The sequence below is a fragment of the Vicia villosa genome, linkage group LG5 (assembly GCF_029867415.1).
Source record: "Vicia villosa cultivar HV-30 ecotype Madison, WI linkage group LG5, Vvil1.0, whole genome shotgun sequence".
In the NCBI taxonomy this organism is placed as follows: Eukaryota; Viridiplantae; Streptophyta; class Magnoliopsida; order Fabales; family Fabaceae; genus Vicia; species Vicia villosa.
Window position 1 is genome coordinate 1,181,468 of NC_081184.1, and position 58,586 is coordinate 1,240,053.

The window sequence follows — 58,586 nt, forward strand, 5'->3', positions numbered from 1 at the left end:
TAACATCTTTTGTATGCCCGTTAAGGGTATGTATATTTCAACTTTTATTATAAATGATTTGTATAGTATAATATATTTTGATAGTTAAAAATATTTATAAAGAATTTTTATTAAAAAAATAAACAAATAAATAAATAATTGATTTAAGTATTTTATATAACTAACGTTTTATTAAAATTATCTAAACTTTAAATTTTAAAAATGATATAATTTTAAAATTATTTGGAAATACTGTTCATAAAAATCTTTTTTAAGTAAATTTTTCTGAAAAGTTATGTAATTTTGACAATATTGTAATTTTTTATTATGTACATTGATGTTATTGGATGTAAAAATTAATATTTTATTTTATAAAAATAATTATTAAATAACTTTTGCTATTTTAAATTTTAATAAAAATTGTCTTTAAAAAATCACTTTTTTAAAAATTAAAACAAATAGAAGCATAACTTATAAAATATGATAATTGTACAATATATTTTCAATGTTTGAATTTGAGTTAAGAAATATGAAGATGTGATAATAATTATACATTTTAATCTATTTTGTTCTCTTGACTTTTAAAAGACAATTTAATCTCTTAATTCTTCAAACAGTGTCATATATGTCTCTTACATCTCATATTTACTAACAATGTCTATTTATGCACGTGTGACATCCTACTTCTCAAAATTGTCATCATCTTTTTTCTGGTTTGTGTTCTTTCTAATTTATTCGCAGCTTAGAACCCTGAATTGATTTAGGGCCTAAAGCTCCATATATATCATCCCCATATCTCAAATCTAAAAATTCTTATATTGAATCAAAGGAAACAATGAGTTATGAATGTTGTTCATCCATAAATAAAGAGAAGAATTCTGGAAGTTTTGATTCAAAAGTGTACTCAAGCTCTAGTTTGTGATAGAGAACTGATTGTCATTATAGAGACAATGGTGTGCTTCACATGGAAATTATAGTTAGCAACTATGGAAAGAAATTATGGAGATGTCACCACTTTAAGGTAATCTTGTATCCATACTTTAAGTCATTCTTGCTACTAAAAACTTTTGGGTAACAAATGTGTTTATTGATGTACACAGGGCTCTACCCAAGTTAGGTGTGGGTTTTTTTGAGTGGTTCTATAAAGAAATGGAAGGTGAGAATTATCATTTTAAGATGATGCAGTAAAAGAGGTTGGAACTATTAATAAAAAGAAAATGAGGAACATGTTCATAATCTTGAAAAATAATGAGACATAATTGAGGCACAAAAGCAAGAATTTTTAGCGTTTGAAGTGATTTTGAAGAACAATATGAAATTAAAGAAAATTTGGAAGACATTGTTTTTCTTATTTGGTTATGTTTAAGTTGTTAGAAATTTTACCTTGCAACATATGAAAGATTACTTTTGATTTTTGGTTGATTTGTTTTTGTAATTGTAACATTTGTAGCAATTGCAATGTTACAGTTGAAGCAAATGAATGAAAAGTTGTAATGTTATCTTTGTTAGTTTATACCAGTTGAATTTTAACTACCTATAAAATAATGCAAACAATGCAAACGGATGATGATGAGAAGTCTATCAGATACATAATATATATACTCTTTGGAAGCTGGTAACCTAGTGACAGATGAGACTTCAACTTCAACTTTTATACAACTTTCAATTCTCTTAGCCATTGAGTATGTAGAGGACATGGATCCTGCTTGCCTTGGGAGGTAGCTTTCTCAGAAAGAGAATAAAACCAACCATTCCTCCATTTGAACTGCAAACACAGCCAACATAACAAAATAAGTGTTTTCAATACGAGATTGCGGAAAATAACGGTTTGTTCAAATTCTGCTACACAACAATGGTATAGCGCTGTCATAGCTGCTATAGCATTTCTTTTAACAAAAATGCTATATATTTTATCTATGTCTGCTACTGTTTGGCATTGCAAATATGATAAATATTTCATCTGTACCTCCTTCACTGCTGTGGGAAAATGAGCAACAGCTCGGGAATACGCGCACAATCTGTCTTCCATGGCTTCTTCAAATGTTAACCCCTTTTCACTTGCTGCTGCTGATGCTAGCTCTGTTATCAGGCTACATAACTGGAAGCGTAAATATCGGTTAGTTCGGTTCTGATTGTGTTTGAATCACCAACTCTCCGAATAACTACATGCTTTTAATCTTTTTGTCTTTCAACAAAGCAAATGATGGTTGGCAGGATAAGCAGTATTGATTTTGAGATAACGAGAATAACAAAGCTTACCTCAGAGCGGAATTCCTTTTCCACGATACCAACAGAAACCCCTCCGTGACGTGCTCCAACGAGCATGACAGAACAAATCCATATGAGCTTTTCTAACATCTGCTTCTGAAATGCTTCCTTCTCCAGAACCTGGATTTCACGACAGATCGACACATTATATCATTAAAATATGTTTATATTGAAGAAACCGAAACAAGAAAACCTTGCAAATGGCAATACCTTGCAAGAGAGGCCTCCAGCTACTAATCTTTCAGAAACAGCCGAAGACCACTTGCCATAAGCAGCCGTCAATCCTTCAGGATTGGTATCCGTCTTACCATCAATAGGAGACTCTCCAAGTTTCGACACTGCAAAATACGCCAACACTTGATTCCCTTCCTTCAAACCTTTACTCTCTAGCCACGGTTCCAACATTCCATTCTGGAAAAACACCAAATCTGCCACACCAATCAACAATAACAATACTTACGGATCTAAAGACATGCTTGGATTAACTTATTTGAACTTATCTACTAACATAATCACTAGTATAACCTTACGAGAACAACTTGACACATATCTATAAACTATTTTCATCTTATAACTTGTATGAAAGCGAAAACAGTTGGATAGAAAAATAGCTTATACAAGCTATTTCATAAATAAGCAAGTTTCAAATTCCAAACAGGCCCATAGTTAGTTGATAAGCACTTATATGATAAGCAATTATGTTATAAACCTTAGATTAAGCTGATTATCAAAACAAGCCTAAACAAAATCAGCATTTAAGTAAATGTAACTAGTTGGAAAGAAAGATACCGTTCCATCTGGAAAGAGGAGTGGTTTGAAGAACAGAATCAAGATCATCATTCCTAGTACAAACCAAAATAGGACCTTCAAAATCAAGAGGAATCGAATCTCCACGTTTGACAAGAACGTCTTGGCCTTCTCCCATGTCTTGTAAAGCCTTTCCAACTCTTCCGCCGCCGACAATGACGGCGGGGACTACTTTAGTGGTGGTGACGGTGGAAACCATGGCGGAGACTTTGAATCTGAAAGAGGGAAGCGTGGGGGTGAGAGTGGAAAAGCTAGAGATAGAGAGAGACATTGGTGATGATTGGTGTTGTTAGCAGATAACAACAATGGGACGAGGAAGACATGTTCTCTCTTTTTGTTGGGTTTGTTTGTATTACGGTTACACTGTCACTTGCATCGTGTGACATTTACGCCACTCGTTTTCAGTTTTCTTATGGGGAGGGTTTTATCTTATATTCACCGTTCTTTCCTCCACGTTTTCATTTCTATGCGACAAATAATACTTTCAATATTATTTATAGAAAAATTGTCCGGGAAATGTAAATGGATATTTATGGAGATATGATATTTGTGTCTGTTTTGTTGAATAAATATGATATTCATATATGTTTCGTACTTTTATTAGTGGTGATGAAGATATTAATGATGTAAATAATGGACATGAAATTTCATATGTTGAAGTTGATGTTGATAATGACGATGATGAGGAATTAGTTAGAGTAGAGTGGTCAAATAGTCAAGTAAATGTTGATGATAGATTGATGAGTATTAGTTCTATTACTTTCGATGAAATTCTTACTATGGAATTTGGTATTGTTAATAAAGCTTGTGAATTTTATTATAGGTATGATAAATGTAAATGTTTTTTCATTAAGAAAAGTGATGTTAGGAGAAGAGGGCCAGAAGATAGTAAAATAACCATAATTAGGAAGTTTGTATGCAACAAACATGGTTTAGGAAAGAAGAAACATTTATGTAGGGTAGATAGGAAAATAGATCATCAACGTTTGACTGGTATTAAATATGCAGCTAGGCTTCACGGGCACTACAAAGCCAAAGAGGATAGATATGTAGTGTCAGCTTTTGAGGAGGCTCGTAATCATGAATTAACCCCGTCTAGGTTCGTGCACTTACTGTAACGCCTCATACTGCTTTGAGGATTACCGACTTATCCCACAAATCAACGCGAGTCTTTTCAGCATGTTTTGTCCTCACTCACACATTTATGGAAAACTTCCTAGAAGGTCAACCATCCAAATATTACTCCAGCTCAAGCACATTTGACTATGCAGTTCTTATTTGTTAGGCTATAGAAAAAAGATGTATTTTGTTGATATACGTATTACTAATCAATTCTTATAAGTCTTATTTCAACCATGTAGTCACATACCTGCACAATCTCATGATCCTTCTCATTCTGTCAATAGACATCATATGAGTCGTCGTGCAATTTTGAAATTGATATGCATGTTATTTATAATTTGTTTTACTTTCCAATCAGTAGTATGGTATTTTTAATTCAAATTTGGTATTTACTACTGTGGCGGGTTATATTTCTCGAGGAAATATTGCTTCATGATTCTTTTGGTGAACTAAGTCCAAATTGTCTTGATAATATAGTCCCAAACTTCTACATAGTTTAACCAAGGTGCCTCCCACAACAGCGACGAAGATCGTAAGTATTTTTTCCCTTATTCTATTTTTAATTTATTGAAATTATCTATTACTGTGACACTAATACATTTAAATGACTGGCCATAGAAAATTACACCCAATACATACAATATACACATCGTCTCCTCATTTTCTTTTATCAATTCTCTACTCTATTCACCATCTCCTTTTCTCATTATCATCACTACAACCACTCTCATTTGTTCATTGTACTTATGGTAATTACTCTCTAAATTCACTTTATTTTCATTAGTAACATATTTTTCATTCAATTAATAAATTAGCGGTTATATTTTCTTGATGAGTGTGGATGAACCTGATACTCGTGGATTTGCCACACTTGCACTAGACAGCAGCGGTACTCTGACAGTAAATTAGCGGAAGAGTTTTCTTATAATAGATGGAGATAAATACTAAATAGAGTTATTATTGTTATTTTACTCCCTGTATTGTGGCAATATATCATATTTGTACAAGAGCATGCGTTGTAGCAACAAGTTAAGTTGAATATATTTTTTGTACAGAAAAATTAGTAACCACAAATGTTTTTGCAATTTTTTTGTAATTGATGTAGGATGTCTTTTATACTTTTTAAAAAGGAAAGACGTAAAATATAGTGTAACAATTTTGATCAAAAAACAAAGAAATTTTCTTAAGATTCGATCTCCTTAGGGATGTGATGGGGAAAAATATTTTCCTATGACGGAGATCGGGAACGAGGAAAAATTGAGGCGGGGCGGGGACCGGGGAAGCATCCTCTAAATATTTCCCTGCCTCATTGACTTCCCTAATTCACAGGTCCACTAGCAGAGGCCCCGTTTAAAGACAGGATAAAGTTTTATATGAACTAACCCAACACAAAAATTATTAGGACCTAGCCGGATTCGAACCTGATACCTTGAGAGAAGCACACTCCCAAGACCTAAGCCTTCAACATTAGGCCAACATTAAAGGTAAAATAAATGAAATAGATAAAATTAAACTAATAAATAGTAGTAAACAAATTAAATATCAACGAATAATAAATTAATGTAGTATATCTTACTAATAAAAAATAAATAAGAATTAAAATATATGAATGCAGTTCGGTTCAATTTAGATCAATTTTGAAAAGTTAATCTAAAATTTGATCTGATATGAACGATTTTTATAAAAGAGAATTCAAACACATTAAAATTATTTGATTTTTTTGCGTTTTTTCAGTTTATTTGAACTAATTTGTAGTTTTTATTTAAATCAGTTTGGATTTGACCACTCTCAAGTCCTAAGCCTTCAACATTATTAGGCTAACCCTTAAAGGTTAAACAAATGAAATAGATAAAATTAAACTAATAAATAGTAGTAAAACAAATTAAATATCAATGGAAAATAAATTGATGTAGTATATCTTACTGTGAGATATTGGATCGAGTTCTAGTATGGTCGAAGGGTAGCTTCTTGGTTCGACAATTCGACAAGGTTAAGCATGACGTCGAAGGTTGCTCACATGCTGGTGTCGAAGTGTGCATGCTGTAGTCGAAGATGGGTCGAGCATGCAGGTGTCGAAGATGCTAGGGTTGTTAGCATGTTAAATTAGGTTTTAGTGTTTAAACCTTAATTTGTTAAGTTAGCTTGTTATTAAGTTGGCTTGTGTAATGGGTCTTGCTGAAAAAGCCCATTTGTTAGTATGTTAGGTTTTATTATAAATAGCATACTAGTCTCTCATTATTGTCAAGCTGCAAATCCTAATTTAGGGTGAGAGAGGTTATTTGTTATTCTTGTAAACTTGTAATCTTGTTTTAAGAGAAAGTAAAAGAATAGCAGTTATAACCAATTCTTGTGTTCTTCTTCTCCTCTATAATTCCCTATTATACTTTGTTATTGGTATCGTTTTTCACAACAAATTGGTGCGGTGAGCGTGGAGAAGATGCCTTCAACAAAGTATGAGATTGAAAAATTCACCGGAGTGGGTGATTTTGGTCTGTGGAGCTTGAAGATGAAAGCCCTACTGGTTCAGCAGGATTGTTTGGAAGCGTTGAAGGGGGAGGTAGCCATGAATGCAAAATTGACGGCAGCGGAGAAGACAAATATGATCGAGAAAGCACACAGCGCAATTTTGTTGAGCCTTGGTGATAAGGTTCTCAGACAGGTATCAAAGGAGACGACGGCATCAGGGTTATGGGTGTAACTTGAAAGTTTGTATATGACCAAATCGCTGGTAAATCGACTCTACCTGAAGCAAGCTTTGTATTCATTCAAGATGGTTGAAGACAAAGTGTTGGCTGAGCAGTTGGATATGTTCAACAAGCTGATTCTTGATCTTGAAAATATTGATGTGAAGATCGATGATGAAGATCAAGCGCTGTTACTATTGTGCGCTTTGCCTCGATCACATGCTCACTTCAAAGAAACTCTCTTGTATGGAAGGGAGTCCCTGACGTTTGAAGAAGTTCAATCAGCCTTGTATTCTAAGGACTTAAATGAGCGAAAGGAGCATAAACCTTCGACGGTTGGTGAAGGTTTGGCCATTAAAGGAAAATTCTTGCGAAAGAATGGTAAGTTCGACAAGAAGGGCAAAAGCCAGTCGAAGTCTTACAGTGGCGAAGCATCTGGCATTCGATGCTATCATTGTAAGAAGGAGGGTCACACAAGAAAAGTGTGCCCTGAACGCCTGAAAGATCATGGAAGTAAGGATAATGGCAATGCAGCCATTGTTCAAGATGATTTCGAATCATCTGATGTTCTTGTGGTTTCAAGCAGTGACTCGAGAAGAGAGTGGATTATGGATTTAGGTTGCACTTGGCACATGACTCCAAACAAAGACTTGTTCGAGGAATTATGTGATCAAGATGGTGGATCAGTATTGCTGGGAAACAACAAGGCTTGCAAAATTGCAGGTATTGGATCTGTTAGATTCAAGCTCCATGACGAGTCAATAAGGTTGTTGACTGAAGTCAAGTATGTTCCTGATTTGAAGAGAAATTTGCTTTCTCTTGGTGAATTCGACAAGAAAGGATATGTTTTCCAAGGAGAGAAAAGTATCCTAAGAGTCATGAAGGGTTCGAAGGAAGTCTTGAGAGGCGTGAAGAAACAAGGCTTGTACACCCTTGAGGCTTAAGTTGTAAGTGGTTCGACAAATGTTGCATCCACGAAACCGTTGTCGAAGACAGAAATATGGCACATGAGATTGGGCCATGTCAGTGAAAGGGGTCTGGTCGAATTAGGGAAACAAAATCTGCTTGGTGGAGACAAAGTCGAAAAGCTGAAGTTTTGTGAACCCTGTGTATTTGGAAAATCTTGCAGAGTGAAGTTCAACAAAGGCAAACAAAGAACACATGGATCCCTTGATTACATCCATGCTGATCTTTGGGGGCCTGCAAGGTGTGCATCACATTCTAGGGCAAGGTATTTCTTATCTATAGTAGATGATTATTCCAGAAAATTATGGGTATTCATCCAGAAGACTAAGGATGAAACTTTTGAGAATTTCAAAAGTTGGAAGACTCTGGTTGAAAATCATACTGGCAGAAAGGTCAAGAGGTTGAGAACCGACAATGGCTTTGAATTTTGCAATGAGGCATTCGACAGCTTTTGTGCTGCCTCTGGTATTGCAAGGCATAGAACTACTGCAGGTACTCCACAACAAAATGGTTTGGCTGAAAGGTTTAATCGAACTATTTTGGAAAGAGTCAGATGCATGTTAACTAGTGCAGGGTTAAAGAAGGTGTTCTGGGCTGAGGTTGTTTCGACAACAACATATCTGATAAACAGATGTCCTTCGACAACGTTAGATATGAAGACACCTGAAGAAGTTTGGTCGGGACATCCACCAGATCTCGACAAACTGAGAGTATTTGGCTGCGTAGCCTATGCTCACATTAGGCAAGACAAGGTCGAACCTAGAGCTCTAAAATGCATGTTCATAGGATACCCTGAAGGAGTCAAAGCTTATAGGCTATGGTGCCTAGAGCTAGGTCACAGGAGGTGTATCACTAGTCAAGATGTAGTTTTCAATGAAGCTGAAATGGCTTTTAAGAAAACTGATGATGTTGGTTGAAGTACAGAAACATCTGACGAAGAGCTGGAACAGGTAGAGATTCCTGTTAAGGTGGAGCATGTTGATGCTGAATTGCATATTCTAGATGAAGTCGAAGAAGAAGCAGAAAATACTGAGGATGAGGAAACTGTCGATGACTACCTATTGTCGAGAGATAGGTCGAGAAGAGTTATCAAGGCACCTCAGAGACTTGGGTATGCAGATCTTATAGCTTATGCCTTAATCTCTGCAAGTGATGTTCTAGACGAATAACCTAGGGATTACAGGGAAGTTATGAGGAGTCGAAATAAGACTGAATGGCTGAAGGCCATGGATGATGAGATGAAATCTCTTCATGATAATCAAACTTGGGAACTGATCAAGAAACCTGCTGGGGCAAGGTTAGTCAGCTGTAAATGGATTTTCAAAGTTAAGGAAGGAATTGAAGGAGTGACGTCGAAAAGATACAAGGCAAGGTTAGTTGCAAGGGGTTTCACTCAGAAAGAAGGTGTCGACTTCAATGATGTGTTTTCTCCTGTTGTGAAGCATAGGTCCATTCGAATGTTGCTTGCCATGTTGGCACAGTTCGACCTTGAACTGGAACAAATGGATGTGAAGACTGCGTTCTTGTATGGTGATCTAGATGAAACGATCCTGATGAGGCAACCTGAAGGGTATGTCGAAAAGGGGAAGGAAGATTATGTGTGCAAGCTAAAAAGATCTTTATATGGGCTGAAACAATCTCCTCGACAGTGGAATAGGAGATTCGACAAGTTCATGGCACGCATAAGTTTCATTAGAAGTCAGTTCGACCACTGTGTTTACTTCAGATTTCGACCTGGTAATTCATTTGTTATTTTGTTGCTTTATGTGGATGATATTCTCATTGCAAGCAACAATGTTGAAGATGTGATGAGGGTGAAGGCTGAACTCAATAAGGAGTTCGATATGAAGGATCTGGGAGCTGCTTCCAGAATTCTTGGAATTGACATTCGAAGAGATAGAAAGAAGTCGAAGTTATGCCTATCTCAAGAGGCATATCTACGGAAGATTCTTGAAAAGTTTGGTATGTCGAATTCGAAGCCAGTTGTGACTCCAACAAACCCTCAATTCAAGCTGAGTATTGATCAGTGTCCCAGTACTGATGTCGAAAGAGCCTATATGAATAACATCCCATATGCTAATATAGTTGGTTCTTTGATGTATGTTATGGTCTGTACTAGACCCGATATAGCATATGCAGTAAGTCTTGTAAGCAGGTACATGGCGAATCCTGGAAAGGCTCACTGGCAAGCATTGAAGTGGATTTTAAGGTACATAAATGGGTCTCTGAACAGAGTCCTAATTTATGGTGGAGCCTTAGGTGAAGATAGTAAAGCAGTCATCGAAGGATATGTCGACTCTGATTATGCAGGTTGTATGGATTCCAAAAAATCTATTTCTGGATATGTGTTCACTATGTTTGGCACAACAATTAGTTGGAAAGCCACACTTCAAAAAGTTGTTGCTTTATCAACCACTGAAGCAGAGTATATTGCCATAACTGAAGCTGCGAAAGAAGCATTGTGGCTTGAAGGTTTTGCGAAGGAGCTGAAACTTCAAGGTCGAGGTATCACTGTTAAATGTGATAGTCAGAGTGCAACACACCTGTCGAAAAAGTCAGCCTATCATGAGCGAACTAAGCACATTGATGTGAGGCTGCATTTCGTCAGAGGAGTAATCGAGCGTGGAGAAGTCCAAGTGCTGAAGGTTTCAGCTGAAGACAATGCTGCTGATATGATCACCAAGACATTGCCGAGTTGCAAGTTTTTCCACTGTATGCAGTTGATAAAGCTGCATGAAGAAAGCTAGTTTGTTCCCTTGACGTTGTAGAGTTAGGTCCAAGGTGGAGATTTGTGAGATATTGGATCGAACTCTAGTATGGTCGAAGGGTAGCTTCTTGGTTCGACAATTCGACAAGGTTAAGCATGACGTCGAAGGTTGCTCACATGCTGGTGTCGAAGTGTGCATGCTGTAGTCGAAGATGGGTCGAGCATGCAGGTGTCGAAGATGCTAGGGTTGTTAGCATGTTAAATTAGGTTTTAGTGTTTAAACCTTAATTTGTTAAGTTAGCTTGTTATTAAGTTGGCTTGTGTAATGGGTCTTGTTGAAAAAGCCCATTAGTTAGTATGTTAGGTTTTAATATAAATAGCATACTAGTCTCTCATTATTGTCAAGCTGCAAATCCTAATTTAGGGTGAGAGAGGTTATTTGTTATTCTTGTAAACTTGTAATCTTGTTTTAAGAGAAAGTAAAAGAATAGCAGTTATAACCAATTCTTGTGTTCTTCTTCTCCTCTATAATTCCCTATTATACTTTGTTATTGGTATCGTTTTTCACAACACTTACTAATAAAAAATAAATAAGAACTAAAATATATGAATGCGGTTCGGTTCAGTTTAGATTGATTTTGAAAAATTAATCTAAAATCTGATCTGATATGAACGATTTTTATAAAAGAGAATTCAAACACATTAAAACTATTTGATTATTTGTTTTTGCGATTTTTCAGTTTATTTGAACTAATTTGTAGTTTTTTTTTTTAAAATCAGTTTGGATTTGACCACTCACAGAAGGAAGTGTCTATGAAGAAAGATGTTGCTGTAAGTTTCTTGACTGACCCAAATAAGAAAATATTAACACTTAGACTCATATATGTTCTGATGTATAAGTAAATGGGAGGGAAATATATGTGTGGAATTGACTGAGATTTCCCCATTCGTGGAACTAAAGTTTGAAGGTTTTACTATGGGATAGACAATCCTCAAAACCGCTTCAAGTAAAATGATCAGACATGAGAAATCATATTTTGACAATCAACATGTTTTTATATCATTTACATTTGACACTTTTGACCTCCTAACACGAGAGACGTTGAATCTTTTATAAAAAGACAAGAGGTTCATGCATAACAATATTTTGTCTTCTAGAATTATGATGAACGTAATTTTGAAGAAAATTGATTTTACATCCAAAAATAAAATCATAATTCTATTTTTGTGTGTTCCTTATTATTTTAATGAATTTTTTTATATTCTAAAAAATATTTAAATATTTAATTAATCTCAAAATTCAAATACTTTGGAATGTTATTTTTCTATGTGATGGAATTGTTTTGATAACTTAGCTATATAATTCATCACAATTTAAAGTGCCAAAACCTACATAAACTTGTCTCTAGAGCACTTAGATTGGATCCATATGCATACCAAATGTTAAGGACGAGACTGTGGTTCTCGATTCTCCACGCCTGTTAGAACGAAAAAGGTGGAAAAAGGAGGCAATTAACATACAAAGTATAGAATTATGTTAATTTTCTGTATATTATTAGTAACTATCAAGTATAATCAAATTAAATATATTTCAAATCAATTTCTTATTTGTTTGCATTATTAGATACGACGATGAAGGGTCAAGAATAAAAGATACGATAATGAAGTAAATATTTGCAACATAGTGAGTTCTCAGCGATAGCGATTTGATTTAGCAAGTGGCAAGACCACAAACATTACATATGTACAAGACATGTCCTTTACAAAAATAAAAAAGAAATTTCTTTGGCCACCTCCCAACCTGATTTCGGAAGTTCATTTCTGAAATGCAAGAAAAAGGCGTTTTCGGAAGTTCATCTCCGAAAACGCCTTTTTTTTGAAAAAAATTGTCTTGTTTCGGAAGTTCATTTCCGAAAACAGCATTTCGGAAATGAACTTCCGAAATAATGCGCGTTTTGCAGATTAAGCAAACCAGCCCCCCTCCCCCTAATCATTTACCCTAATCATCATCAAACACTTCCAAAGGAGAAATCTCTGCAAAAAATCTGCAAAAGCAAGTGTGAAGTAGCCAAACTCTTCTTCCAAACTCAACCAAACTCATCATCAAACACTAATTGGTAAGTTTATCATTGTTTTTTCAAGTTTTAGATCTATTTGATTAAACTATATTAGGGTGTTTAGAAACTGAAAAAATCACATTAAGATAGGTTAGTACTGATATTAGGATGTTTAGTAGGCATAAAAATGGTTTTGGTTTAGGTTTATGGGGTCTGCCATTGGAGGTTGGATTGAAGCTCTGCGCAGGGGTATTTCGGAAGTTCATTTCCGAAAACACCTCCATCCCAGTTTTCGGAAATGAACTTCCGAACTGTATCAGAAGTGCATTTTTTTTTGTTTTTTTATTTTGTCTCGCATATTAATCGATTTCGATTGTTTACAGGAACATGTCAGACCAGCCAGCACGCATCAGACAGGGGAGAGAGTCCCAGACTGCGTCGGCTAGACGCGAGCGGGCGGCGGCGCAGCTGGCGTCGACCCAGGGACGGGGGCAGGGACGGGGACGCCGTGTGCGAGTTCCCGTGGACGTGGGAGAGGGTACATCTGCTTCGGGATCTAGGAGTCGGCTGGCTCAAGTATCTTCTTGCCGCCAGCGAGAGGAGGAGGAGGAGGAGGAGGAGGTGCAAGTGCCATACCACGAGCCGGAGGGTGTACCGGATGTTGACCCTCCAGCCGGGGAGGAGGATGGCTATCCGGGAGGGCCCTTTGACACTTCCGTGCTGATTCACTACCACGATCACGTCGCTCGGCGGATCTGGGAGGGAGAGGTATTTTTTTAATTTAACCGTTTATTTGTCACCATTTTTTATAATCTAACAGTTTATTTGTCGCTTATTTAATATATGTCCGCTTATTTAATATTTGCCGCTTATTTGTTTTTTTTTTTGTAACAGGAGAGAGAGCCACTGAAAATGGTGAACCACGCCCGCAAGATTTTCGGTCTGTTTAAACCAGCAGCTCAGTGGTTTAACGACCATGTGCGAGGTTCAGGGCTTTGCGGGCTCTGCATGACGGGTTACACCACCATCAGCACCGGCATGCAGGGGGCATTTGTGGAGCGCTGACACAAAGAGACGTCTTCTTTCCACTTGCCGGTTGGGGAGATGACGATCACCTTGCATGATGTGCAGTGTCTTCTCCACCTGCCCATCAGGGGGCCGCTGTTGACCCACTCCCGGATCCAGAGGGTAGAGGCCATTGAGTGGATGGGGCTCTATTTAGGCATGGAGCCCGAAGTTGCTGAGTTTGAGTGCGCCACGACATCTGGCCCTCATATCCGGTTCACCACTTTGAGCCAGTATTTTGAGCACCACCTGTACGCGGAGGCTGAGACTGAGGCTGAGGGTGACGAGCTGTTCACACAGTATCACCGCGGTTGCGCTCTTCGGTGCTGGTACATGCATGTGGTAGGCGCTGCATGCTTTGTGGATAAGAGTGCCAGGTACGTCGACGTGACCTACCTCCGCTACTTCATGGACCTGGATACCGTTCACCAGTGGAACTGGGGGGCAGCTACTCTGGCATATCTCTACCAGAAGCTGAATGAGGCCTCCAACTAGAGGACGAGGCAGCTGGTCGGATCCTGCACACTGCTTACGGTACGTTTTATCTTAACACATTATCGTATTTATTTATTTATTTATGTTTCGCATTTATTTTTAATACATTATTGTGTTTGTGTTTCAGAGCTGGATCATCTCCTACTTCTCCCGCATCCACGGCTTCCGCTACGATCCTGACTATGTGAAGGTCATGCCCAGGGCCGCCAGATACGCTCTCCAGAGGGGGAACGATGCGGTGGGACCATACCGCTTGTACCTGGACCGCACGATGCACGACGACGTCACCTGGAGGCCGTTCGCCGACTATGCTCAGATTGTCCCCTTCGACGGGGTTGCTCTATATTCAGGCTGGTTGGCATGCGGGACCGGCATCATGGTCCGGTATCTCCCGGAGCGGTGCATGCGTTAGTTTGGGTTCGTGCAGATGATACCGAGGTCACCCTTCGAGGCTGCTCCTGACACAGTGACCAGAGTGCAGCTCATTGCCATATGGGAGGACTGGCAGCATCATGTGGTACCGGAGGAGTATCGTCGCTTGCGGGTCACCCAGGACTGGCACAGTGTGGAGGGATACGTCACATGGTTCTACCGGGTGTCTCATCCTCTCTTGAGACCCGACGTTCCCGGCGCTCCTAGGCCAGCACACGAGGAGATCCTGGAGAACCGGCAGGCGGAGGATGACCACGCCATTGATCTCCTTCCGATCTGCCAGCGGATAGCGATGCTTGGGCGGGACGCCTTGGATCGGGGTGTCGTTCTTCAGGGCGGTCCAGATGCAGTCGCCGTGATGGACACGATCGTCACTGATGTGGGCCGTGCGGCGGGGTACAGGCGGCAGAGGAGGGCCCAGGGTGAGAGGGTTAGGCACACCCAGTAATGATGGGGTTTATTTATTTTTTGATTTTGGATTGTATATTTAGCACACTATTTTTATTTATTTCGGTTTGTATATAATATTTTCATATTAGTATTTTTTTTGTTTATTTATCATTTTAGTATTTTCAGTCTATCTATTGTTTATTTTATTTGCCGGTGACATTTAATTAAAATGCGGTTGCGTTTAATTAAAATGCGAGACTATTTAAGAAAAAAAAAACACAGTTTCTGCATAATTCGGAAATGAACTTCCGAATTCACCCATGAGGTGTTTTCGGAAGTGCATCTCCGAAGAAACCCCCCATGAGGTGTTTTCGGAGATGAACTTCCGAATTATGGAAATTTTTTTTAAAAAAAAGCGCTTCAGAAGTTCATTTTCGAAGTAGGGGTAGTTTGGGCTTTTCGCTAGGGGTGACCCCCCATAGGAGGTGGGTAAAGAAAAAACCAATAAAAATATAAGGGGTGTCTTGTATCTCTAAATGCATCATTATAAATTTTCAAAAAATAGTTTGAATATGCATGTCTGAAAATACTCTAAAGACGTGTTGGATCTGCGTTTCTAAAAACATGACTCGACATAATGGTTGGAAGAAACAAAATTATTTTTGACTTTTTTTGAAAAAAATTAATATTGGTTTGATCTATAATTTAGTTAAACCATTAATAAACACGCAAACGAAAAACAATAAAGAAATCACAATGAAGTCACGCGACTCCTCGGAGCAGAGCTAAATGCTCCTGCCAGGTGTTGACGCACGAGTAAGGCAACTCCTTGGAGCAGAACTAAATGCTCCTGCCACTTTCTCTCTCCCGCGGAGGATGACCTCATCCTTGTGTCCTTCTAGACTGTCCAGCTCTCTTACGCCGAGCAGATGCTGTCTAGCTTGGCCTGCCAAGTGCCAAAGTCTCAGTCTAGGATTCTTAGCCATTTTTCTGGAAAAAAACATTAATTAAAGGGAAGTCATGGAACAAATATGAAGAAAAAAACAGTCAGGCAACATTACGGATGGGCTTATTTGAAAATTACTCAAAGGTGATTTCAAATATGTACATACGAAAACTCCTGCAAACAACCATGGATGAACAAGTTCTTGTTCTTTCCCTAAATGCCCCAATAAACTTTAAATAATGACCCAAACAGTCTCATTTCCCAAATCAAACTTCTATCTAATGATTTTAAGTGATAATAAATTACCTATTACATACACGCAATGTACAATAAATGATTTGGAGAAACTTACTCAAATTTAGAGCTTTTGGAAACTTGTTGACATGAAAAGAAACACTTGCTTCAATAACACTCACTTCTTCAAACTCTCGGAAGCACTTGCTTCGGTAACTTGCTGAAAGATGGGATATGAAGAATTTGAGTGTTTGTGTGAATAGAAAGAGTAGAAAGCATAGAAGAAGGAGGAGTTATGTCGGTGCCAAATACATACTTAAAATCAGCTCGGAGATGCATCTTCGAAAAACCCTAACCTTAAATTATAGGGTTGATTCGAAGATGCACATGTGAAATCTCCCTTATCTCGACAAAAAAGTCATTTCGGAGATTCATATCCGAAAACCCCTATAAATATATGTGATGTGGTGAATTCGGATATACATATCTAAATATTAGGAGTATTTTGAAATTTTCGCCAAAAACCTCTAAGAAAACATAAAGGTGTATTAAGTATTTTCCAAAATACATTTCGTCGACGTGTTTTTATTTGGTTGCGATAGGCAGGCTAAGCCCAAATCAATAAACAAAACTTAATCAATGCTATTAGAGTCGCTATGTAAAACTAATTTTTTTTAATATAAAACCCATATACGCCATCTTGTTGGATCATAATTGTAACAAATTTATTATTTTTCTCATTAAAAAATCTCTCATTCTATATAAACTTATGTTTCACCGCTAGAGTACATAGTATAGTATAAGGTTAGGGTGATTTAAGCAATTGATAGGGTGATTTAAGCAATTGATAGGGTGATTTAAAAATGAATAAAAAAAATTGAAAAATGACAAAAAAAAACCAAAATCTCGGTCGTAATTGTTTGGCCATCGTATCTCTGTGTGAGGTGTGAAGTGAGTCAGAGATGGAGAAAGGTTCAGCAGCGAGTTCGGCGATTGAAGAGAGAAATGTAAGAAACAAAATTCATATTCCTGATGATCTTGCAATTTCCATTCTATCAAAATTACCTGTTAAATCCTTGAAGCGTTTTCAATGTGTACGCAAATCATGGTCACTCATGTTTGAAAACCCTATTTTTATGAACATGCTCCGCAATCATTTTTCATCTAATAACCATTCTCATTATAGTCATACATTTCTCTTCCTAACTGCGGTTGATCCGCCTCTTTCGCATGGCGGCGCGTTCTATTTGCTCTCGTCCGACGGCGACAAGTTTGAGAATATAATCAAATTTGATTTGCCACCTCCATTGCAAGATGATGACACTTCACTTTATATTTTAGGTTCAGTTTGTATTAACGGTATTATATGCATCGGCCAAAAGACTAGTAAAGGACCGGTAAATTCTTTTCGTGCTGTATTATGGAATCCGGCTACCTCCGATTTTCTTGTTATTCCTTCTAGTCCTGATGAGAATGTACTCCCATATCGGGATCCGTATTTTGAATTTAATGGATTTGGTTATGATCATATCAGAGACGACTATAAGTTGATTCGATATGTATCTTTTTTTCCTGTAACCGACGAAGATGAAGATATGCCGTTGGAAGATAAATCCTATGAACCCGTGTTGGAGATATATAGTTTTAGAAGTAACTCTTGGAGGATACTCGAGATCGATATGCTTGATAATATTCGTGATTTTTCTTATGGTCAACCGTGGACAGGAGTCTACTTGGATGGAGTTTGTCATTGGTTGGGTACTAGAGGTATATATGGGAATGAAGGTTGTTTGGTGTCATTTGATTTGAGCAATGAGGTGTTGATTATGACACCTATATTAGACATGGATGAAACCTGTGATTTGATATATATAGACAGACACTTAGTGGTGTTAAACGAGTCGGTTGCTTTGATCTCAAATTGTTTTAAATCTACTACTTTTCACATTTCAATTTTGGGTGAACTCGGCGTTAAGGAATCATGGATCAAACTCTTTATTGTTGGGCCCATACCTTTTACTGAATACCCCGTTGGAGTTGGGAAGAAGGGTCACATTTGCTTCAAACAAGAAAACAATGAACTAGTCTGGCTTGATTTAAACACCCAGGTAACATCAAAGATTGGTGTTAAGGGAGTGATATATGGTTCTCAGATAGGAGTTTATAAGGAAAACCCTTCTTTCAACTGGAGGATTTCATAGTTAGTTGTTTTCTTGTTTATGACTGTGGTCATTTGGATTTCCAGCATGTATGCCTACTGGCTTCTCAACTGTACACTCCATAATTATTATTATTAAGCATATGAAAAATTATGAAGCCATTTGATTATATATATGTATTATGAATTTTGCTTTATTGATATTTTTTGATGGTTTACTTTCTTTCTATTGAATGTCTCCTATAATGATTATATTTCAAACTTAAAAATGGATTGCTGCATCAATTTAAGGTGTTGCTTTTAAGTGTTTATTACACTGGTATTTTTGTGTCATTTATCAATGTGGATTGAACTCCTTATTAACTTTGTAGATATTTCTGACTTGTGTTTAACGGATAGTGTGCCATTCAATGCAGTAGTACTTTTGCAAAGAAAAAGTACAGAAAACTATTGAAAGGAATACAAGTTGAGCTTAACTTTGGGATACTATAATAGTTCAGTTGAGGGTGTAGTATAAATCTGTGTGTTGTCTTAATAAAATGGTCTTTCTGGATAAATCATACTGATTTGACAAATAAACTGTTTCCAAAGTGATTTGCTAGAAACCTCTGTTGTCAGAAAGTTGCAATGAAGACTTCCAGTTCCAGAGATGATTTGTTATAGTATTCGTGGTTTAGCCTCTAAGAACAAGAAAATGGTTTGCTAGAAACCATTTTCTTGTTCTGCCACACTTTCTTGTTCTTAAGATTTGTCTGAGCTCAATTGAATTTCTCGCAAACTACATTTTGCACTCTTAGCCACGTTTTGCTGGATGTGAACCTGAGCTGTTGAACATCTATAAAAGAGTTCCTGAATATAAAAGCAATATGTGTCATGTGAATCATACATGAATAGATTCATGTTCATGTGATAAATGCATAACTAAGGTTTCATGTGATAAAAAATGAGTAATGGCAAATCAGAAGCGCAACAATCCTTTGCTTTCCATTATTCTTTTTCTGACTCATGCCTGGAATACCAACTAAGGTTTCTGATATTGGTCACAAAATTAAGCAACAGAACACCTAAGGCATCACAGTCCCAGACGGCACCTGATGCATCCCAGACCCGGACCGATGAGTCTGCACCTGCGGCACCTTAGAATTTTGGAGAAGGTCTGTCAAACTTATCACTACTGCCTCTTTATCTGGACCATGTTGTCAGACATATCTAGAACGAAGAGGTAAAATTTAGTTGAAGCTGTTGCAGGCAGAGCATATGTTGGTTGGTGGTGCATTTGTTGTGTATGTTTCCTTAACATTTAGTGATGTTGCTCATCACCAGTTTTGGTATTATGATTTTGGTAAGTGAATCTGCTTATTTGATGCCGAATTTGAAATTGAATTTCATGCTGCGGTGTTTAATGCCAAATTTGGAATTGAAATTGATGACAGCACATATCACATGGTACTATACTTATTTTAGGCACATCACCCCTTAAAGTTAAGTAATTAACAAAAATTGAAACTTATAGGGAAAGGTATGCAATTTATATATTTATAAAATTAAAAACTCATTTAAACAAAATAAAAACTATTGAATAGACTATAACATATGAAGAAAGAATATATGATGGAGAGGAGACATACATATGATAAAACTAAATTGTTAATATAAAACTCTTACATGCCATCTTGTTGGATCATAATTGTAACAAATTATTCTTTTTTCTCTTTAAAGAATCTTCCATTCTATATATTTGTTTACTCATATTTTTTTGTTGCTAATTTCCTTGTCATCTATTTTTGGTTGATGAACCTTGTTCTAATCAAGCATCAAGCTCATAATGAAAAATGGGTGCATCAATTGAGCTCAATTCACCAAATATCAAGTCGTCATCATTCTCGTTGTAGATACTTGAATATTGAGTTTCAAAGATCGTTTGAATATCTTCAGGAAAATTCCGATGAGGCTGATTTAACTCGACAAGTGATGGAGTATAACTATCTTCAACCGATGACGGGGATGTAGTATTTTGTAACATTTCTTCGAATTTTGATGAGTTTAAGATAAGATCGACTGCTGAAGATGTCGTTGATGTGTCACTTGCATCAACTAGTTCTTGATTAAGATCTAACTCTTGATTATTATTGCTAGGGTTTTGATTATGATTGCTATTGCTATCATTATTGATATAACAACTAAGATCAAAATTTGTAACCGCGTTAAGTCCTCTGTACTCTATTGCTGCCATGTCATATGCTCTCGCTGCTTCTTCTTGTGTAGCTGTTCCATCAAATATAAATAATATAAGTACATTAGTCAATTGAGTCAAAAGAAGTGGGAGAAAAATAGTAGAAAAACTCTAGTGCAATTTTATAAATCATAGTATGAGTAAAAAAAATTAAAAGAGTGAAGAGTAGTCAATTAATACGTCTATAGATATAGTTTGAATAAAAAAAGATAGAGTAAAGGAATGATATGATCATTAGTATAAAAAAATAAATAGGTTTACTGAGCAGTTGAAGTTTGGTGATCAATATTACAACCTACTAGATTTGATTGCATGTTATGTTTTGACCTTAGCATTATTCTACTATTTTTGAGTATGTAATGTAGGACCATTTTGAAAATATAGTAGGTATTATTTTCTTGTTGGCATTTCAAGGCAGGCACCGTTCAAATAGATTCCCTCTACTTTTTTTAATAGGGTGACAAATTTAGATGATGGCTTCAATTGCGAGTCAAAATTTAAGTGTTTGGTTCAAAGATTTATTCAAAGTATACAGAAAAATTTATATGATAGATGATCCATATATTTAATTTAATATGTTTAATGTCTTTATGTTTTGAATAAAAAGATGTATTTTATAGAAAAATGGGCAATATACTGTTTATTCTCTGTCGATCAATCACGATCACGTATACACCTAAATCATACTGTTATATTTAAATTACTTATATGATATGACAAAATATTATATTGAGTAATGCTAACATGTGCCCTAAGGGCACATGTTAAAACCTAAATAAAGAAACTTTATCTTGGAACTTGTGTAATGAATTAATTACAAATATATAATTAATTTTATTTTTTATTTTATTCAAGAATTTTTTTCTAAATATAAGGGCACATGTTAGCATTACCCTAATATATTTTTCAGTGTAAAATTTCCGATAGGAACCACTTCTTTTTAACTTAAATTATTTTTGTTGGTATTAATATATTTTATAATGCTAATAATAAGTGTGAAAAATTGACTAAATATTTTAAATTATTATAGAAAAATATTTTATTTTTTTGATTTTGCTTCCACGTGTCATAAGGACACATGAGACTTATAAATGCAACCAAATCCAAATATGTAGAGCCATACATCAAAGTCCATAAAAATGGGAAAGAATGATACCCTAAAATTCATGAAAATGACTTTTTCTTAGTTTGGTTTTCTTAAAACCATTTTCCGTCCAAATTAAATGTTTGTCTCACTCTTTGGAATATTTGTTTTAATATATTAATATTGGTATTTTTTTGTTATATGAAATATCAAATGAAAATATATTAGACAAGGGTCTTATGATATAATTTTGACACAATGGAAATAATGATAGAGAGGGTATAATTACCATAGGTTCCAAGGTATAAATATTTGTTGCCAAAGACTCTTCCAATTCGAGCTTCCCATCTTCCATTGTGGTGGTGTCTAAATATTTTGAAAATTAAAATAAAAAAGTAAGAGAATTTGCCACCAAATTAATTACTCAAGCATAAATATATGGATGGGGATATATAAATGTCAATAGGAATGGTATGGACCATAATGGTGGTGGCTACCCATTTGTCACCCACTAACTTGCATAGAAAAATTGACAAGATTCAACCTAAAATTTATCATATGCATTTATTTGTATAGTTAACCACTTCATTTAATAAAAAAAAATTTAGAGTAACTAAATACTTTTTTTTAAACTAATCAGTTCCGATCAACATAATAAGCCGATTAATATGATTTTATAATTTAGAAGGACGATTCATTAATCAAGTTTTATTTTTATAAAAAAATTGAACTCAAGTAAGTAGTATTCGAACGATTCATTTTTGCTGATTAATCTAATTTTGTAATTTAGAAGAACGGTTTATTTTCTACATTATTATTACATTAACTTTATGAATAACCGACCACGTGGGTATCATGGGTTAATCTATAATAGTATTGCCTTGCCTATAGGTTATGCTCAATGCAAATTGCAAAGTGCAAACCGACCTAAAACACTATTGATTGATATTGATAGAATATGATATAAAAAAGTATAATGGTGAATTATAAGTATATCTCATCCAAAATGAAAATTATTAAATCTTAAAAAGAAACATAATATTTTCCTTTTTTATATGTTCCATTATTATAATAAATTGGTTCGCACCTATATTATTTTGGGTGTGGCCCACTTTCTAAACTCAATAAAAACACTGTTAATTCATTTTATTGACATTAATGATCAAACAATAGTGAAGAGATTCAAAACATTACAAAATGGTTGCATTTAGTAGTTCTCAACAAAATAATAATCATGGCATTTAAAATACTTTATGTACCTTGCTACACCTCTGTATTTTGAGACTCCTCTTGAAAATCCACTGCTTTTTCTGCATATTATAAATTCATTCATAAATACCATATTAATAAAATTAATCTAAATCCTTCATTTTTCATCTATGGAGAATATAATTCTGTAAATATTTTATTAACCAAACCTTCTTAAGGATCCAATATATTCTTCTTTTGATTGTCCTTCCATCTCTTTGAGCTCCTCTTGATAATTTGATACCTAAAAACATATTTATATATATATAAGAAACTCATAATTATTTATATATATATATATATATATATATATATATATATATATATATATATATATATATATATATATATATATATATATATATATATATATATATATATATATATATATATATATATATATATATATATATATATATATGGTTTTTCCAAATATATGAAAGATGAATCAAATATCAATTTGAAGAGATGATAAAAAATTTCTTTCAGCTTAATCGGAGGTCGTTGAAAACTTAACCCTGATCACATAACATTGTTATATATTTATTTAATTAAAATTTTTGTCGTCTATTATGATCTTTTATATTCGATGATTAGTCTATACAGTTGCGCACAAAAAATATTCAACTAAAATATATAAAAGATGAGAAAATTTACTTGAAAGTTGAGAATTGTGGTTTGGCCCCAATACTTCAATGCTGCCAAGTCATAGGCACGTGCTGCAGCTTCTTCATCATCATAAGCACCTAAATTAAAAACCCAACTTTTTACTCAATTATTAAATCTTTTGATCCCACTATCCTCTATCCACTTTCAATTCTCAACAACAATTTTATTCAAAATCAAAATAATTAAGACAACACTAATCATACCTAGATATACTGCATCCATTGATTTCCATTGCCATTATATAAAAAACATCAAATCAAACAAATGAATGAGATCAAAATAATAAAACTTAATAAAAAGAAAATTAATTAAGAATTAATTAATTAATTAATTAATTAATTAAATTACCTTGTCTTCCTTTCTTGCTTTGTGATTGATTCCAACAATTCTTATCCCACAAATGAGCTTCATATCTACCAGTCCATCTATGTCTAAAACAATAATATGAATAAAACCCATTTTAGAGGACACAAAAACATAAAGAAAAAGATGAAAAAGATCAAATTTGAATTAAATAATTAATTAAAATAAATATATAAATATATGTATATATAACCTTGTGACACCTCTATAAATAGAGCTTCTTTGTGGAGGTGAGTTTCTTGGGATGCTTTTACGTTTACGTTTCACCATGGTGGTAGAAGAAGAAGAAGATGAAGTAGTAGTAGTAATAGTAGAGGAAGAAGAAGAAGTGGTTTTTTGAGATCTCTTAGCCATGAGTGAATAGAAGATCAGAGATGAACACTGCACTAGATACGCTTACAGTTCGAAGAGTGATGGAAGGGACATAGTTATATAAATATATGACTAAGTCATCCAATAAAAATGGGCATTAATTAATTTATTTATAAATAGTGGAGCAGAGTGAAAAAGTAGGTCTAAATCTTTATTTCTATCTCTTCATTTTATTTTTTTTTATTATTATTTTTTTAATTGAGAATTATTTTGAGTCAAGTGTTATACTTTTACACTCAATTAATTTTTATATTATTATTGTATTTTTGAATGACTACAAAATAGTGTTGTTGGTAGTTGAGTTGAAAGAATTCAAGATGGGAAAGTGAAGGTTAAGGTGAAATTGTCAAGAGATATATATGTTCATCCATGGACCATGGTTTCTACCTATTAAAGAATTGTTTGTGTATTTTTAATATTATTTTGTAGTCCTTCTTTTATTAGGTAAGGTATAAGGGTTTTGAATTTGCAAATAGTGTGGCTCTATAAGGTATTTGGGTAATTGTAAATTTTAGAATTTTAGACAATTTAAATATTCTATATACTAGTCTTTTAGATCAAGATAAACAAATAAATTTCATTAATATAGTAAGATAACAAATATATATACATCAAGTTCTTAATCACTTTAGGTATAAATATTAGATTTAGCTAATAGACATACAATGCTTCCTTAAACACTAATACTTAATCACTTAGGTATACATGATTAAATTTATCACTTTCGGTATAAGAAATTTCATTCATTATGATCAATCGTTAGTTAGTCCAGTGGTGATTGGCGCTGGACTTGGTAGGAAGAACCGCGGTTCGATCTCCCGCAACTGCGATCGGGAGGAGGATGAAACCACTTGATGTCAGAACTCGCGGTGGTATAAAGCCAAAAAAAATTCATTCATTGTGAGACTTAGACATAAGTTTTATAGTTATTTGTAGACATGTACCATTAGTATTAGTTTTGGTCTCCACTATCACGATATCACACATCATATGCAAACATTAAACAAGTTAATTAAATGGAACATTTTTCAACATATTTCTTATTTTGTTTAAATTTTTTATTATATCAACTAATCGTTAGTTGATTTGGTAGTGATTGACGTTGGACTTCGTAGAGAGGACCACAATTTGATCATCCGCAACTGCAATCGGGAGAGGGTGAAATCATTTGATGCCTGAACTGACCTCGAATCATATTAGACAGTCCATTGGGTCATATACTCACTACTACAGAAAATATCTTTCATCAAATAATATTACAACGACTTTTCGTTAACCATGGTAGAATCTCGTTTTTGGACTTTTTTTGTTTTACTAAAAGATATTTCACTATGAAGATTCCATATGTTAGGATCCCTTTTTCGTCCACTCCTTTCAATTTTCATATCCCCCTGATAAAACCTTCTATCACTGATAATGGTGGATTTGCTCCAAGAACATAACAAACAGTTGATGAGTTCCAAAACTCAATTTCATCTTCTATGTCTTCAAGTTCAATTTTTACTCTTTTTTCAGGAATTTGGGGTTTCGTATTGCCTACTTCCTCAAATTTCTCACTCAAGTTTTCCGTCGCCAAATTCAGAATTGGAGAAGTTAGGATTTTACCTTTGTTGATGCTCTTAGCACATTCCTCCTCATTAGTGTTTAAGAATTCTATGATTCTACGCTCTGTTGTGCCATCAATTCTCCTTCCAGTCGGTGTTCCCATGTATTCTTCTGAGCTTTCTATGTTTTCTTCGAACTCGATTGGTTTTATCCCCATGATTTTTGCCAAGGATATCGTTTTCTTTCCATCTGTTGTTGATTTCAAGCCTCGTTTCTTCTTCTTCGGTTTCCCGTGCGAGTGTTTGTCATTGCTCCAACCTGAGGCACACCTCTGATTGAGATCGTCCTGCGGAAGGCAAAAATTCTTTCGATCTAGTCCCTAATTCAAAAATTAGGAGTTTAAACCTTCACAGTTGGTCTCTCCGCCCTAGAAAAACCAGTTACGAATCAACAAAACCACCGTCAGAGTTGCAACCACCGCACCGGAGTAGGGTTATGTCGTACCGATAATAGATTTAGTTTCGCCGGAAATCTCCAGAGCTCAATATCACTAGCTTGATTACAATTATCAACTTTTATTTCTTTTTCATAGCATTATAAACCAGATGAACTTCGGATCTTTTTCAATTAATCCCTTTTGAATTTAATTAAAAAAATTAAATCGCTTTGAAAATAAAAGAGTTATGAATAATATATGAGATTAATTGTTATGCATAGTCATGATCGCGACTTTGCGTGTCTATTAGTCGGGATAACTGCAAGTGCACAGTCGTGTCGTGTAGTTTTAAAAGATATCGAATCCACAGGGACTATAAATCGACCTACCGTTATCTAAAGTTACTATGTAAAGCTAAGGCTAATGATATTTGGGTTGTTTCTAAAGAAATGAAAATAAACTCTTAATTCTAAGAATATAATAATAAACAGATATCAATATGTTCAGATTCTAATTAAATCAAAAGTCTTTACTAACTATGTTATTTAAAAGTCATCCTCTCAAACTCTCGCTCTATTGATTCAGACTACGATCATAACTCATAATGTACGCTCTCGCCATTCCACCACATTTAGAAACGCTTTTTGAAAACATCATAATTAATAAAATGCTCGCTTCATGAAGACGTTGCCTACTTAAATCTCCTAATCTCAAACTCTCGCTCTGTTGACTCGGATCATGCTAGTAACGTACGCTCTCGCCATCCCGTGTCGGGTTTAAAAACACTTTTTTGAAAGTAAATAAATTCTAATCAGTTTTAATACGCTTTCGCCATCCTTAAAACTAATGTCCTATGTCTACTATCCAGTTAAGAGTCTCAAACTCTCGCTCTGTTGACCTTAACCTTTATTAGTTCTAAAACCTCAAACTCTCGCTCTGTTGGTTTTATAACTTTATCAAATTAAATTAGACACAAAACCAGAAACGAGTGATTTTTAATAAAACGTAATTAAGCCAATTTATTTCGGATCCCTACGATTAAATTACTTTACATACCGACATCTAAATAAATTAGCCAGACATACATACTTAAAGAAACAAACATGAAATTATAATTATTAAACATGGAATTATAATTATTAAACAAGAAATTATAATTACTAACCATGAACGTGTGCGTATTTAGATTTATAATGATAAAACAATATTATAAGAACAAGAAACTAAAATAATTGCAAATAAATAAACCTGGAAGTAAAGCAGACGAAACAAACTTGAATAAAATTACGAACAAAGTTGTGAAAAACGATACCAATAACAAAGTATAATAGGGAATTAGGGAACAGAAGAAGAACACAAGAATTGGTTATAACTGCTATTCTTTTACTTTCTCTTAAAACAAGATTACAAGTTTACAAGAATAACAAATAACCTCTCTCACCCTAAATTAGGATTTGCAGCTTAGCAATGATGAGAGACTAGTATGCTATTTATAATAAAACCTAACATACTAACTAATGGGCTTTTTCAGCAAGGCCCATTACACAAGCCAACTTAATAAACAGGCTAACTTAACAAATTAGGGTTTAAACACTAAAACCTAATTTAACATGCTAACAACCCTAGCATCTTCGACATCTGCATGCTAGACCCATCTTCGACTACAGCATGCACACTTCGACACCAGCATGTGAACAATCCTTCGACTTCATGCTTAACTCTGTCGAACTGTCGAACCAAGAAGCTACCCTTCGACAATACTAGAGTTCGATCCAATATCTCACAAATCTCCACCTTGGACCTAACTCTACAACGTCAAGGAACAGACTAACTTTCTTCATGCAGCTTTATCAACTGCATACAGTGGAAAAACTTGCAACTCGGCAATGTCTTGGTGATCATATCAGCAGCATTGTCTTCAGTCGAAACCTTCAGCACTTGGACTTCTCCACGCTCGATTACTCCTCTGACGAAATGCAGCCTCACATCAATGTGCTTAGTTCGCTCATGATAGGCTGAATTCTTCGACAGGTGTATTGCACTTTGACTATCACATTTAACAGTGATACCTCGACCTTGAAGTTTCAGCTCCTTCGCAAAACCTTCAAGCCACAATGCTTCTTTCACAGCTTCAGTTAGGGCAATATACTCCGCTTCAGTGGTTGATAGAGCAACAACCTTCTGAAGTGTTGCTTTCCAACTAATTGCAGTGCCAAACATAGTGAAAACATATCCAGAAATAGATTTTCTGGAATCCATACAACCTGCATAATCAGAGTCGACATGTCCTTCTATTACTGCTTTACTATCTTTACCCAAGGCTCCACCATAAATTAGGACTCTATTCAGAGACCCATTTATGTACCTTAAAATCCACTTCAATGCTTGCCAGTGAGCCTTTCCAGGGTTCGCCATATACCTGCTTACAAGACTTACTGCATATGCTATGTCGGGTCTAGTACAGACCATAGCATACATCAAAGAACCAACTATATTAGCATATGGGATGCTATTCATATAGGCTCTTTCGACATCAGTACTGGGACACTGATCAATACTCAGCTTGAATTGAGGGTTTGTTGGAGTCACAACTGATTTCGAATTCGACATACCAAACTTTTCAAGAATCTTCCGTAGGTATGCCTCTTGAGATAAACATAACTTAGACTTCTTTCTATCTCTTCGAATGTCAATTCCAAGAATCCTGGAAGCAGCTCCCAGATCCTTCATATCGAACTCCTTATTGAGTTCAGCCTTCACCCTCGTCACATCTTCAACATTGTTGCTTGCTATGAGAATATCATCCACATGAAGCAACAAAATAACAAATGAATTACCAGGTCGAAATCTGAAGTAAACGCAGTGGTCGAACTGACTTCTAATGAAACTTATGCGTGCCATGAACTTGTCGAATCTCCTATTCCACTGTCGAGGAGATTGTTTCAGCCCATACAAAGATCTCTTTAACTTGCACACATAATCTTCCTTCCCCTTTTCGACATACCCTTCAGGTTGCCTCATCAGGATCGTTTCATCTAGATCACCATACAAGAACGCAGTCTTCACATCCATCTGTTCCAGTTCAAGATCGAACTGTGCCACCATGGCAAGCAACATTCAAATGGACCTATGCTTCACAACAGGAGAAAACACATCATTGAAGTCGACACCTTCTTTCTGAGTGAAACCCCTTGCAACTAACCTTGCCTTGTATCTTTTCGACGTCACTCCTTCAATTCCTTCCTTAACTTTGAAAATCCATTTACAGCTGACTAACCTTGCCCCATCAGGTTTCTTGATCAGTTCCCAAGTATGATTATCATGAAGAGATTTCATCTCATCATCCATGGCCTTCACCCATTCAGTCTTATTTCGACTCCTCATAACTTCCTTATAGTCTCTAGGTTCTTCGTCTAGAACCTCACTTGCAGAGATTAAGGCATAAGCTATAAGATCTGCATATCCAAGTCTTTGAGGTGGCTTGATGACTCTTCTCGACCTATCTCTCGACAATAGGTAGTCATCGTCAGTTTCCTCAACTTCAGCATCTTCTGCTTCTTCTTCGACTTCATCTGGGATATGCAATTCAGCATCAACATGCTCCACCTCAACAGGAATATCTACCTGTTCCAGCTCTTCGTCAGATGTTTCTGTACTTCGACAAACATCATCAGTTTTCTTAAAAGCCATTTCAGCTTCATTGAAAACTACATCTCGACTGGTGATACACCTCCTGTGACCTGGCTCTAGGCACCATAGCCTATAAGCTTTGACTCCTTCAGGGTATCCCATGAACATGCATTTCAGAGCTCTAGGTTCGACCTTGTCTTGCCTAATGTGAGCATAGGCTATGCAGCCAAATACTCTCAGTTTGTCGAGATCTGGTGGATGTCCCGACCAAACTTCTTCAGGTGTCTTCATATCTAACGCTGTCGAAGGACATCTGTTTATCAGATATGTTGCTGTCGAAACAGCCTCAGCCTAGAACACCTTCTTTAAACCGGCACTAGTCAACATGCATCTGACTCTCTCCAAAATAGTTCGATTAAACCTTTCAGCCAAACCATTTTGCTGTGGAGTACCTGCAGTAGTTCTATGCCTTGCAATACCAGAGGCAGCACAAAAACTGTCGAATGCCTCATTGCAAAATTCAAGGCCATTGTCGGTTCTCAACCTCTTGACTTTTCTGCCAGTCTGATTTTCAACCAGAGTCTTCCAACTTTTGAAATTCTCAAAAGTTTCATCCTTAGTCTTCTGGATGAATACCCATAATTTTCTGGAATAATCATCTACTATGGATAGAAAATACCTTGCTCCTGAATGTGATGGACACCTTGCAGGCCCCCAAAGATCAGCATGGATGTAATCAAGGGATCCATGTGTTCTTTGTTTGCCTTTGTTGAACTTCACTCTGCAAGATTTTCCAAGTACACAGGGTTCACAAAACTTCAGCTTTTCGATTTTGTCTCCACCAAGCAGATTTTGTTTCCCTAATTCGACCAGACCCCTTTCACTGACATGACCCAATCTCATGTGCCAGATTTCTGTTTTCGACAAAGGTTTCGTGGATGCAATATTTGTCGAACCACTTACAACTTCAGCCTCAAGGGTATACAAGCCTTGTTTCTTCACGCCTCTCAAAACTTCCTTCGAACCCTTCATGACTCTTAGGATACTTTTCTCTCCTTGGAAAACATATCCTTTCTTGTCGAATTCACCAAGAGAAAGCAGATTTCTCTTCAAATCAGGAACATACCTGACTTCAGTCAACAACCTTATTGACTCATCATGGAGCTTGAATCTCACAGATCCAACACCTGCAATCTTGCAAGCCTTGTTGTTTCCCAGCAATACTGATCCACCATCTTGATCACATAATTCCTCGAACAAGTCTTTGTTTGGAGTCATATGCCAAGTGCAACCTGAATCCATAATCCACTCCTTCTTAGAGTCACTGCTTGAAACCACAAGAACATCAGATGATTCGAAATCATCTTGAACAATGGCAGCGTTGCCATTATCCTTACCTCCATGATATTTCAAGCGTTCAGGGCACACCTTTCTTGTGTGACCCTCCTTCTTACAATGGTAGCATCGAATGCCAGATGCTTCGCCACTGTAAGTCTTCGACTGGCTTTTGCCTTTCTTCTTGTCGAACTTACCATCCTTTCGTAAGAGTTTTCCTTTAACGGCCAAACCTTCGCCAACAGTCGAAGGTTTATGCTCCTTTCGTTCATTCAAGTCCTTAGAGTACAAGGCTGATTGAACTTCTTCAAACGTCAGGGACTCCCTTCCATACAAGAGAGTTTCTTTGAAGTGAGCATGTGATCGAGGCAAAGAACACAATAGTAACAGCGCTTGATCTTCATCATCGATCTTCACATCAATATTTTCAAGATCAAGAATCAGCTTGTTGAACATATCCAACTGCTCAGCCAATACTTTATCTTCAATCATCTTGAATGAATACAAAGCTTGCTTCAGGTAGAGTCGATTTACCAGCGATTTGGTCATATACAAACTTTCAAGTTTCACCCATAACCCTGATGCCGTCGTCTCCTTTGATACCTGCCGGAGAACCTTATCACCAAGGCTCAACAAAATTGCGCTGTGTGCTTTCTCGATCATATTTGTCTTCTCCGCTGCCGTCAATTCTGCATTCATGGCTGCCTCTCCCTTCAATGCTTCCAAACAACCCTGCTGAACCAGTAGGGCTTTCATCTTCAAGCGCCACAGACCGAAATCATTCACTCCGGTGAACTTTTCAATCTCATACTTTGTTGAAGGCATCTTCTCCACGCTCACCGCACCAATTTGTTGTGAAAAATGATACCAATAACAAAGTATAATAGGGAATTAGGGAACAGAAGAAGAACACAAGAATTGGTTATAACTGCTATTCTTTTACTTTCTCTTAAAACAAGATTACAAGTTTACAAGAATAACAAATAACCTCTCTCACCCTAAATTAGGATTTGCAGCTTAGCAATGATGAGAGACTAGTATGCTATTTATAATAAAACCTAACATACTAACTAATGGGCTTTTTCAGCAAGGCCCATTACACAAGCCAACTTAATAAACAGGCTAACTTAACAAATTAGGGTTTAAACACTAAAACCTAATTTAACATGCTAACAACCCTAGCATCTTCGACATCTGCATGCTAGACCCATCTTCGACTACAGCATGCACACTTCGACACCAGCATGTGAACAATCCTTCGACTTCATGCTTAACTCTGTCGAACTGTCGAACCAAGAAGCTACCCTTCGACAATACTAGAGTTCGATCCAATATCTCACAGAATAAAATTACGAACAAAGCAAATCTTGAAACTTGAATAAAGCTTTGAAATAATGTCGGCAAGATTGTGATCCAAGAGTACATAAATTGTAGGCCTAAAACTAATGGTGTGGTAGTTCCTCAATGTGAGAAACTACCACTTTTACAAAGTGATAATTTATGCCTGAAACTATGAACAGCGCTTCCGCGCCTAAAACTTGGATGCCTTCAAATGAATGCTAAGACTCTTTTTATAGTGAATGACAATGGAGGTTACTCTCAGCATCATGTGAGAAGTAGTGGAGAGAGTGGAGATCATGGTGTGAGAAGTTGAGAAAATCTAGGAAGACTTGGAATTGTCCACGAAAATAGTGGAGAAAGTGGCGGGGTCCACGTGCTTTTGGAGACGGGCGTCTCTTAGTGGGCTAGGAGCTTGGAGACGTGGCAGTGGACTGGAGACGGGCGTCTCCCACTTGGAGACGTGGCTTGGATGATGGGGACGTGCGTCCCTTGATTTGTGGAGGGTGAGACGATCGTCTCCCACTTGGAGACGTGGGGGCTTCAGCTTCACGTGGGCTAGGCCTCGCGTGTTCCACTTTGGATTCCTCTATTTGCACCTCACTTCACTACAGTACCTCCAACTGGGTTCTTTTGCCTTTTTAATACGATTTCTTCTCGATTTCTTCTTCTTGTTCCAAATGCTTCTTGCATAAACATAATACCTGAAACAAAGGAAAATACCAACATAATACCGTAATAATATATAATTATAATAAAATAACGAAACAATTTATGTTATAATCGAGCCTAATATACGATATAATTACGTGTTATCAAGTCACTGCAAAAAAAAATTATACGGTCAATTCATCATCATTATGCGTTTGCATTACTTTATAAGTGGTTAAAATAAAAGTCAAACTTTTATTTAATATTTAACATATATGTTTAACTAATTATGTAAAAAAAATTATACCATCAGTATATTTCAATTAAATTTATAATATATTTATAAAATAAAAAAATAATTTATAACATTGGAAATAAAATATATTATGCTAAACGATCAATAAATATTGAAAATATTTGTCTAAAAATGTTGAAAATAAAATGGTAAAGTGTATACAAGAGATTCATTTGGAATAAACACTTGAGTAGTGTTGTGGAATAAACACTTGAGTAGTGATGTCAAATTGGTACAATTTTGAACATAAATCATTGTTCAGTTTTTTATCTTTTAGTCCACTCTGGCTAGCTCTTCAATACAATTTATTCTTGTCTTTGTTGAGAATTCTCTCAACATCGTCACATGAAAATTTTAATATGGTGATGGCTCATTCTTAGAAGAGCAATAGTTTATTTTCTTTTTCTCTTTTTTAATTTCAAATCATGTTAAGCATTTTTGCTGATATTTATGTTCACTATTTAACTTATTTGGTTTACACAAAGCAACTAACTATAGTTTTTGTGACGATGGTATATAAGGATAGGTATGGTTGGTTATTTTTAAAAATTAAATTATATTAATTATTTTAAAATTATTTAAATGATTTGTATAATTATAATTATATTTTAATTAAAATTGGTTATAAATTTGATTATGATTATATAATTGATTTTTATAAAATAAAAGAACAGTTTTAAAAATTAATTTTTCCAATTTTTTTTTCAAAAAAATTAATTTATTTTGACAGTTAAAACATTTGGATTTGGATAATGACCGGATTATAACCGAATCCAAAATAATATCCGAACTATTTGAATGGATAAGCAAACTATTAATAACTAAACCGGTTAATAATCATTCAACTATATCCAAATATTAAAAATTAGTTTAGATTTAGTTATGAATTTAGACATTACAACGGATATTTTTGTACACCTCTAATGTTATATACTCCCTCTGGTCTTATTTATAAGAAAGTATTCCTTTTTTAGATACATTGAATAAATAATATATCTGGACAACATATTGTCCAAATACATTATTTATTCAATGTATCTGAAAAAGAAATCTTTTTTATAAATAGGACCAGAAATAGTAGTATGACTTTTGATGGATCTTAATTAGGTAGAATGTTTCTAGAAAGATAATAATTAAATTATATGAGTGTAATTTATTAATTTAAAATTTAATTTTTAACTATAACATTTATTTAAATTTATGTATTAATACAAATAAATTATTAATATTTATAAATTAACAACTTCATATATCATCAATCATGATAATGATAATAAGAGTAAGAGTAAGAAACAACCTCAAACTCTAGAATACTCTGCACAAATCTTGCTCATGACAAGTGTTTATTAACTTTTTTAAGAAAGAAGAATTTAAAAAATGCTGCTCATGACATGCCAAAGTTTAATTGAATTTTTGGTTCAAATTCAGATGATCTTTGTTAAATTATTATTAAGAAAATTATATGACGTTATTGTCAATATTTTTTGTTTTATTTATTTTAAAATGTTCAAACTTAGACAATGCAAGTCGGCTATCAGTGTTATTCTACATATTTATTATTTATTTAAATTCAAATGCGTTTTATATTGACAATAATTGTAAAGGTACGAGGAGACTACACATAAATAAATTACTAAACAATTATTGAACATGACTTTTAATTAAAAAAAGTGAGCTAATTAAACACATTTTATCTGTCTTGTAGATTTAGTATTTGTTTTTAACCACTTGCAAAAAAATGGAAGATATTTCTTTTTTTATAGACACAAATTTAATAAAATTTGCCATTACATATATAAATTTAACATGTTTACAATGGTTTTCATATGAATGTAATAAATAATTTTTATTTATTTAAAAGTCAACATCGTTTTTTTTAAATATTTTTTTGGTGTTTTTTACAGCATTTTTATATTTAAGGAAAAAAAACGTTTTTAAAATTCAAATCTATTATAGTGATGTGTCATGTTTAAAATTTATTAGGTCTTTTAAATCCCCAATTCAATTATTCACGACTCTTTTATTAATTTAGTAATGATAATGACTCTTTTATCATTCTAAATAAAATAATTTTTTTAAAAGATGTCAAATATTTTCTTATATTTTTTAAAATTTTCGTTTTCAAAAGTCTTCCCCTCCTCTCTCGTCCAAACTCGCAAACATAGTATTTTTCTTTTATAATTTTTTGACATAATAAAACAAATTAGTTCATTTCATTGCTTACACTACAAATTATATGAAATAAAAATTTTTCATTAACCATGCACTTTCAAACTTAAATTGTCGTCTCATGTTATCATTGCCTTCGCTAGAGAGACTCAACATAATGGGATGGTGGTTTGAAAAATTTTCCCTGGGAAGAACCTTCACAAAACTGTCAGGAAACAAGAGTTTTCGATCTTCATTGTCAATTACTCTATCCAACCTCTCATAGATTCTTTGGCCACCATGATACATTCCACCTCTCCATGTAAATTTTGGGCCGCTCGCTCCCAGATCATACAACTTACAAACCTCAATATTATTTCTAAAAGTAGTACATCTCTTAATAGAAGCAACAGTGCCACCCTTTTTCTCATTTGGGTAAGAAATATTATTGAAATCTCCCGCCACAATCCATGGGAGATTATTGTTTTGAGCTGAAATACGCATAGACTCCCACAACACTCTTCTTTTCTGTTCCGCAGGGCTAGCATAAACCGAAGTCAGACACCAATCCCTACCATCTTCTGCTCTCAAATTTAAGTGGATCCATCGTTCATCCTAGGCACACCACAAGACTTTAGGATGCTCATCTCTGCAAGCTACTGTAATGCCACCCGCATAGCCTTCATTGATAAATGAGAAAAAATGGTTAAAACCTAATCTTTTCAGAGGTTTTTGAAGTTTTATGGGATCACACCTAGTCTTCATGAACTCATAGATTTCAGGTTTGTACATATCATAGTAATATTTTCTATATTTATAAAATTCTTTACCAGCATCTCCTCTACAATTCCACCAAATTATTTTAATATTTCTATTCATCATTAAAATAATAAAAGATTTAAGGCACCCCACGCAAGCTTAATTGAGTCCAGGAGTTTCCTGAACTACTTCTTCCTCCACACCATGCTCTACTGATTGATTATGTTCTCCTGCCTGGGTTGTGGAAATTCTTTCAAGAATGAATGATTTGATCCTATAAATGTTATAAATGCCAGCAATATCATAATAAATACCATTGTGACTACTGAATTATGAGGCCCTGTACAAGAGGTCTCTTTGCACAACTCCTCCACCGGTCCTGCATGGTTCTATCGGGTGTCACATCCTCTGATGACACCTGATGTTCCCGGAGCTCCTAGGTGAGCATACAAGGAGATAATGGAGAACCAGCAGGTCGAGGATGACCATGCCATTGATCTCCTTCTGCCAGCGAATAGATATGATTGGACGGGGCGCTTTGGACCGAGGTGTCATCGCGTAGGGCGGGGACGAGGCGGTTGCAGTCGTGGAGAGGATGGTGGGAGAGTCGTCCAGTGCAGTGAGGTATACCAGACAGCGGAGGTCTTAGGGAGTTAGGGTTAGGCATACACAGTAGTTGTTTGCCTTTTGTATTTATTTGTATTCGGTTTGTATTTTATCGACATTTCCGTACACTATTAGATCTATTTGTATATATGATATTTTTATTTTGTTCCCATATGTGTGTTGTTTTATTTGTCAAGTTGTCGTTTAATTTAATTTACGGGATCGAACGAAACATTATTTACAAAAAAAAAAAAAACAGTTTCTGCATGTTTCGAAGATGCATTTCTAAAACACCACAAAAAAATGTGAATTTGGTGTTTTCGGAAATGTATCTCCGGAGGCACCCCCCCCCCCCCCCCCCCCCCCCCCCCCATTTGATGAATTCGAGGATACATCTCCGAAGTCTGTGATTTTTTTGGAAAAAAATATTTTGGAGATGCATCTCCGAAACAAGGGTAAATTGAGAATTTCGCTAGGGGTCCTTCCTCATAGGGGGTCTACAAAGAGATTCTCTTTTTCATATTTCATTAACCAACTTTGTTTTACTATTAAAAATTATTTTTAATATCTAAACGTTTATTAACCAACTTCATCACTTCATTAACCAATTTTTTACATTACATTAACCAACTTTGATTTACTGCTAAAAGTCATTGTTCGCACTGTATACGGACACAGTTCACAACCACTGTTCACATAATGTTCACTAATACTGTTCATATTATTCTTCATAAATATAATTTTTATTTCCAAAAAACATTATATTTAGAGAAAAATAAAATTGTATACATAAAGTATTTGTAATATTAATTTAACAATTTCTCATAATTATTCAATTAACATATATATTGCATATATTTGTAGGATGAATCTAAAAAATATATAATTGGAATAAATATTGAAATAATTTTTAAGTTATGTTTTAATATAAATAATAAGTTATAATTATTTGAAATACTCACATTTTTTACTAATTTTTTATTATTTTTTAAAGTAATATTACGTTTTCAAAATAAAAATTTAAAAGATAAATTACTACTTTTAATAAATCATAATTATTTTTATAAAATAAACGCACTAAATCAAGAATTTCATTTAAAATCAACGCATTAATTGAATATAATTCAACTTTATAAACTTTAAAAAATAATAATAAAATTAATCATTTCTATATTTCAGTTACTATTATAATTATTTTCTTATTTCAGTTACTAAACATAAAATTATAAAATTAGTAACAATTATAATTATATTTCATCTCTTTTATAATATAAGTAACTTAAATTTCTTTAAGAAACAAAATAAAATCTCTGTTAAAATATTTTAAATTAATAATTTTTAAATAAATATTTTAAGAATTATGATTGTGACAAAAAATATTTAAATAAATATTTTATTGTTAATAATGTTAAAAATGATAAACCGTGATTATTGAATATTTTTTATTTTGTCTGTCCCTAAAATTTATGTACCTATACACAAAGTCTTCGTAATATTAATTAACGGATTACTCATTATTTATTGCATATATTGATTTTTTCTAATTTATTTTTTCGTAATAAATTAAAGAGTCACTTTTGTAGGAACAATTTTAAAAAAACTAGTAACAAACCCGTGCGTTCGCACGGGTTTTAGTACGGGACGCGCATTTGTTTTAGATGTATATGTTTTAACATAAAAATGTCTGATTACCCGTAAAAAAATAATAATTGAATGTATAATTAATTAAAAAATTTGATCAATAACTTCATGTCCCGTTAACAATCAATATTTTGATCAATAACTTCATATTCATGTGTATAAATATTTTATTTTAGGCATCGTTATCAAAAATATCTGGATCAATGATAAATTTTTCATATATAAAAAAAAAACATATTTTTAAAATAAAATCAAAATTGTATCAAATTTTATATTTTTAACATAAAGACATCAATAATATATATTTCAATTATTCATATATTATCTTAAAAAATATTATATGTTAACTCATGCATTCACACGAATTTTAGACTCGTTACCCGTGCGTTCACACGATACTGGTGCGTAACCTGTACGCTCACACCGATTTTGGCTTAATTAATCGTGCATTCACACGGTGGTGTATTACCTGTGTTCACATAGAAATTGGTCTGATTACCCGTACGCTCATACGGTACTAGTTTGTAACCTCTGCATTCGCACGGGTAATGGTGTGGTACGAACGTGTTTGTTTTCAAAATGTAATAAAATTGTAAATAATCAAAATAAAATTATTCAACTAAAATAGTCCATTATTTTTAATATATATATATATATATATATATATATATATATATATATATATATATATATATATATATATATATATATATATATATATATATATATATATATATATATATATATATATATATAAAATAAAAACTAAATGGTTTTACTAAAATTGTTTCATCAATAATATATATTTTAATTTTTCATATATTATCTTTAAATTATATTTAACTTAAATTAAAAGTAAATTCAAATTTTGTTGTTACTTTACAAAATTATCCTTTAGTAATGGTATGAGCTTAGTAAATTAAAAGAGTTATAAAGAGAGTAATAAATATTAAGGACTCAATAGAGAAAACTATATTAATGTTTTATTGGTATTATATTTTATTGGTATTGTAAAATGACAATATAAATATTAATCAAGTTTTTATATCAAATTTCTGTACAAGTTACATTCTTCACTTTTATATATATAGAAAGCAAAATTCCAAGTGATTAATACATGTTATGATACATTGCAAAGAATTCATGAAGGGTTCAATTTTGAATTACATATAGGGTCGTATTTTGATGGTCAAAATGGTTGGAAGTTTCCCAAGCCCAATTGTAAAGTCAGTATGCCTCCTTTTTCCATTTCCTTTGCACATGCAAAGATACATTTTGATGCTATCCCAAATTACATGTCAAGACATAAAAAAAAAAAGATCAATTGCAATAGAAATTAAGGCTAATTTTCAAACTAATCAAGTTAGACTTTTGTTCCATCAAGTTGTCACTGTGTTTTATAAAATCATCTAATATTCAAACTAAGCAACTTTTGAGCTAAGAATGGTACATATTTAAATGAAGTCTAGTTGCAGGGCCTTGATTCACAATAGATTTAGGATGGTAGCTGAAATTGGAGTATGCTTAACAATAGGTAGCTCTAGTTGCAGGCCCTGATAACATCATTATGCAGAAGATTGCAGCAGTTCTGCCTCCCTTTGATAATGAGGATAACAATCATTGCTCTTGGGGAGGAACTATAAACTGCACGTTCAAAATATAGTATGCGTGCATGGTTCTGACTAATACTACGAGAAGCCAGCATTTGGACTGTATATTAGCAAAAGTTAAAAAAAAGATAAATTAGTTTTATTGAAGATTACCTTTGCCAACCCAAAATCTGCAAGCTTGACTGAACCATTTACATCAACCAATATATTAGAACACTTGATATCCCTTTACAATGTAATATTTGGATTGAAAAGATTAGAATGCAGACACATAGTAAATTAATATAAATTCAAGATTTATAGAAATCAATGACCAAGCACTCCATCCTGATTTCATCTTTTTACAGTGGTTCAATGTTGTACATTTTCACTATGAAAAGATTTATTGGATGCAACCCTAACAAAATTGGAGAAACAACCCCAAAAGTGGTTTCACTAAGCACATAGAACAGAACGATTAAGAATATAAACAGTAAAGTTAATAAAATTGGAGAAATACCCTAACAAAATAATAGAAATAAATATACTTGATAATATTTCTTTTACAGCAAAAGTAATAAATAGTAACATGAAGAACGAACAAAGTTTAGTCAATAATTAGAGAGAATAATCTAGTTCATATTATAAAATACCAATCTAAGCTGCCGCCCTTTGTTTTAAGATTTGGAGGCGCAATATATTTCAGAGATTTTTTATCCCAATTATAAACAGTACAATTGGGTATTTGATGAATAGGATGACTACAAACTTCATACACAGAAGTACAATTGGGTATTTGATGAATAGGATGACTACAAACTTGATACACAGAGTTGCTCTCATACCCCCATTTATTCGGGTTGCTCAATGCCTTACAGCTGTTAAAACAAACATAAAATAATGCAATATCCCCCAAGGTTTCGAGTTCCACGTAAGTCATGGTTGAGAAATCTATCTTGAAAACTTTTCTATCCGGCGGAGGAGACCCCCCTGTAAGATGACGATATAATCGAACTAGAAAAAGTTGTTCATCACATTTAACCAAGTTAAACCATGATCTCGCTAATTCTAATTCTAGGGAATTAGCCATTTTAAAAAATTCAATATTTGCAGAACTCAAATTGAGTACCCCTATCCTGGCCTGGAAAGAAACAACATATATTATATTGTTCAAAGCCACAAAGTCGGAAATAAGGTTAACAAAGTCGTCATCAAAGTAGTAAATATCTTGGGGATAGTCAGTGGAACAAGTAACCCAACCATTATTTCGAGATTGATAGACATGTAGACTGTTGGACGCATAGAATAAAAATACCAAAACAAATTCCTCAGAATCTTTGTCAAAATCAAGTAATGCATGGTATTTATGTTGATATGAGAAACTCTCAAAGGTGGATGGACAAATTACCTTCTTTTTTATTCTTGTAAATGGATTGATGAGCAGAAGCGAAGAATTGTCCGCTATAATAATGAAATATCCACATGAACAGGTAACATAGATAGGGAAGGAGGGGTAATGTGAGTAACTCAACATGTTCATCATCATCTTGTTCAATGGATAAACTTTTTGTTTGGGTAGGCTAGTAAAGGAATATGGTAACTCAACAAGTAATGGTTCTTGGGATATCAAGAATTTTGATTTATCAATTGATTTATGAAAAAGTCTCCAATTTGCGCAGACTCGAGAAAACTGAAAGAGGTCGTCAAAATCTAGTTTTTGGGAAATGACAGAAAGCACATCAAAAGTAAGTTCATCCCAAGGAGGTTTTGTCTGGCTGATTAAAAGCGCATGCTCTCTGAGCAGCTCCTTCACTCTTGAAGAAAGACACCTTTCATCAATCTTTCTTGTCCTGTAATCTTCAAAAACTTTAATAAAATCATGATAATCATCTTTGAAAGTCCTGTAATCTTGAAAAACTTTAATAAAAGCATGATAATCATCTTTTAAAGCAACTTTGACTGCTTCAATAAACTGTGAAGCATGTTTCGGCACAAGTTTGTTGAATTCCAAAATTAAATATTTATGTCCTTGAAACAAGCTCTTCAATTTTGCTTCGAAAACTAAAAAAGGAATTCTGCTAAATTGAATATCTTGCCAGAGTTTGCAAAATTGATCATACTTGTCCCTGTCATCATGAAAGGCAACTTCTACTTCCCTTAAAAATTCTCCTAATGCCTGAGGAACGGCACATACCGGCATTGGTTGAATTGAATTGCTGTAGAACATGTATGCCTGAGGAACGATTCAATTCAGTTTAATTCATTCCAAATCAAAACAAAAGTAAATATAAAAATATATAATTTAATTCATTCCCGAAGTAAATATAAAAATATATATATTATTCGGCACATACCGGCATTGGTTGAATGGAATTGCTGTAGAACATGTAAAACCTATCTGGTTCGGAGGCAGGGGATGAAAATCGCTTCTCGAAACAGTTCGAGAATCGCTTATCGAAAGTGGTAAAATCAGAGAAAGGGGTGAAAATCGCTTGTTGATAGGATTTGATAGATCTTCAATCTGGTAAAACTTGTTTATATATAGGTTAGAGAAGAACGGTATGGACTCAACTTTTTTTTTTTATTGGGCTTTAGTTTTTTGGAATTACGATTTTTATTATATTTTGTAATAAATAAATTCTAATTCTATCGTTTTGGCTCAGGATTTTTATATGAGTTAAAAGGTAGTGCACTGACAGTGTAAAATAGTTTTACACTGTCATCCAATAGAAAATCATAAATGTTCCATATCATTAATTTTTTTTTAAATAAAAAAGTGGTTTAATTAGATACATGGGTGGTGATTGGTTGACAGTATAAAAATATTTTACACTGTCACTGCATCACCCCTTTTCTCTTTTTATATATAAAGATCTATTTACTTCAATAAAAATAACAAATAACAAAATATTAGACCCATTTTAATTAAACAAGTTAAATTAATTTCAATTTTTGCTATAAATACAAAAAATTCAAGTATATATTATAAACCACTAAAAAAAGTTTTTTTTTGGTACAATATGAGAATTTTTTTTTTGAATAACCAATTTTTTTAAAAAAATTCCAAAAATAACAAGGTTTTCAAATTAATTACCAAAATGTCACTTTTTTGCTAAAAAATACACGTTGTCGCCAGGGGGGGTGGCGACAACGTTGTGGGCTTTAATATGGTCGCCAGGCCCACTGGCGCCTACGTTGTTTCCTTTAAGTGTTGTCGCCACCCCCCCAGGCGACAACACCCCCCCCATATTTTTTTTTTCTTTTTTTTTTTTGGTATTTTTTTTAACTGTTTTTTTTTTCATTTTTTTTTCTGTTTTTTTTTATATTACTTTTTTAGTTGTTTTTTTTATATTTTTTAAGATGGAAATATAATACCAATATATTAAACATAACCAAAATACAAATTACATTGAATTGAAAAACAACACAAAATACATTAAACTGAAAAACAACTCAAAATACATTAACGATACAAATAAAAATCTTATTGTGCGCCACGTGGACCATGGTACGACCCACATTGAGGTTGTCTAATGGGTCGTGTAGACGGTTCACGAGTTGGTAGTGCCCCCTATTCCTGCGACGACGCCCCCCTCTATTTGGTTCGTCTTGTGCTTGAGTCGACGGCCCCTCAATGAAATCTGGGTCTTCAACATCTGTGGGCCGTCCTTGACCTCTAGAATTCCCTCCATAGGATAGGCGGGTGCCCGCGGCGCTGTCAAAGCTTTGTCTAGGCGGGTTGAAATTTCTCCTAGTGGGTGCGGCTTGGAAGTTTTGGAAGTTGGTGGTGGAGCCGGTTTGGTTAAAATACAATGGTTGTGGTGGTGTGTTGAGGTCAAATTGTTGGTTGGTGTACTGTGACGTTGGTTGGTCGAATGTGGTGTATTGCGGGTATTCTTCTTCTATGCCCATGTCGGGGGTTATTAGTGGTGATCTTGAAGAGCTCCCCGCATGGAACTCTTGGAAATGTGATGTGGAAGAGCTGCCTACATGGAATTCTTGATTTTGTGGTTGAGGGTGGGATGGAAAAAACTGGTGGTATTGCTGGGAATGTTGTTGGTAAAAAGGTGTTTGTGGTTGGATTGGTTGTTGGTGGTAACTTTGTTGTTGTTGTTGTTGGTGTTGTTGTGGGTAATGTTGTTGTTGGTAATTTGGTGGCGGTTGTTGTTGTTGTTGGTAATTTGGTGGCGGTTGTTGTTGTTGTTGGTGGTGGTAATTTGGTGGTGGTTGTTGTTGTCCTCCAAAATATGGAGGTTGTGCTCGCGGGTCAGCTAAATAGAAAGGGGCAGACACAATCATTTCAGGATTTGTGACCGATCTGTACCAGTTAACATAGTCAACAGTTGGCTTCATTTCTCCTGGCGCCACAGGAAATTCTAGAACATATTTGGATCGACGAGCCCATATTTTACGCTGATCTATTGCAAACGTCTTGTAATTTTCTACGTACCACTGTTCGCTAACCTTCGCCAGATGCCAACGTCCCAAACAGTCAGGCTCAGGTGGGTCAGGGATACCTTGATGCATGCCGAACTGGAGCTTCACACGGTCACTTTGGTGCATCTCCACAGTGGTGAACCGTATGATGGGTGATTTTGTCGTCCAAATAGCCGCCTCGTCAAGGTCGGGTTCGTGATCCAATTCCAAGTAAGGTCTCCAAATAAACTGCAAAGCAAATAATATTAATTTCAAAATATAGAAGATAGTTAATTTTAAAAATATATTTAGAAAATGGAAATTTTTAGTGGTCTTACCTCTTGGGGTCCAAGTCGATCTAATACTTGGCGGTAGAAAATGATTTTGGATACAGGCGTATTGGTGTAATCCATTCCGATTGCATTGAACCTAAACACATTAAAAGATATAAATCAATATAGTTACAAATAATAATAGAATAAAAAGCAGTAATTAAAATAAGATCCAAAAGTTACCTTGAAGCGTAAGGGAAGGCGAAACTGTGTGGATTTGCAGGGGCCAATACCGGCATTCTCCACCATGCCCATGCTTGTAGCAAGAATGCGCATCCACTAAATGTACAACTATTCTTTTTTGCACATTTGCACAAGGAACTATAGAGGTATGCTAACACAGCCGAACCCCAACTATATGTCTTTATTGCATCAATGTCCCCAAGTAAACACAAGTACATAAAGTTAACACTATTTCCCGTGCCTTCGGGAAATAAAAACTTACCAAACAATAACATAATATACATCCTAGTTTTCTGTAGGATACTTTCTTCGTCAGAAAAATCATTCAATTTAAGGTTATCATAAGCTAGTTGAAGGCCAGCAAGCTTTATACCTTGTCCCCTACCCCTTTGTCGCCCCTCACCCTCTATTAAATCCACACCCAACAATTCGACGCAGAGAGCGTTTGGTTGTTGGACATTTCCATACACTGCCTTTCCATTTGTTTTGAGACCCAATAACATGTACACGTCCTCTAGAGTGACGGTACATTCACCCATTGGAAGGTGAAAAGTATGGGTCTCAGGCCTCCAACGCTCACACAATGCTAATATAAACTTCATATCAACTTTGCTTTCTGTTAAGTTCATTACCTCACCAAATCCCGCACGTTTGACGTAGTCCTCAATCAAAGGGTCAGGAGCATTCATCGGTCCAGCACGGGTCCTAAATCTCGTGATATCCTATAAAAAAAACATTACCCATAAGTATTTGAAATTAGTAAATTTAAGGTGAAAAAAAATTAAGTGTTTACTCAAACTTACAAAATCAGCAATGTTTGTAATGGTTCCTCGATGCTCTTGACCCATAGTTAGGAGAGACATGTTTGTTGATGATGAAACACAAAGTTGCTCTGATGATAAGTTGCTCTGATGAAAGTATAAGAGGTGATGAAGAAAATGAACAAGTTTGGGAACATATTTATAGCCAAAATGCATAGGTTATTACGAGATTCCCTGCAGTGTCTTGTCTCGTCATGTCTGTGGTGGGGACGAGATTCCCTGCAGTGTCTTGTCTCGTCATGTCTGTGGTGGGGACGAGATTCCCTGCAGTGTCTTGTCTCGTCATGTCTGTGGTGGGGACGAGATTCCCTGCAGTGTCTTGTCTCGTCATGTCTGTGGTGGGGGGACTAGATTGCTATAGAGGCATGCATTCTTGTCATGCTAAATTATGTTATACCATTGCATGCACCGATTTATCATAACTTTTATTTTTTATTTAGATGTTTTTATTTTTATTTTAATTCATTTAACACATATACTTATTGCTTCATTTCTTGTGCATTAGCCTTGTGTAAGAGGTGGGGTCGAGAATCTTTTGTGACATGCATTAGTCATGACATATTTGAATCTTGTGCAGAATTTTTGCTTCATTTCTTGCATGCATTAGTCTCGTCTTGTCATGTTTATGTTAAATTATTGCGTGCAGTGATTTATCATAATTTTTAATTCATTTAAAACATATAATTATAATAGATTTTGAGGATTTTATATTAAACTAGCGCAGATATATATATTATGGAAAACATTAATTCATTCATTAATTAAAAAGGTACATTGACAATAACCAACACAGAAACTAAAACATCTAAGAAAATAACACATAACAACTTGTAGTACACGCTCGATCATTGCAACAAACACAACAACACTTAATCTAAACTACTCGAGTATCACTGCAAGAACAAGTGGATTTTCAACGCCTCGGTTAACCTCTCCACTGTGTGTCCAAAACATTAGATCCACGTCCACATCGTCTTTCACACGGTCCCAATAATACATGTAGGTGCCTTCTGGATTATTATCCGTCAACGTAATGTATGGACAACAGTAATCTATCTGTTTAACTTTTCTGGTCGGACCATCTAGTTGACGAAACCCAGTGTTGATGGCTCTAACAATTCTCTGGAAATTCCAATGGGGGTTAAGGCAGACACGCATGTGACTACCTTCCTCAAAAAAGACGACAGCCCAAACTGAGTTCATTTTTAGTGTTTGTAGTAAGAATGAAGAAAGAGTTGGTACTTCAACTCCACACACACACACACCTTTATTTATAGTGGGTGAAATACAGAGGAAAGTAATTTTGATAATTATTAATAACTTAAATACTAATTGGAAACTTTGTAATGTTAAAAAAACATTTCATTAATATATGCTCAGAGCATTTAATTGGACGGTACAGAAGTAGCTGAAATGATAAAGAAACTGCAACATCTAGGATATTACAACGGTTAGGACAATGTCTTCTCTGTCCTCCATCATTCGAGTGCATTGAATGTCGTCTTCCATCGTCTCCCACCAACGCTGTCTTTCAAGAAAAACACCTCCCCTTGTTCTAAGTCTCTTGATAGATCTGATTTGTTCGCCTGGACTCCACTCTCCCTCCAAAAACCTGAGAAGGGTTCTCTTAAGCTGGTCCATGGATTGAATGTTCCAAAACATTACCTGCATGGGAGGTTTGACGGCAGAGAAAATAACGTATCCGTTCCTTCGAACAAGGGGAGGTTGATAGTCCAAACGCCTTACAGGTGGTGGAGGCTCAGTAGTCCGGTGCGTGCTATCTGGCCGTATTCGAGATCTCATTTTTTCGTGTGTGTACTGATGCACACAGGAAACCCTAATTTATAGAGGGACAATTAGGGTTTCATATACAAGGGAAAAACATAAACAATAATTTTGAAGAATAAAAATTAGGGCCCCACATGGTCCCCATCTGTTTTCTGTCCTTCGCATGCGTCCGAAACGAGTTCCTGTACCCTAGCATGCGCCTGTAATGATTCCTGAAGCGATTCCTGATAGATTCCTGCAACGATTCCCCCTATCTTCATGCATGCAGCCCTATCTTCTGTGGCATGCAATAGTCTTGTCAAAGTTACAATCTTGTGCAGAATTATTGCTTCATTTCTTGCATGCATTACCTTTGTGTAAGAGGTGGGGACAAGATTCTTTTGTGGCATGCATTAGTCTTGTCAAAGTTACTATCTTGTGCAGAATTATTGCTTCATTTCTTGCATGCATTACCCTTGTGTAAGAGGTGGTGCATGATATATAGGAACTACTTCACATACTATTTTTTACAACCAACACAATTCTCCCAAACATTTCTTCCTTTTACAACACAATTCTCACATTTCTTCTTTCACAAACACATATCAAAATTATGGCATCCACCTCGCAGTACAAGGTTCGTGTTCATATGAATGGTGAGACATACCACTGCGACACAAACGGTTTTCTATTTAGAAACACAAACTCAACACGTTTTGCTCTAAATAGACAATCAGATTTCTCCTATCTAAAAAGGAAAATCGAATCCAAAATAAGAGAACCAGTGTCTCAGATATTTTACCGACAACCCCTTCTTCAACCTAACAACTCAGTCATGTTTTGTCAATCACAGATAACAACTGACTTAGAGGTCCAAAACATGTTCCTCACCCATGAGTATTTTGGTTATGATTATTTGGAACTGTACATAGTGGTTGAACAAAATGCTCCTTCGCAAAATATTCAGTCACAAGTTATTGATCCTGTTGTTGATGACGAACAACAACCCGAACATGTCATTGACGAAGAAACTGATATAGAAGATGTTGTTGATGAGTTGGTGAATCGTGAATCCGAAGATGAAGGTGACGAAGAAGTTCCAGTACCGGATCCAGTACCGGATACACATGCATATTCACCTCCGGCACATTTCACAACGCTTAATTTAGGAGAGGACGAGCCATCGTCCGATATGTTCTACAATCCATATATGAGGTCAAGCGAGGAGTTAAAAGAGGGTGACACATTTCGTTCGAAGGATGATTGTCTGTTGGCTATAAAAAATTGGCACTTAGCAAATTGTGTTGATTTTAAAGTCGATCGATCAAATCTAGAGAGAGTCAGTATTGCATGCAAAAACCCGGAGTGTGGATACATGCTGAAGGCATCATTCAGAAAGAAGTTTAACGCGTGGGTGATACGTTCGATATCTCAAGCCCACACCTGCGTCACCACTAACATGGCGCAAGATCATCGAAAACTCAGTCATGACATGATATGTCATACCATCATTCCTCTGGTCGAAACTGACCCATCCCTGAAGGTGAAGACAATTATTTCTCATTGCGTTTCTGTGTTCAAATACAGACCTTCGTACAGAAAGGCTTGGTTGGCGAAACAGAAAGCAATTGAAAAAGTCTACGGCAACTGGGAGGAATCGTACCAACAACTTCCTCGCTACCTGACTGCACTGCAATTGTATTCACCTGGGACTGTTAGTATATTGGAGACACTGCCGGCACAGTCCCAGGACGGAACCCCTCTCGAAGGTAATGGAATCTTCCATAGACTATTCTGGGCGTTTCGACCATGCATCGTCGGTTTTGGTTTTTGCAAGCCGATTATTCAAATTGATGGAACGTGGTTGTATGGGAAATACAAGGGAACTTTGTTGATGGCGGTCGCGCAGGATGGAAATAGCAACATTTTTCCAATAGCCTTTGCTTTGGTAGAAGGAGAAACAGCTGCTGCTTGGGGTTTCTTTCTGAAGAATCTCCGAGCTAGAGTCGCTCCACAACCTAATCTTTGTTTGATTTCTGACAGGCACGCTTCTATTGACAGCGCATACAACAATCCGGCAAATGGTTGGCACAACCCTCCCTCTAAGCATGTCTACTGTATTAGGCATATAGCACAGAATTTTATGAGAGAGATCAAAGATAAATTTTTGAAGAACCACTTGGTGAACGCGGGGTATGCCTTAAACCAACCTGGATTTCAATACTACCGCCGAGAAATAGCGTTGACAAATCCAGATGCAGGGAGGTGGATTGACAGCATTGATAGAGCAAGATGGACTAGGTCATACGACGATGGGGCTAGGTGGGGCCACATGACTACAAATCTTGTGGAATCAATGAACGGGGTTTTCAAAGGCATACGAAACCTACCTGTAACTGCCATTGTTAGTGATACGTATTTTCGGATGGCAACTTTGTTCGCCACACGAGGTAAGAGGTGGAATTCAGTGTTACAAACACAACAGTTATATAGCGATGTCTGCATGAAATATATACAACAGGAATCTGCCAAGGGTAACACTCATCGAGTGACCGAGTTCGACCGTCATGGCCACACCTTCAGTGTCAAAGAAACAATTGACCATAACCAGGGGCTTCCACGACAAGAGTATCGCGTCAATATCCCAGGTCGTTGGTGCGACTGTGGCCAATTTCAAGCATATCGCATGCCTTGCTCCCATGTCCTTGCAGCATGTTCACATACTCACTTTGATGCATTATCTTTGGTATCAGAAATTTATAAAGTATCAACGTTGCTCAACGTATACGACAATTACTTTCCGGTGGTAGCAATGGAGGCATATTGGCCTGTGTACGAGGGGGAAACAGTTTGGCATAACGATTTAATGCGTCGGAATAAAAGCGGTCGACCAAACAGCAGGCGTATTAGAACCGAGATGGACGTAACTGAAAAAATGCAGAGGAAGTGTAGTATATGTCGTGAGGTAGGACATAATAGGACCAAATGTCCCAATCGTGGATCTAGCTCCACAACATAGTTTTTAGTTTCGATGATATTTGTAATTTACTTTTTCAATGAAATGAACTTTTTTTTATAAATTTTATGGGTTACAACACACAAAAGATTACCAAAAAAATAATGGATTCATGAATCATATTGAAAGAAATTACCAAATATTACCATGGAAAAAATATTTGGAACCAATAATATTTACAAACATTTAAGAGAAAATATTACTGAAAACATTAATGTTGAAAGTAAAAAATTACCGAAAATATAATACCATGGAAAAAAAATTTATATAAAAAAATCATGTAGAAAGAATATTTGAAAAATATAATATAAAAAAATTTAGAAGGAAATATGTTAAAGAAAAAAAAATAACAAAAAAAAAGAAAAAAAATATGGGGGGGTGTTGTCGCCAGGGGGGTGGCGACAACACCTAAAATTTACATGTAGGCGCCAGGCCCACTGGCGACCACGTTTTGGGTCCATTGTTGTCGCCACCCCCCCCTGGCGACAACGTGTTATTTTTAGCAAAAAAGTGACATTTTGGGAATTTTTTTGAAAAGCTTGTTATTTTTGGAATTTTTTTTAAAAAAATGGTTATTCAAAAAAAAAATTCACAATATGATGTTTGGATTTCAAGAAGAAATCAATAAAATGTTTTTCGTTTGATTATAAATATTAGTATTTTTTTTTAAAGAATAAGAAATTTTATATATATATATATATATATATATATATATATATATATATATATATATATATATATATATATATTTCAAAACAACTAAAACAAAGTGACTCAAAGGATCCAACTAGGCTCCAAGAGCACCAACTAAACAAAGCTCACAAAAGTAATTGAGCAATTCTACTTGTATGTGATGGTTTCCTCCACATTCTATTGACTATACTATCTATGATATTCTTATACACATTTTCTCTATTTGTATCAGGGCCGGCCCAATCAAACCAGAGGCCATGTTTTAATTCAATAAATGGGCCTAAATCTAAGAATATATAACTTTTAATAATAAAAAAAATACACCAAAAATAAATTATTTTTAAATTTATTTTACTATTTTTAATATTTTGCATTTCAATACTTAAGAAGCTCTTACTTGTAACAAGTTTATAGCAAAGCAATCATTCAAATAAATATAGTACACAAATGGCTGCTATTATCATAAACTATTGAAATTATTGAGAGACACACATGCATAGAAATGACATATTTCTTGCACAATAATAAAAAAAGTAGCCTTAATTATTTTTTAATATATTGATCAAAACTTCAAAAAGTATAAAGTAATCCTTACAAGTTACACTTGGTTTCTAACTTTTTTTTCTTTGACAGCTAGCTATTTCTATTTTTCATTCTTCATTTATTTTTAATATAAGTTAATCAAAAATATAAGTAATCAAATTTAAAATATAAGAAAATTTTAGCTTTTGAAATCTGACTTCCCTGAATCATTTAATCGTCTCCGAACGATCGAGTTATTAGAGACCGGATATATGCACTAAACCGAACGGATGAAAAACGGCGAATTATGAATTACGTTTTATATGATGTTTGGATTTCAATCAATAAAATATTTTTATTTTGATTATAAATATTAGTATTTATTACTATAAGTATTTGAGAATATTAAAACTTGATTATATAAATATAGTCATAAAAAAATCAATAAAAATCTGTTATTAAAACTCAATAATTAACATGGTATCACAACAGACAAATCTAATATTTTTCGAATCTTTAAAAATCAATGACTTTAATTTTAAATTCTCAACACCATTAAAAATTATTTATTAAATTATTTTAAAATCAATCATTTGACATTTTTTAGATATCCTAAATTTTAACTTTTAAACCAAGTTTTAGATTAATTTGTTTAAATACTCTAGTTGATATTACTTTAAACTAAAATAAAGGAAAATTTTACAATAGACCAAGTATAAAAATAAATAAATAAAAAATTATAAATTATAACTAAATGTAAAAATAAACTTTAATTTAATTTAATTGTCAAGATAGTATTTCATATAAAATCCTCTCACTAATTTAAATTTTTTCATAAATTAATATGATTAAAATTTTAAACCAAAAATAATATATAAAATATGAAAAATGTTTATCAGTAAGAAAACATGAAAACAAGAAAGACAAGAATAAATCTAAGCCATTTATTATCACTACAACCTCATGATCCCTATTACAAAGAAAATTATACTTAAAATTAATTTAAAATTCACCTATAAAATAGTGATTCTTGCATTTCTTCTCCAAATTCCTTCGTACATATGTTGTACCTATGTTTTAAAACCCAGATTGACCCGGCCGGTTGAACCGGTTCAACCTTAAACCGTTGTATAATCCGGTTCAGTTTGGACCAATAAACAGATAGGCCTATAAAATTAGGATAAAATTGCTTCAAGCGCAAAATAATCGTAAAATTGATACCGATTTTGGTGAACTAGACGGTTCAAAAATCAAAGACAATTTTTTTATGTTTTACTTCATTTATTTCTTTGTTTAAATCTAAAAAATTAATTATAGCAAACATTTAAAATTGTATAAATGAAAAATAAAAAATAAAATTGAAGGACACAAGACAATGCAAATGTATTAGAAAGAGAAGAAATAATGTAATGTATGTGGACACAAGATAATCGATGTTGGTCTGTAAAGAGATGGGAAAAATTATACGGATGAATAACTTATGGCTTTGGGTTAAGCAATTAGTAAAACAATATATAAAAGTATATTTAATTTTAATTTATATAATTTAATATAGGGTTAAATACCTTTTACCCCCTGCCAAAGTAGCGAGTTTCGGTTTTCCCCCTTATTAAAAAAATATAGCCTCATTAATGTATTAGCATTCTCTCTCTTGATGAATCCAACGATTGATATTTCTTCCTCTCATCTCTCATTTAAAAATGCTCTCACTTTATATGCTCTATATATATATATATATATATATATATATATATATATATATATATATATATATATATATATATATATATATATATATATATATATATATATATATATATATATATATATATATATATATATATATATATATTCCTTGATGCTTAATACTCTTAAGTATTTATGCATTGATATTCTATTTTAACACGAATCATTATTTAACATAGGTATCTTTCTCTTCATCTTAATATTATTATCAAACTTTGGATGAAAATTTCATCATATGAATCATCTTAAGTATTATACTTTTTGACATATATTTATTTTTTGAATCAAATATGATCGCTTAAAAATATTTTGCACATAGAGTTTTATCCCTTTAAATTTGTCGAAACTTTCTTATAATTTATTATAGAATGATCTATTTACAGTTAAACATGTTTTTAATTTAAATTAATATAATAGTGCTTTTAAATTTGGTTGTGGCTTAAATGTTTGTTTTAAAATATTTTACAATAATTTACACTACTAAATCATTTCAAAAGATTAATTAATTGAGAAATAATTTAACCATACACAAAAATAAGTACTTTTACCATATACACTTTTCAAAAAACAAACGATATATATGATAAAGTAATAATTAAAACTGAATAAATAAAATTAACATACTTAAAAATAAAAAGATTATAAAATTTTAAAAAATTATGTTATAAGAATTTATTAGGAGCAGATGCAATCGTCTTATATTTTTATATTTATATTAAAATCATAGAAGCATCTCTTTCATATTATTAAATAGAAAAAAATATATTAGACGGTTATCATATATGTATTCTCAATTTTAATGGGAGTTAAATTTAATAAAATTTGTAATAAAAAAAATTGATGAAACTTTATGACGTTGGTTTTGAAATTTTAATTATGCTATATAATATATATGCAATGAATTTTAAACAAGTAAGAATGAATGATTTTTTTTTATTAAATGGAGGGCCTAAGTCCAAAAAGAAACGCAACTACAGAGTCAAAGAAAAAACTACCAATTCCTAAAGAATCAGCTGCCATAAGAGGTCGGAGCAAATCAGGAGCAACCCGGTGATTAGAATCACTTTTATCTAGACAGGCTTTGGTAGCTAATGCATCAGCACACATATTAGTGGATCTATGAGCATATGAAATAATAATCATCTCATGCAACGTAATTAACTCTTTGATCTTTCGCAAAAGAGGGATGCAATCCAAGTCTCCAATAACACCTTCTTCAATTGCTTGCACCACTATCTTAGAATCACTATTAACTTCCACCTTGTTGAGACCCAAAGATAAAGTAAGTTGCAAACCTTCGGCAACTCCCCAAAATTCTGCATGAAGAGCCGAGCAAAACCCCAGATATTTTGAGAAACTCCCTCTCCATTCACCATTATGATCTCTAACAATACCCCCGCAACCAGCTTCCTTGTTTGCCTTACAAGCTCCATCTGTGTTAAGCTTCCACATACCGATAGTGGGCGGTTTCCACCCCTTGAGCCCACTGATATTCTCTCCTCCTTGACGATGTTTATTGGCCATGATAGCTTTCTCATAATCATGCTTTCTTCTAAGGATATGGTAAATGGGATTGAAAGGTCTCTCAAAACTATTGTCATGTTCCCCCAAATTTCGCCACTGCCATAACGTATGGCAAGTAATGCTCTAAACTTCTGTCCACCCCTTAGTCACGGAGATGCGGTAGTTTAGATTCAAGTGGATCCACTCCTGGATATCAAGGGTGAAAAACTACACACGAATATCACTTGGCACCAGTTGCTTCCAAATTATGCTGCACTCGGGGCAATCACGCAGCGCATGGATTGTTGTCTCACACGCGTTGCCACAAAGGAGGCACCCTGCATTGCCCAAACCTTTCTTGTGTTTACTGAAATTCGTTAGAAGCCTATCATGTTTCAAAAGCCAAAGAAATGAACGACATCATTCGGGGATGGCAGCTTTCCATATTCTTTTCCAGTCCATGTCCTCCAAATGATCGGTACCTTCCTCAAGCTCTAGATACATAGCTTTGAACGAAAAAGAGTCCTCAGTGGTACCTGCAAAACAAAATCGGTCAGTAAAATTGGTCGTTCCCGGAGGGAAACCCGACCTAAGTCTATCAATCCACTGCTTCGAAAGCCAATCGCACAGGATATGAAAATTCCATTCTCCTCTATCATTAACTAAATCACGCACTTTGGCTCCTCGAAGGTCCACGGGAATATGGACATCATCATCATTATTTAAGCAAAACTCCTTGCCCAACCAATTATCTTCCCACGCCCTAATCTGGTTCCCATCACCAACAATCCACCTACCCATGCTTTGCAACAATGGAATCGTGCGGGTAATGTCTTTCCACAAACTAGAGTCTGTAACTTTAACTTTGGACCAGTCATGATCATCCAAAATGTTATACTTTTTACGTAAAACTTGGCACCACAAGTCTTTAGCATTAGTAGAAATTTTCCATCCCAGCTTCATCAAGCAAACATCATTAAGCGTATCTAGCTTTCTCAGTCCCACACCTCCTTGATTCTTTGGTGTCGTTACCACATCCCAAGCAACAACATGAATTTTCTTTTTTTTCATCGCTATCTCCCCATACAAACTGTCTTTGTAATCATTGAATTCCGTCAATGCAGCTTCTAGGGAGCCTGTTTGTCATCATTGGATACAAGGGAACAACTTCAATGACGCTTTAGCAAGTGTTATTCTCCCGGCAAGCGATAAGTTGTCTCTCTTCCAGATAAGGAGCTTACCCGCTATTTGATCTAATATATACTGAAAGTCATTCGCCTTTAATTTCTTACCATGCAGCGGAACTCCAAGGTATTTACCAAAGGACCGAGTATGTATGAACTTAGAGGCCATTACAATTTTCTGCTGAGCACTTCGCAGAACATTCTTAGAGAAAAGGATGTTTGTCTTGTCTTCACTAACTTCTTTCCCCCGACATATTACAAAACATTTTTAACGTTTGCATGACACGCTGAATTTGTCTATCTGTTGCCTCACCAAATAAAAGTAAATCATTCGCAAACATTAAGTGCGATATATTCATTCCTTGCTTGCCAAGCTTGAGGCTCTTCCATCTCCTAGATTCAACTTCCTCTTCAATGAGGTGTGAGAGTTTATCCATACACAACACAAATAAATATGGAGAAAATTAGATCCCCTTGACGAATCCCCCTCTGAGGACGAAAGAATTCGTTTTGAGCTCCATGCCAATTCACGTTAGTCTCGACACTAGTAACAGCATGCATGAAAATATTACGCATTTTTCAGGGATTTTAGCTTCATGCATGATATGCCAAATAAACTTCCATCTTAGCTTGTCATAGGCTTTAGATAAATCTACCTTTATAGCAAAGTAAACCATTTTTACCTTTCATCTTCTCCATAGAATACATAGTTTCTCTAGCAACTACAATGTTTACATGGATGATTCTACCTGGAACGAAACCCGTTTGGTAGGGAGAGATAAGAGTATCCATGTGTTTCTTAAGTCTGCTCACAATAATCTTGCTAACAACCTTGTACAGGTTATAACACAACGAGATCGGGCGGAATTGGGAAACTAGCACCGGCTTCTCAATCTTAGGAATCAAGCATATATTTGTTTGGTTCACCTGAGCAATTGTATCGGGCTTCTCCCACACTTTTTTTCACAAAGTCACAGACGTTCTTTCCAATAATGCTCCAGGATCGTTGATAAAAACCCGTCGGGAATCCGTCCGGTCCAGGAGCTTTCCAAGGCTTCGTGTCAAAAACAGCTTGCTTAATCTCAGAGTCAGTGACCATATCATCTAACTTCCTTAAATCATCTTCATTAACTGATGGAAATGTTTATATGGATTGAAACCAGTTGCCACAGAGATCTCCTATCTTGAAAAGTTCCTTATAGTAATTAGAAACTAATACCTTTAACTCTTCTTCCTTTTCAACCCAATTGCCTTCATTATCTTGAAGCATCATAATATTGTTTTTTCCTTCTCCGGTTCACAGTTTTGAGGTGGTAGTATCTAGTATTGCGATCGCCATCAGTTAACCACTTAGCCATCGATCGTTGGAACCACATAAGCTTCTCTTGCTTTAAGATAGTATTCAGATCCCGTTGCAGCTTTTTCTCAAGACGAATAAGGGCTCGAATGTCATGTCGAAGGTGGATGCTCTCCTGAATCCCCTTTCAGACAAGCCAAAATTCTCTTTTTATCTCTTTGAACATAATGGACGTTGTACTTATTCCAATCAGTAGCATCGCACTTAATTTTGCTAAGGTTATCAAAAAATGTCCGCACCATCTCTCTAGAATCCACGAATTCTATCAACATAGTTATTTTTCATTAACCATGCACTTTCAAACTTAAATTGTTGTCTCATGTTATCATTGCCTTCGCTAGAGAGACTCAACATAATGGGATGGTGGTCTGAAAAATTTTCCCTGGGAAGAACCTTCACAAAACTGTCAGGAAACAAGAGTTTTCGATCTTCATTGTCAATTACTCTATCCAACCTCTCATAGATTCTCTGGCCACCATGATACATTCCACCTCTCCATGTAAATTTTGGGCCGCTCGCTCCCAGATCATACAACTTACAAACCTCAATATTATTTCTAAAAGTAGTACATCTCTTAATAGAAGCAACAGTGCCACCCTTTTTCTCATTTGGGTAAGAAATATTATTGAAATCTCCCGCCACAATCCATGGGAGATTATTGTTTTGAGCTGAAATACGCATAGACTCCCACAACACTCTTCTTTTCTGTTCCGCAGGGCTAGCATAAACCGAAGTCAGACACCAATCCCTACCATCTTCTGCTCTCAAATTTAAGTGGATCCATCGTTCATCCT

The 58,586-nt window shown here is 34.8% G+C and overlaps 4 protein-coding genes across 9 annotated transcripts; 1 reads left to right on the forward strand and 3 right to left on the reverse strand.

Moving 5' to 3' along the window:
- Positions 1-1,380: 1,380 nt before the first annotated feature.
- On the reverse strand, positions 1,381-3,455 carry LOC131606089 (uncharacterized). The gene is made up of 5 exons (XM_058878370.1): positions 3,037-3,455; positions 2,458-2,675; positions 2,239-2,367; positions 1,946-2,077; positions 1,381-1,744 (listed from the first exon to the last, which is right to left on the reverse strand). Exons 1-5 carry the CDS (start codon positions 3,323-3,325, stop codon positions 1,631-1,633), a joined length of 882 nt encoding a protein of 293 aa, XP_058734353.1. The 5' UTR covers positions 3,326-3,455; the 3' UTR covers positions 1,381-1,630.
- Positions 3,456-17,114: 13,659 nt separating this feature from the next.
- LOC131601714 (F-box/kelch-repeat protein At3g06240-like) lies at positions 17,115-18,353 on the forward strand. Its single transcript, XM_058873585.1, has one exon. It carries the CDS (start codon positions 17,115-17,117, stop codon positions 18,351-18,353), a length of 1,239 nt encoding a protein of 412 aa, XP_058729568.1.
- A 379-nt stretch (positions 18,354-18,732) lies between these two features.
- LOC131601090 (AP2-like ethylene-responsive transcription factor At1g16060) lies at positions 18,733-24,351 on the reverse strand. The gene is made up of 8 exons (XM_058872821.1): positions 24,101-24,351; positions 23,893-23,975; positions 23,748-23,756; positions 23,533-23,621; positions 23,046-23,119; positions 22,887-22,937; positions 21,917-21,993; positions 18,733-20,575 (listed from the first exon to the last, which is right to left on the reverse strand). The coding sequence occupies exons 1-8, from the start codon at positions 24,259-24,261 to the stop codon at positions 20,118-20,120; spliced, it is 1,002 nt and encodes a 333-aa protein (XP_058728804.1). The 5' UTR covers positions 24,262-24,351; the 3' UTR covers positions 18,733-20,117.
- Positions 24,352-39,720: 15,369 nt separating this feature from the next.
- Positions 39,721-42,797, reverse strand: LOC131601091 (uncharacterized). 6 transcript variants are annotated; one of them, XM_058872824.1, is made up of 4 exons: positions 42,607-42,797; positions 41,661-42,485; positions 40,427-40,455; positions 39,721-39,944 (listed from the first exon to the last, which is right to left on the reverse strand). In XM_058872824.1, the coding sequence occupies exons 1-4, from the start codon at positions 42,637-42,639 to the stop codon at positions 39,827-39,829; spliced, it is 1,005 nt and encodes a 334-aa protein (XP_058728807.1). In that variant the 5' UTR covers positions 42,640-42,797; the 3' UTR covers positions 39,721-39,826. The 6 variants fall into 6 exon arrangements, 4 of the variants coding, with proteins under 4 accessions (XP_058728807.1, XP_058728808.1, XP_058728806.1 ...); XR_009283577.1 differs by lacking the exon at positions 40,427-40,455 and adding an exon at positions 40,114-40,373 and having other exon boundaries at positions 39,869-39,944; positions 42,607-42,795; XR_009283578.1 differs by having other exon boundaries at positions 39,869-39,944; positions 40,427-40,499; positions 42,607-42,794.
- Between the last annotated feature and the right edge of the window lie 15,789 nt (positions 42,798-58,586).

Excerpts from the sequence above, each read along its gene's own strand:
- LOC131606089 (XM_058878370.1), bottom strand. The coding sequence starts at position 3,325 with ATGTCTCTCTCTATCTCTAGCTTTTCCACTCTCACCCCCACGCTTCCC. Across the intron at positions 2,368-2,457 it reads CTGGAGGCCTCTCTTGCAAG|GTTCTGGAGAAGGAAGCATT; the intron begins GTATTGCCATTT and ends CGTGAAATCCAG. Across the intron at positions 1,745-1,945 it reads TTCCCACAGCAGTGAAGGAG|TTCAAATGGAGGAATGGTTG; the intron begins GTACAGATGAAA and ends CTGTGTTTGCAG.
- LOC131601714 (XM_058873585.1), top strand. The coding sequence starts at position 17,115 with ATGGAGAAAGGTTCAGCAGCGAGTTCGGCGATTGAAGAGAGAAATGTA.
- LOC131601090 (XM_058872821.1), bottom strand. The coding sequence starts at position 24,261 with ATGGCTAAGAGATCTCAAAAAACCACTTCTTCTTCTTCCTCTACTATT. Across the intron at positions 23,120-23,532 it reads CCACAATTCTCAACTTTCAA|GTATCAAATTATCAAGAGGA; the intron begins GTAAATTTTCTC and ends ATATGTTTTTAG. Across the intron at positions 22,938-23,045 it reads TATATTGGATCCTTAAGAAG|AAAAAGCAGTGGATTTTCAA; the intron begins GTTTGGTTAATA and ends TATAATATGCAG.
- LOC131601091 (XM_058872822.1), bottom strand. The coding sequence starts at position 42,639 with ATGTTCTACAGCAATTCCATTCAACCAATGCCG. Across the intron at positions 42,486-42,606 it reads ATTCCATTCAACCAATGCCG|GCATACATGTTCTACAGCAA; the intron begins GTATGTGCCGAA and ends ATCGTTCCTCAG.